The sequence below is a fragment of the Lactuca sativa genome, chromosome 9 (assembly GCF_002870075.4).
Source record: "Lactuca sativa cultivar Salinas chromosome 9, Lsat_Salinas_v11, whole genome shotgun sequence".
Lineage (NCBI taxonomy): Eukaryota > Viridiplantae > Streptophyta > Magnoliopsida > Asterales > Asteraceae > Lactuca > Lactuca sativa.
Genome location: NC_056631.2, coordinates 81,546,862 through 81,618,950, shown reverse-complemented (window position 1 = coordinate 81,618,950; position 72,089 = coordinate 81,546,862). Strand labels below are relative to the sequence as shown.

Here is a 72,089-nt window from a genome sequence, read left to right as displayed (position 1 = left end):
AGTCGAGTCGAGACATGAGAGTTTTCAGAGCATTGGAACTCGACGAGTCATCAGGTTGACTCGGCGAGTTGAGTCGCGATATGGGGGTTCTCAGAGCATAGGGACTCGACGAGTCATCGGGTTGACTCGGCGAGTAGAGTCAGTCAGGAAGTTTGACTTGGACTAAGGACTTTGACTTTGACCAAGAGTTGACCAGTTGACTTCCAGGGGTATTTTAGTAATTGTTGGTATTTACTGAGTTCAGTGATTTGGTGTTGACCAGTGGAGGAGTTCGTATCGGTGTTTGGAGCAGCGTGATCTTATTCTTCAGTCGACAATTGCAAGTGAGTTATCCTCACTATATCGACAAGGTCTAAGGCACCAAGGCCGGCCCTTTGTCGGATGGAAATCCGAGTATTTGTTGTGTTATTGCTTGATATATGTTTGCATCATGGTAGTTAGGATGGTATATCTTAGAGATCTGGTTAGGGTCGATATCCTGGTTTATAGGATGATGCTATGCTAGTGACCGGTTAGGTCGGTATCCTGGTAGGGATGTGCTATGTTATGTGATCTGCTAGATCGGTTGATATGTTGTGAACTGTTATGTGATTATATGTTTATGTGCACATGGTTGTTTGACTGGGGTTGGATTGAGGCGGGACCTGCTTTGTGCTGTAGGCCAACATACCCAGGGCAAACCGGATATTCCGAAGGCCCAGCGAGCGGTCCGGATAGGCTGTAGGCCCCAAGAGGGCGGACCAAATGTGCCGAGGCTCGGAGAGTGGACCAGGCCGACTGAAGGCCCGGTGCGGGCGGACCAGTCATACTGTAGACTCAGAGAGTGGACCAGGTGGATTGAAGGCCCGGTGCGGGCGGACCAATCACACTGTAGACTCGATGTATATGGCTAGACTCGGAGGGTGGACCAGGTGTACTGAAGGCCCGGTAAGGCGGACCAGTTACACAGTAGACCCGATGTGAATGGTTGTTCTGTTCTATGTTCTGTTATGTGATATGTGTATGGTATATGTGGTTGGTATATTGGGGGTAACTCACTAAGCTTTCGGGATTACAGTTTCAGTGTATTGTTTCAGGTACTTCAGGAGACCATGGCAAGGCAAAGGCGTGATCGCACTGCTCCTCATGTTTTATGTTTTATGATATGCTTCTGGGGAATACTCTGATAATAAGTGAATTGAAAACCTTTTTGTAATGATTTAATGAAAATGGGTTTTTTTTGAAGAGTTTAAATTGGTTGAAACTTTTAGAGCGTTACAGAATAAGCATATCGAATTTTCCTTTGCTCACAAAAATAACACATCTTATCATATGTCTCTTCCAACGATTCATCTGCCCGATACATGTAAAAGAAATATTGTTAATATAATTATTAGAGTTCTAAATCATGAAAAGGTAAATTAATATTAAAAGTACCTTTCTTTTGGAATAACTAGTAGCGTAACGACCCAATCCTTGACAGTAAGAGCATGTACGTTTTTTGGGGGCTTCTAAAGTAGATCTGATTCTTCTAGCAATTTTAGGACGCCCTTTTGTAGGAGATAGACCAAGAGGATCGCGGACAGATAATTGTGGCATCATATTTATTTGCGAAGCTCCCATACAAGAACCTTAAGATGCATTTTCCAAAGACATAGATTTCTTTCGATTTGTTTGGTCATCTAAAGGACTTATCAATAGTGTATTGACTTTTTGTATCTCTAAAGGGGAGTCTCTTGCTTGTTCAATTAGTTTAGTAAAATTTGAATGGACACACCATAGTGTGTAGGCACTAACTCAGTTTTCATTATTCATTTCTCCGAGTCCGATACTAGCACTGCCCAGTTTGTACCTAGCATTAACGGTCCATTGTGGTAAAATATAGTGACTCGGGAGCTCTTTAACATGTTTCTTCTTCATCACGTATAGGCTATGTTTGCATAAAATCCCATTTGTCTCATACTTAGCACAGTAACATATGACACTGACTTGATCCAAAGAACGAAAGCTAACAATGCGCCAATATTTTTTTTATCAACATCTAATTGCCCAACTCGGTATGTGCTTTCTTTTGTAGTTTTTCCTATAGTCTCATGAGTCAAATTGGTAATAGCTTCAGTCCATTCTTTTTTGAAAGTATCAAACATCTTTCTAGTATAACATTGACCTTCTTTTTCTTTGATTGGATGCACTGAAGAAAAAACCGGCCTTAAGTTCATAGTCTTAAAGTCTTCATCTTCTTCGGCAGTCCTTCGAGACTCAACTGCTTTGTCGTATTGTACATCAAATCATTCAACATGGTCCTTGAATTAACAAATTCATCAAAAAATGAGTTGATACTCTCACTTCGCCCGGTTGTTGTCATACCAACAAAGAAAGTATCCTTCAAGAAGGGTTTAGCCCAATGTATACGTTGGTTATACATGTCACTAATCCAACTATTGCTTTCCAGTTCATACTTACTATGCATAACTTCCCATGTTGCTTCAAATTGTTCAATGGTGTCACTATTTACCCATTGTTTGTGCGTTTCTTGAAAATCACTGTAATGGGAAACATACGATTGAAGGTGCTCAGTTTCATGCTTCATGATATGCCATGAACAAAAACGATGCCGAGTCTTTGGAAACACTTTTTTTATTGCATTTCCCATTGCTTTTTCTTGATTTGTTATAATTGCATTCGGATACTTGTTAAACATACATTTGAGGAAATGTTCAAATAACCATTCAAATGTCTCTTCCTTTTCATTTTCAAGAAATGCTCCACCAAAAAGTATAGACTGCCCATGATGATTCACCCCAGTAAATGGAGAAAAAGGCATCTTGAAATTGTTAGTCGTATAAGTGACATCAAACACAACAACATCTCTAAATTTTGTATAAGCATCTCTTGATCTACCATCAGCTCAAAAGATATTTCTAAGATACCCATCATCAAACAAATCCACAACAAAATACTGGTCACTATCAACTAAGCTCAAAAGATATTTCTAAGATACCCATCATCAAACAAATCCACAACAAAATACTGGTCACTATCAACTAATGTTTTATCTTGAAAATGTTTTATAAGTCCATAGAACTCCTTTCCTTTATGTTGTTTTCGTTGCTCTGATAAGACATCGACACATTTCTTTGAAGTAACATCAGCTACATTTGAGGTTTTCATTTTATTAACATCTTTTTTAATCTGAGAAGGTTTCAACCCCGCTTGACCAAATTGCACCATAAGAGATTTACCTTCTATTGAATGGTGGAAACTACTATGAGATCGATGCTTCATCACATTCGTAGGTGTCATGGTCAAGTTGTGATTGTGTGTGTCAGTAAACGAGTCCACCAACCATTTCCCATCCTCTTGTCTTGTTATTCGTAGCTTTGCTTGACATCCGGTTCTAACATCTCTACGACGTTTTTTTCTCATTTTCACTTAAATCATTTTTGTCCATCCTTTTGAAACCTTCTTTGTTGTATACATATATCTTTCGAAAAGGCTCATTTGTTTTAGGATTTTTAATTGTGTCATCTCTACGTATACCAAAGCCATGTAAAAATGAATAATCATTATAAAATGTATAGGCATCATCGGGTGTATCAAAAACCTTTCCCAGTATACTTTCATCCTTAACTTCATCTTTGTCAAATTCAACGTACATACCGATACTATTTATTTTTTCACTTTCATATGTTGCTTCCATGTAATCATTTGTGTCAATATCTTCGGTTATATATGGTTCTATAGCTTGATTAGTTGCTTCGGCTTCACTCATTATGGCCTACAATAGACAACAATGCATATTTCCAAATAAAAGATTAACACCAAATTGTTTTATATTGAATATAATGGAAACATTATACATAAAAAAAGAGAGAGACAATAACAGCCAATGACAATGTCTAAAAACAACAATGTCACTTTTAAAATCCAGAAACAAATAAAGATTCATCCGGTAATAAAGAACACTGTAAACAATAATCTCAAATATTAAATTCTGAAAAAACTTTAATAATCATATCAATTCGTTTGTTGCTTTTTATCTTCAATTATTCATAACCAATCAAACTGTTTTTAGCATATGTCTTAAGCATGCAAAAAAAAAATAGATGCAGCATTAGGACCGCACAGTCCGCATTCAGGAAAAAAAACAGGTGATGATTTCGATTCCTAGTGAATTGCAACTGATTCCAATTGATAATAAAAAATACAAATTTACTAATCAAATACACAAAACAAACTATAAAGTTGTAGACAACGAGCTTACGTGAAAGTGATCTGAACGAAAAAAAAACTGGGGATGATTTCGATTCCTTGTCAATTGCAATTTGTAGTTTTTTTTATGAACTCCCTGAATTTCGATTCCAGTATCTATCGATGTCAAATTTTTTTTTTCGTTCAAAATCTCAGTGAAGCAGAGCCGATCATAGAACAAAAAGAATTGACCATGAAATCGTTTTTTTAAGACTTCTTTAAATTGAATTCTTCACGGTTTCTGTGATTTCTGATTACAATAACTTGTAATTCCGATTTCTTTGAAATCATTTTTGTGATCGATGTCAATTTTTTTTTTGTTCAAAATCTCAGGGATTGTGAAGCAATCTGATCATATAACAAAAAAGTTCACCAATTGAATTCACCCGTGAATACGGAAACACGTATGGAAACCGATTTTTTTTTATTTTCAGAAAATTATACCATTTAACAAAACTACGTAGTATTGATCGTTTGGGTACCTAATCTTATATACCTTAAGGGTATATTCACTTTTCCATATATATATATATATATATATATATATATATATATATATATATATATATATATATATATATATATATATATATATATATATATATATATATATATATCATACATACTAAAGCTAGCATTTTTTGTTGAATCTCATGCATTTGAAAACCCCTTTTTTAACTAATGAAACTCAAAAGTTTTCTTAATTATGATTTAACACTTAAAAGTTTTATAACTTATATTATGTTTAATTATCATTTAGTGAAAAGTTTATATAAAGAGGTCAATCTTTTGAGAAGACATGCATACAAATCACATAAAAATTTCAAAAAGAAAACAAACTTAAAAGTTTTTGTGTTGAGTTGAGGTCTTACGACCACTTTTGGAGATATGATATTATATTAGACCTTTTAATTTTCAAATTTGTTATACCAACTCATTTTTGTATTTTCTTCGTTTTTGGATTATTGTAATACAGTTGTTGTATATTGTGGTTTAATCGTTAATATATTAATCATATGTTATATATGGTGATGTGGAAAATATTTAATTAAATATTTTAAATATGTTTTTTTTTTGTTTTGTACCGTTTCAAAATTATAATAAAAACTCATACATATGTTATACTTTCCATATCTCTCTCTCTCTCTCTCTCTCTCTCTATATATATATATATATATATATATATATATATATATATATATATATATATATATTAGTTTATAACCCGTGGGAACCACGGTTACAAAATTAATTAAATATTCATAGTAAAAAATTCAAAATTATTAATCAATTATTTTATATAAAATTTTATATACATTATTAATTAAGAGATTTTTTTATTAATTATGTAAAATTATAATTATTGATTCAAATAAATATGTGTAATTAATTTATCATATAAATTAGACTCTTTTTATTTGTGAACTAATAAAAACAATAATATAAAATTTAAAATTTAAAATAAAGAATAAATAGATTGACAAACAACATCACATTAATTAGGAGGTTTAATGAATTTAAAATGGAGAATTAATAGAATGACAAGTGGCATCATATTAATTAGGAGTTCTAATATTATGACACTTGGCAAAATGACTACTCTTTTATTAGTATACTAGTTTATAACCCGAGGGCACCACGGTTATAAAATTAATTAAACTTTCACAGTAAAAACTCAAAATTATTAATCAATTATATTTTTTTAGTTATATAAAATTATAATAATTGATTTAGATAAATACGTGACCTTATAATCTGTATTAATTTTATTTTAAATGGTGTTCTAATGTTATTTAATTTAATTTAATTAGAGTGAAAAATTTAAAATTTGAAATTTGAAATGCATAATCAATAGATTGACATGTGGCATTACATTAATTATGATGTCTAATAAGGTGACACATGACAAAAGGAGAATCAACCTATTCTTTTATTAGAATAGGGATATATATATATATATGTCACACCCCCGAACCAGACGGCGGAAACGTCCGGGGGCTGTCGTGACTCAATTGCATACCATAACATTGAATATATATGAAGCATAACAACATTCGTCACCGTGCATTAATATATTACAACCAGTAGTGTTTACATTGTCATACATTGTTTACACATTACATTCCCAAAAATTAAATTGTTTGATTCATGCATAAATAAACTGCAACCGTCACTGAATATGATTTCCCTTGATTCACTGGTTCCCTGAGAATACAAGTATTTTTGAAAAACGTCAACATATGAAATGTTGGTGAGTTCATAAGTAGTGTTTGAAATCGAATGTTTGTATTGTTTGAAAAACCACCAGAAAATCCGATATTTTCTGAAAAGAAAAGCTTTTGAAAACGTTTGTGAAGATCCATAGGTATGCTTGTTTGTTTCTATACTTGTAAAAAAAATTATTCATTGAACATGTATGCTTTTCAAATCTGTATGTATTGAAAACCCTAGGAAAACCCGACGTTCTCCTAGTTCCTTGAGTTACATGAAGTTATATTGAAACCGTTGCATAGCGTATAGTGTCAGTCCCAGGCGACGTTGGAAGGTTCTCGAGCAGGATTATTTACTACAAACCCGCGTTACACAAACGCTCCGTTTATAGATATACTAACGAACCCGAAGGCGTCGTCAGTACTAATCGCGTTATCCAATCGCCCGGACAAGGTGTAGTCCCACATCCGAAGAGAAAGAGGTCACGAAGACCCCGGTGACTCCATTAACCGGTTGGGGAAAATATGCGTGCGAGGGGTCCCCGACCCGCCTCGTAAAATATGCAGACTCTTCTAGCAAAACCAAGGACCCTTGGGGACCAGTGGTACAAGCCATTGAAAGTCACTCTACGTTGTGCCAAGTCGGTGAAACTCAACACTTCGTAGAAAATATGTGTCTTCGGGCCTTAAGATCAGGTCATTGGGCTAGCTAGGCCCAACAAGCAAGATTTTACACTTTTGGGGCCCGAAGATGGTGCGTAGACGTCTGTGCACACTCGTATGTATATGTATTACCAAACGTTATTTGTATGAATCGTAGTGTCGAAGAGTTAGTAGTTGTAGATTTCCATTGGCTCGAGACCGAGCCAATTCGTTTAACAACGACTTTTGGTATTGTAATGAGTTGTATTTCGTCGATAGCCGCGGTGCCATTATTTGATCAAATTGTACATATTGAATTAGCCTTGAAATATTTCTGTTTTTCAGCCCCTCATTATTTGTAAAATTTACATTTTCAACCCTTTTTAGGTAATATTTCCCGGTTTGGTCCTTAAACTATTTTTCTTGACATTTTAACACCAAAAATTATTGAAATTACTATTTTTCAGCATATTTTTCATAGAAAACAGTTTAAGTCCCTGAAAATGCAGTTTTCTCGGTTTTTAACCCTTCTTTTCGCAATTTTGACAATTTTGGCCCAAATTGGAAAATTTTTGCAACTTTGGTCCTTTTTAAATTTAAAAAGCATTTTAAACCTTTGAAAAGGACTTGGAACACTTATAGTCCACTGTTTAACAGAAAGTTACAGTTTTGGCCCTCCAAAACAGAAAAATTCGCATAATGGGCCTCATTGGGCCGAAATTTTCATTTTTAGCCCAATAAGCTTGAAATTTATGTTTTTAATCCTTTAATTAAATATAATTCCAGAAATAGTTTTATGGAAACTGTTTTGGCACATTCAATCCATCAGAATCTGTGAAATGTCAATTTGGGCCCTTAATTTTGTATTTTTCACATTTTAGGCCCAAAATTTGTGTTTTTAACCCAAAGAAAATTATTACTAAACCTCTTAGCCATTTTTCTTGAAACACTTTGTGTGTAGAAATATATTTGAAGCCAAGATCATAAAACATAAGTTGTATCTCGGTTTTGAGGGGTTTTATGGCTAGATCCAACATTAAAACACATAAAAGCATACATATAAGCATGGAAATCATACAAGGCATACAAACACATATAGATCTACACTTTCACTTGTATTCCCCCCCCCCCACAAAACACATAAAAACAGAAAATAGGGGGTATGAAGCTCACCTTGGGGGGGTAGTTTCGGTTCTTGAAGAAAAGATGGAAGAAATGAAGTGATTTTTGGCCTTTGCACTCCTTGATGAACTTTTCGAGATTATGGGGGTTTCTAGAGTGCAAGATCATGATTTTTGCATGGATTAGGAAGAGATGTTTGATAAATAAGGAATACAAGTCATAGATCCAAACAAAACCTTACCTTAGATGATGATTTTTGTGGAAGAACTTCCTTGAATGCTTCCTATTTTTTCGAGATCTTGGATGGAGAAGAAGGGAGTGTTCTTGAGAGAGTTGAGAGATTTTTTTTTGTGAGTTTGTGTGTGTGAGTATGGCCGAGAGTGAGAGAGGAGAGAAGAAGAAATGATATTTGAGGTGATGTTTGCATGGAGATATGAGTTTCTTGCATGGAAGTCCTTTGGTTAATAGTGAGGTGGCATGAGAAAGTCAAACCTTTCTCTTGGGATTGATTTGCGCCGAAAATGTTGGAGGAAAAAGAGAGTGTTTGGGCTTTAAATACTTAAGCCCAATTTTCATGGTTAAGTTGAGTGATTTTTGGTCCAAATAAATTTAAAGGTGATTTTTATGACTAGTTAGGATCAAATTAGGTTAATTATGGTTCATAGTCATTAATTTATTTCATTCTAGGCCCAATATGGCCCAAAATGTTGAAATAAATAAATATGGGTCCACTTAGAGTCCAATTAGGGTTCTAAGCCCATGATAGTCTAATTGGAAGCTTATTGGTCCATTTGGATCCAATAGGGGAGTCCTAATCCAAAATGGACTTAACAAGGACTTCTAGGGTTTCCAACTGGTTGAATGACTATTTGTAGTACTTGCATAATGTATTTGATTTGAAATTTTTGATTCACATTAACTTGAATGTTTAGATTACATGACACAAAATTTCCAGTTGTGACATCATCCCCCCGTTAGAGGGAATTTCGTCCCGAAATTCTGTTTGAAAGCTAGATTTGAGAATGCTAGAATAGGTGAGGGTACTTTTGTCTCATTTGATCCTCGCGTTCCCAGGTGAATTCTGGCCCACGCTTTGCGTTCCACCGTACCTTCACGATCGGGATGCGACTCTGCTTAGTACGCTTCACCTCCCTGTCCATGATTTCGATTGGTTCTTCGACGAACAGGAGATTCTCATTGATTTCGATTTCGTCGAGAGGAATGACGAGGGTTTCATCTGATAGGCACTTTTTCAGATTAGAGACATGAAACACGGGGTGTACACCGTTTAGCTCCGCGGGTAGTTGTAGTCTGTAGGCTACCGGACCTATTCGGGCGACGATTTCGAAAGGTCCAATGTATCGCGGGTTCAGCTTTCCCCGCTTTCCGAAACGTATAACCCCTTTCCAGGGTGAGACTTTCAACAATACTCGATCACCGACCTGGAATTCTAAGGGCTTTCGTCGTTTGTCTGCGTAGCTCTTTTGTCGGTCACGCGATGCTTGTAATCGAGCTTTGATCTGGACAATCTTTTCTGTGGTCTCGCGAATGATTTCCGGTCCTGTTATTGCCCTATTTGACGTATGCGTTCTTGCTAGCTGGGTGTCACCTACTTCAGCCCAACATAACGGTGATCTACATTTACGCCCGTACAGTGCTTCGAAAGGGGCCACCTTGATGCTCGAATGATAACTATTGTTATATGAGAATTCGATCAACGGCAGGTGTGTATCCCATGACTTTCCAAAGTCTATCACACATGCACGAAGCATGTCCTCGAGCGTCTGGATGGTTCGTTCGCTCTGACCGTCCGTTTGTGGGTGATACGCAGTGCTCATATCGAGATGAGTCCCCATTGCCTTGTGGAGTGATTGCCAAAACCGCGACGTGAATCTACTGTCCCTATCCGAGATGATAGATTTTGGCACTCCATGGAGTCTTACGATCTCTCGTAGGTACAACCGTGTCAATCTCTCCATCTTGTAGGACTCTTTGATTGGCAGGAAATGGGCAGATTTCGTTAGTCGGTCGATTATTACCCATATGGTGTCTAATCCGTCCGACGTCTTGGGCAGCTTGGTCACGAAATCCATAGAAATTCCCTCCCATTTCCACTCGGGAATTGCCGGTTGCTGTAACAATCCGGAAGGTTTCTGGTACTCCACTTTCACTTTGGTGCACGTAAGGCATTTACCAACATAGGTCGCGATTTCCGCCTTCATGTTAGGCCACCAATAATGTTGCTTGATATCCAAATACATCTTGTCCGAACCAGGATGAATGGAGTATCGTGTCTTGTGGGCTTCCTTCATAACGGTTTCCCTAAATCCTCCGATTTTTGGGACCCAAATACGGTTCATGAAGTAGTATACCCCATTCTCCTTGACTTCTAGGTTCTTCTCCATTCCGCGCAATGCCTCGCTAGTTCTATTTTCCGCTTTCATAGCCTCTGACTGGGATAATGCAATTTGAGTGGCCAAATGAGACTGGATGGTTATCGAGTGTGTTTTCGTACGGCGATTTGAGTACTCCTTCCGACTTAAGGCATCGGCTACTACGTTGGCCTTGCCTGGATGGTACTTGATCTCGCATTCATAGTCGTTTAACAATTCCACCCATCTTCGTTGTCTCATGTTCAGCTCCTTCTGATCCAAGATGTGCTGGAGGCTCTTGTGGTCCGTGAAGATGGTGCACTTTGTACCGTACAGGTAGTGCCTCCAAATTTTTAAAGCAAAAACCACAGCTCCCAGTTCTAGGTCATGGGTCGTATAATTTGCCTCATGCGTCTTTAGTTGGCGGGACGCATATGCTATCACTCTTCCACGTTGCATGAGAACGCAACCTAGGCCTTGATTCGACGCGTCACAGTAGACTACAAAGTCTTATGTTCCTTCGGGTAGAGATAGCACAGGAGCGCTACAAAGAGCTTGCTTCAAGGTTTGAAACGCAATCTCTTGTCGGTCCGTCCACTTGAATGGCACGCCCTTTTGCGTAAGCAAGGTAAGCGGCTTGGCGATCTTAGAGAAGTTTTGGATGAATCTCCTATAGTAACCTGCTAGGCCTAAGAACTGACGAATTTCTGTGGGCGTAGTCGGAATTGCCCATCCTTCCACAGCTTTGACCTTAGAGGGATCCACATGAATTCCGTCTTGGCTAACTACGTGGCCTAAGAAATTCACACTCCGAAGCCAGAACTCGCACTTGGAGAGTTTGGCGTAAAGCTTTTCCGTGCGCAGAGTCTCTAAGATTTGTCGGAGATGTTGGCCATGCTCCTCTTTGCTTCGAGAATAGACGAGGATGTCATCGATAAACACAATGACGAAGTTGTCCAGAAATGGTCGACAGATTCGATTCATTAGGTCCATAAATGCGGCGGGTGCATTTGTTAGACCGAAGGGCATTACAACGAATTCATAATGTCCATAGCGGGTTCGAAAAGCGGTTTTAGAAATATCCTCTTCTCGGACTTTGAGTTGGTGGTATCCGGACCGTAAATCTATTTTAGAAAAATAGCTAGCTCCTTGGAGCTGGTCGAATAGATCATCGATTCGCGGGAGTGGGTAGCGGTTTTTGACAGTGAGTTTGTTTAACTCTCTGTAATCGATGCACATTCTGAAAGATCCATCCTTCTTTTTGACAAAGAGCACCGGAGCTCCCCATGGCGAGTAGCTAGGTCGGATAAATCCCTTGTCCAGAAGCTCACTGAGTTGGCTGGATAATTCCTGCATTTCAGCAGGTGCCAACCGATATGGTGATTTAGCGAGGGGAGTTGCTCCTGGAACGAGGTCGATTCGGAACTCAACCTATCTCTCTGGGGGTACTCCTGGAAGATCTTCGGGAAACACGTCCGGAAATTCACACGCTACCGGAATGTCTTGGATGTTAGTTTCTTCTTTGGTCTTGTCCACTATGTGAGCCAAGAACGCCAAATTGTTCTTTCGCAAGTGTTTTTGCGCTTTGATGCACGAGATGAGGCGGAGATTCGTATTGGGTTTGTCTCCGTAAATTACTAGGGTTTCGTGATTTGGGAGACGAAGACGAATGGCCTTTTCGTGGCACATAATCTCAGCATGGTGGGGGCTTAACCAATCCATGCCGATAATCACATCGAAGCTCCTAATTGATACTGGCATTAGGTCTATTCGAAAGACGTGCTGGTTAAGGGTTAGGGTACATCCGATGTAGATCTCCCTAGTGGATTCAGTTTTCCCATTGGCCATTTCTACCGTATAGGTTTCATTTAGCTTCTGGGGTTGTTGTTTTAATAAATGTTTAAACTTCTCACTTACGAAACTTCGCTCCGCTCCGGTATCAAATAAGATGCATGCATAAGTGTGGTTTAGGAGGAACGTACCGGTCACAACTGCGGGGTCTTGAACTGCATCACTCTGACCCATAGTCAGCATTCTTCCTGCTCCTCTGTTTCCTGAGTTGTTGTTGTTTCCAGGGCAATCTCGACGGAAATGCCCCGTCCTTCCACACCCGAAACAGGTGTGGCTAGGCCCTGCGTTGTTGCCGCCGGCATTGACGTTGTTGGTATTGCGGTGGTTGTTGTTGTTGTTCTGGTTGTTTCCCTGACTCTGGTTCTGAGAAGGATAAGTCCTGCAGAACCTTGCAGTGTGTCCCCTTCGGTTGCAACTGGTGCAATGGAACTCCTTACATTCTCCATGGTGATGGAAACTGCACTTATTGCACTTGGGAGCGTTCCCGGAATAGGGTCTTGAAGCATTTGAAGCAGCTGAGGCTGGAGCATGTGAGGTGACTGGAACCGGCGCAGTAACAGCGTTAACTGCCACTGTTTGCTGCCTTTTTGAGGTCTCGGGGCCCTGACGCCCCTTTCTTTTGTGGTTCCATCCTTTCTTACCATCCCCCTCCTTCTTCTTCTCGGTCTCCACTGGTTTTTCGCCCTTTTTGTGGTTATGATCATATAGCCTCTTTGCCAATCTCTTCGCGCTGTCAAACGTTTCAGGGTTAGCAGCTATCACATTCCCTTGAATGGGGGATGTCAGTCCCCAGATGAATCGTTCAATCTTCTTTCCCTCTGATGTGATCATACCCGGGCACAACAGGGATAGTTCGCTGAATCTCGAGATGTAAGCATCGATGTTCCCATTCTGCACCGTGAGGTTCCACAGCTCCTGCTCCATCTTCTGTATTTCACCTCGGGGGCAGTACTCGGCCGTCAACATCTCTTTCATTTCTGCCCAGGGTATAGAGTTGGCGACATGGAGTGTCATAGCTTCTATGTGACCATTCCACCAAGTGAGTGCTTGGTCCACGAAAGTGCAGGCCGCGAACTTCACCTTCATCTGCTCGGGGCACTCGCATATCTCGAACACCGACTCTACCTTCTCGATCCATCGCTTTAGAGCGATCACTCCCCCAGTGCCGTTGAAAGTTCGGGGTTTAGCGTTCGCAAAATCCTTGTAGGTGCACGTTTTAGTGAGTCCTTGGTTCGTCCCGTTGTTCGAACTTCCGGAGCCTTGACCATTGCCTCCTCCGTTGTTCCCTCGGTGAAGTTGTGCCATAGCTGCCGTGACCGCAGCAGACACGGCTGCCTGGAAAGCAGTGGAGTCAACTTCGGGCGGGGTTGGTTCGGGATTTCCGCGAGTAGCTGGGCGAGGCATCTTTCTGTCATGAAACGGAAAGATGTTGAGTGTACGTGGTTTCTGTGAGGTTATGATTCTACTAACTAGGTGTATGGTGTGAACCTAAACATTACTATCATCAAGCATACAATCATAACGTCTCAACATATAACAACTGAGAATATCATAGCAAAACACACAAAAGTTTATTAATATTATCCGTGTTTAGTACAAGAAAATTTGCTCGTAAGAGCATACATAAATAACACTAATCCGACAGCATAACGGCTCCATGAGTAGTGTAGTCACTTAAACATAGAGCCGGAGTACATAACATAGTTACTAATATCCTACTACGATAGGTCTATCCCTAACCGCGATGGGCTGCGTCAGGAGGTGGTGCCGAGGTCATATGCCGAAATGTTGCGCCAGTAGCTGCGCCATCTCTGCCATGTCTCCTATAACTTCATCCCTCTCGTGCTCTGCTCTCACTGCCCGGGCCTCCATAACATACAGCTGTTGTCGCAGTGCGGCGATCTCAGCTTCGAGGGAACGGTTCTCCCTTGGGGGTTCACTGGTGGAGCGGGGGGATCTGGTTGTGCCTCGTCCTCGCATGGCGGGATGGGGTCCTGGCCCCCGACCTGACCCTCCTCGTCGTCATCGTCGACCTCTCCAAATTCGTAGTCAGTGTCTATATATTCGTCGGGTTCGACATAGTGTGCATCTCCTGGGTTCTCTCCCGGCTCATCCACAAGCATCCCGTGAGCCACTAAGGCCTGATGAAACTGAATACCCGGCTGCTCCTCCTCAGGCTCCTCCTCCTCCTCTAGCCACCCGTTGTTTCCCTGATTAGGGAAGTAGGGGTCTCCAGGGTGATGAAAACCAGCCATGCTGTCTGCGCGAGTACGTAATTATGCTACATTATTCCTAGGGTACTATGACTATTACACAGACTAAGCAAACATTCTCTTTTTGGGTGATAAAGGGTATAATTTTAGGTTCCCTGGCTATCCCGATCTCATCAAGACGTGTGTTAGTTTTACCTTGGAGAGAATGTAGTTGATCAGGCTACATTCACTCCTTGGTATCACTAAGAACAGTCTCGAATTAACCGAGATACCAGCATTATTGTGTTTGATTCGGCGTTAGGTCCTTATTCCTAATGCAAGCAAGTGTATTTTATGTATTTGTTTTGTTCAGAGTTATGTTAGTCCTTCTTTTTGGTTTATAGTTGCATATCAATGTATGGCTCGACATGCTAGTTCACTATAAACAAAGCTCTGATACCAACCTGTCACACCCCCGAACCAGACGGCGGAAACGTCCGGGGGCTGTCGTGACTCAATTGCATACCATAACATTGAATATATATGAAGCATAACAACATTCGTCACCGTGCATTAATATATTACAACCAGTAGTGTTTACATTGTCATACATTGTTTACACATTACATTCCCAAAAATTAAATTGTTTGATTCATGCATAAATAAACTGCAACCGTCACTGAATATGATTTCCCTTGATTCACTGGTTCCCTGAGAATACAAGTATTTTTGAAAAACGTCAACATATGAAATGTTGGTGAGTTCATAAGTAGTGTTTGAAATCGAATGTTTGTATTGTTTGAAAAACCACCAGAAAATCCGATATTTTCTGAAAAGAAAAGCTTTTGAAAACGTTTGTGAAGATCCATAGGTATGCTTGTTTGTTTCTATACTTGTAAAAAAAATTATTCATTGAACATGTATGCTTTTCAAATCTGTATGTATTGAAAACCCTAGGAAAACCCGACGTTCTCCTAGTTCCTTGAGTTACATGAAGTTATATTGAAACCGTTGCATAGCGTATAGTGTCAGTCCCAGGCGACGTTGGAAGGTTCTCGAGCAGGATTATTTACTACAAACCCGCGTTACACAAACGCTCCGTTTATAGATATACTAACGAACCCGAAGGCGTCGTCAGTACTAATCGCGTTATCCAATCGCCCGGACAAGGTGTAGTCCCACATCCGAAGAGAAAGAGGTCACGAAGACCCCGGTGACTCCATTAACCGGTTGGGGAAAATATGCGTGCGAGGGGTCCCCGACCCGCCTCGTAAAATATGCAGACTCTTCTAGCAAAACCAAGGACCCTTGGGGACCAGTGGTACAAGCCATTGAAAGTCACTCTACGTTGTGCCAAGTCGGTGAAACTCAACACTTCGTAGAAAATATGTGTCTTCGGGCCTTAAGATCAGGTCATTGGGCTAGCTAGGCCCAACAAGCAAGATTTTACACTTTTGGGGCCCGAAGATGGTGCGTAGACGTCTGTGCACACTCGTATGTATATGTATTACCAAACGTTATTTGTATGAATCGTAGTGTCGAAGAGTTAGTAGTTGTAGATTTCCATTGGCTCGAGACCGAGCCAATTCGTTTAACAACGACTTTTGGTATTGTAATGAGTTGTATTTCGTCGATAGCCGCGGTGCCATTATTTGATCAAATTGTACATATTGAATTAGCCTTGAAATATTTCTGTTTTTCAGCCCCTCATTATTTGTAAAATTTACATTTTCAACCCTTTTTAGGTAATATTTCCCGGTTTGGTCCTTAAACTATTTTTCTTGACATTTTAACACCAAAAATTATTGAAATTACTATTTTTCAGCATATTTTTCATAGAAAACAGTTTAAGTCCCTGAAAATGCAGTTTTCTCGGTTTTTAACCCTTCTTTTCGCAATTTTGACAATTTTGGCCCAAATTGGAAAATTTTTGCAACTTTGGTCCTTTTTAAATTTAAAAAGCATTTTAAACCTTTGAAAAGGACTTGGAACACTTATAGTCCACTGTTTAACAGAAAGTTACAGTTTTGGCCCTCCAAAACAGAAAAATTCGCATAATGGGCCTCATTGGGCCGAAATTTTCATTTTTAGCCCAATAAGCTTGAAATTTATGTTTTTAATCCTTTAATTAAATATAATTCCAGAAATAGTTTTATGGAAACTGTTTTGGCACATTCAATCCATCAGAATCTGTGAAATGTCAATTTGGGCCCTTAATTTTGTATTTTTCACATTTTAGGCCCAAAATTTGTGTTTTTAACCCAAAGAAAATTATTACTAAACCTCTTAGCCATTTTTCTTGAAACACTTTGTGTGTAGAAATATATTTGAAGCCAAGATCATAAAACATAAGTTGTATCTCGGTTTTGAGGGGTTTTATGGCTAGATCCAACATTAAAACACATAAAAGCATACATATAAGCATGGAAATCATACAAGGCATACAAACACATATAGATCTACACTTTCACTTGTATTCCCCCCCCCCCCCACAAAACTCATAAAAACAGAAAATAGGGGGTATGAAGCTCACCTTGGGGGGGTAGTTTCGGTTCTTGAAGAAAAGATGGAAGAAATGAAGTGATTTTTGGCCTTTGCACTCCTTGATGAACTTTTCGAGATTATGGGGGTTTCTAGAGTGCAAGATCATGATTTTTGCATGGATTAGGAAGAGATGTTTGATAAATAAGGAATACAAGTCATAGATCCAAACAAAACCTTACCTTAGATGATGATTTTTGTGGAAGAACTTCCTTGAATGCTTCCTATTTTTTCGAGATCTTGGATGGAGAAGAAGGGAGTGTTCTTGAGAGAGTTGAGAGATTTTTTTTGTGAGTTTGTGTGTGTGAGTATGGCCGAGAGTGAGAGAGGAGAGAAGAAGAAATGATATTTGAGGTGATGTTTGCATGGAGATATGAGTTTCTTGCATGGAAGTCCTTTGGTTAATAGTGAGGTGGCATGAGAAAGTCAAACCTTTCTCTTGGGCTTGATTTGGGCCGAAAATGTTGGAGGAAAAAGAGAGTGTTTGGGCTTTAAATACTTAAGCCCAATTTTCATGGTTAAGTTGAGTGATTTTTGGTCCAAATAAATTTAAAGGTGATTTTTATGACTAGTTAGGATCAAATTAGGTTAATTATGGTTCATAGTCATTAATTTATTTCATTCTAGGCCCAATATGGCCCAAAATGTTGAAATAAATAAATATGGGTCCACTTAGAGTCCAATTAGGGTTCTAAGCCCATGATAGTCTAATTGGAAGCTTATTGGTCCATTTGGATCCAATAGGGGAGTCCTAATCCAAAATGGACTTAACAAGGACTTCTAGGGTTTCCAACTGGTTGAATGACTATTTGTAGTACTTGCATAATGTATTTGATTTGAAATTTTTGATTCACATTAACTTGAATGTTTAGATTACATGACACAAAATTTCCAGTTGTGACAATATATATATATATATATATATATATATATATATATATATATATATATATATATATATATATTATACTCTATATATTTATTATAATAGAGGTCAAAATACTTCAACCAAAATTCATTTAAAATCTAATATTTCAAATGCTTTTTAATAATGATTGTAATAATTTCAACATGTGTTACTTAATTGATTGATTAATAAAAATATTAATATTTTGAAACTCCTAACTCTTAAATTTATAATATGTAATTTTTCAGTTAACTAAAATACGTTTCCTACATAAAGATAACATTTTTATGTTTGGTTAATCATATTTGTTTATCATTTTTTATTTTTGTTATCTAGAGTGCATGTAATTAGAAAAGAATGTGTACATAGAATGACTACTTCAATTTACATAGGAATCGATACCACTAGAAATGTATGTCATCTTTAATTGGTGGCAGAAGATCCACATATCCTTTTTAACTATTTATTTTAATGCTTAGTAATATCTATTTTATATTCTTATTCACCTTAGTTTTTTAGGTACAAATTAAGGAAGAGGATTCTCGACACACAAACATAAAGTCAAACGTACGCCTTACAAAATGTGTAATTAAAATTAAATATCATATTTACTAATTGACTTATTTTAAAAGTCTTGATGACATTTATGTATAATGATATATTTTGTATGACCTCATCCTTAATTTCAATGTTTAATATTTGAAAGTTCATATATGAAACCTTGGATGTTTTGGTGTGATATAAATAGTGTAATACAAAATTTATGGGTTCAATATTGTTTATTAATAGCTTATTCAAAACGATTTATTTCTTATTTTATCCAAAAAAATATTATCCGATATAAGAAAAATAGAAAACAACTATTAAAGAGTATTTCAATTATATTAATGTTATACAAAACTTATAATATATATTGGATAGTATAAAAGTAAAGACAATGTTATAAGGTATGGACTATATTAGATAGTATCAAAATAGAAGTTGATGGATTTTTATATTATTTGATAATTCGGTTAATGCCCAAAACATGACTAAAAATGTAAATTTAACATATTTTTATTTTTTAACCATAATTATTTTAACCATTTAAATGCATTCTTGCGCAACGCGCGAGATTACGCCTAGTGTGTGTGTGTGTGTGTATATATATATATATATATATATATATATATATATATATATATATAGGGGACGGTTCACTTGAGATTAAAAAAAAAAGTAGAGATCTTGAGATTAAACCTCAGCCACATATTTCACATTTGCCGCTCTAATGCTCCAGCGTACCAGCAGCAACAACGTATGCCTAATCATAAATGATTATATGGCAGAGAGGTATAATCATACAGGATTATACATGTTTATACATATATGCATAATCATAAATGATTATACATATATGTCTGTTCACCGATTAAGTAATCATAAATGATTATTACAGTTAGTCGCAGAAGAGGTGGTGGTGACAGAGTTGGCGGTGGTATAAGTAATGGAGGTGACTATGGTGGGGTCGACTGGTGTCAGAGGTGGTGGTAGTGGCGGTTACGATGGTGGGGATGGTGGCGGAGGAGAAAGGAACGGGTGGCACTGTGTAATCATTTATGATTACACCAGACCTGCCGCGCCGGTACGCCGAAGGGTTAGAGCGGCAGATGTGAAATACGTGGCTGAGGTTGAATCTCAAGATCTCTATTTTATTTTTAATCTCAACAGAACCTACCTCTCTCTCTCTCTCTCTCTCTCTCTCTCTCTCTCTCTATATATATATATATATATATATATATATATATATATATATATATATATATATATATATATGTATATATATATATCCCTATACTAATAAAAGAGTAGTTTTTTTTGCCATGTGTCACCATATTAGACCTCTTAATTAATGTGTTGCCACTTGCCAATCTATTAGTTCTCCATTTTAAATTTATTAGACTTCCTCATTAATGTGATGTTATTTGTCAATGTATTTATTATCTATTTTAAATTTAAATTTAAATTTTAAAATTTATATTATTGTTTTCATTAATTCACAAATAAAAAATATCTAATATATATTAAAAATCAATTTTACATATTTATTTGAATCAACGATTATAATTTCATATAACTAATAAAATTATTTTTAAATTAATAATTTATTTAAAATAACTGATTAATATTTTGAGTTTTTACTATAAAAGTTTGATTAATTTTATAACTGTAGTTCCCACGGGTTATAAACTAATATATATATATATATATATATATATATATATATATATATATATATATATATATATATATATATATATATATATATATATATATATATATATATATATATATATATATATATATATATATATATATATATATATATATATATATATATATATATATATATATATATATATATATATACATTACCAATATGTTAAGCTTTCAGTTTTGAAGCCACGCCTTCCTTCTAAACCAATACCATCCGTTTCCTTCTTCTCCAATTTTCTAAACCATGAGCTAACAGATAACCTTCACTCAACCGCCTCCTCTTTTGTTTCAATTAAATTTTCTACCCAGCCTCCATTAACATCTGTCGCAATCTTCCAGGTTTTTTGTGATAATCGACTATCTCCTTCTTCTCTTTTTACGTTCCTTTTCTCTTCAATTTTATTTTTAGGTTTTTACCACTGCCCTGCTTCTCCAGCCTGATTCTCCGGCCTAAGGTATGTCTTTGTACTTCATGTTGTTTCCAATTAAACAAAGTTATATTCTTTGGTATTTAAGACTTTCCGTTTAGGTATTTTACTTTTCTTTGAACAATGAGATGTCATTGAGATTTAATTTGTATTTTGAAACCTTTTTTTTTTTTTTTTTGCAAATCTCTCTCCAAAATAATGGTAGTCATTTTCTTTGGTGACGATTTAACATTATCGGAGGCTTTGTGATGCCCTCTGGACCATGTTTTTGTCGCCGCTTGACTGGTATGTATACGAGTTCGGGTAAATCTCTAGCCCCCCTTCCTAATTCGTCTTAAGTTGTATGAAATTGTCTACTTGATTGCGGTTGAGTCTCTTTAGGCCATAGATAGGGACGCGTTTATTCATGCCTTGCCACCCTACCATCTACCTTGTACAACATCTCGCTTGTTTGAAGATTATAGTTGTTGACGAATTTTATTTGTGTAACACCGTAAAAATTTTGAATAATTTTTCACTTTTGAAAAACCATAAAACATCATTCACATTCATTTTAAAAACATTGTATCAATATTGTATCAGTACGAAACCCAAGATAAAAAACATATAAACTCCAATGTATGTGTGTATGAATCATGCCGACGCCTTCCCGCGATCATCTCTGGTACCTGAAACACATAACACTGTAAGCATAAATGCTTAGTGAGTTCCCTAAAATACCACTCAAACACATACTAGCCACTCGAGGCTATAACTCTGTCGACCCTCTGGTCAATGTGTCTCAGTGGGGCCCTCCAGCCCCAACTCTCTGTGGGCCCTCTGGCCCTAACTCTATGGACCCTAAGGTCCTTACTCTGTAACTCTGAATCATGCATATCACATATCACCATAATTTACAACACATAAATAACATGCAAATATACTGGTATATAACACTGTAATACTCTGTCACATAACTCTGTTACCACACTAGGTAAAGTATAGTGAGAAGACTCACCTCAAATGTCTTGGTAATCTCCGACTCGGTAGAAATATTGCCTAGCCTCAGCCTAATCACATAAAGTAAATACTCTCATAAATATAACTCTCGAGACTAGACTCAACCCTCTATTGGCACCCTCAGAAAGGTAAAAGACTATTTTACCTCTCTCTCTTGACTCAAATACCCCATTGTTGACCAAACCCTAAAAGTCAACAAAAGTCAATGGTCAAAATTTGACCCAACTCGTCGAGTGCACTTTGGCGACTCGGCGAGTACACATATGTCCACTAACTCTTTATTCTCGCTTGGCATGTCGAGTCCCTCCCCTTGCTCTACGAGTCACTCCTGGCATGAATCGCGGGGCCACCCCGACTCAACTCGCCGAGTCCCAAGAACAACTCGGCGAGTTCCGCCTTAAACTCCAGTCCTCTAATCCCCTTCTAACTCACTGAGTTATTCCCCCAACTCAGCAAGTCTACTCGCTGAGTGATTTACGTGAAACCCTAACCCTACTCGCCGAGTCTCAAGAACAACTCGGCGAGTTCATGCCATGCACAAACTCTATTGACCTCCTAAGGTCAGATCTGTGCCCCTAATCCATAGATTTGGCCTTCCCAAGCATGAAAGTCACGTAAAGTTCGAACCTTGATGCTCATATATCAATTAGATGGCATCAAATGGTGATTTAGCCCCAAAAATGACAACCTAAGTCCAATAACCCTAAAATGACTCATAAAGCTCCAAGGGTTAAGGTCTCTGGACCTCTTTGAGTCCAGATCCAAATCATAAACTCGAAAAGGGACCAAATGCTCTACATGATCATCTTCCAAAGGGTTTGAAAACCCTAACTCTATGAATCAATACCCAAAACTAGAGAAGGCCCAAATGAATACCTCAATATGAAGCCTCTGAACTCTGAAGTCACTAGATTTGCACCTCCTTCAGCCTCCTCTTGCCTTGGTCACCTTCTTCTTCAAATTACACCAATAAATGATCAACAATGGCCTCTCTTTTCCTCACAAACGATCTAGATCTCTTAGGGTCTCTCTCTGGGGTTTGGTAGCCGCAAATGACGGCCTTAAGGGCCTTTAAATAGGTCCCAAACCCTGGAAATTAGGGTTTCATTAAACAACGTGGACTCGCTGAGTCCACCCATGGACTCGCCGAGTCTAGTCGCGAACCTGGATGAACATCCGCGACCCTACTCAGCGAGTCTATGCACCAACTCGCCAAGTTCCTTCACAAACTCCAAATATAAATGAATAAAATAATATACCCGGGAATCCGAATGTTACAATTCTCCCCCACTAGAATCAGACTTCGCCCTCGAAGTCTCACTCTGCAAACAACTCCGGATGTTGCTCACGCATCTCACGCTCCGGCTCCCAAGTAAGCTCCGACCCTTTCCGATGTTACCACTGTACCTGCACCAGAGGCACTTCCTTGTTCCTCAGAACCTTGATCTTCCGATCCCTAATCGCCACCGGTCTCTCAATGTACTTCAGGCCCACATCCACCTGAATATCCTCTAATGGAACCACTCCCAACTCGTCGGCTATACACTTTCTCAGCTGCGACACGTGGAAGGTGTCATAAATCTGACCCAACTCTGCCGGTAGTTCTAGACGGTAGGCTACCCTGCCTACTCTCGCGAGCACCCTGAATGGACCAATATATCGGGGCCCCAGCTTTCCCCTCTTCCTGAATCGGATCACTCCTTTCTAAGGAGAGACCTTCAGGAGCACGAAGTCGCCGACCTGAAACTTGAGCTCGGACCGGCGCCTGTCTGCATAATTCTTCTGACGAATCTGAGCGGTCAACAACCTCTATTTGACCTGCTGTATCTGCTCAGTCGTCTGAAGCACGATCTCTGTACTACCCATCACACGTTGCCCTACCTCTCCCCAGCAAATGGGAGTCCGACACCTCCTCCCATACAACAGCTCAAAGGGTGGCATACCAATGCTCGAATGATGGCTGTTGTTGTAGGAAAACTCTGCCAAGGGCAAATACGTGTCCCAACTCCTGCCGAAATCCAACACACATGCCCGGAGCATATCCTCGAGCATCTGAAACGTCCGCTCGCTCTGTCCGTCAATCTGTGAGTGGTATGCGGTACTAAAATGCAGTCTAGTACCCAATTCCTCATGAAATTTCTTCCAGAATCTGGAAGTGAAACGCACATCTCGATCTAAGACAATCGAGATCAGCACTCCATGTCGCGATACCACCTCCCTCACATACATCTCTGCCAACTTCTCTGCGGAAGAGCTCTCACTGATAGCAAGGAAATGAGCGCTCTTCGTCAACCGGTCTACAATCACCCAAATTGCATCGACGCCCCTCGCCGTCCTCGGCAATTTGGTGATAAAGTCCATAGAAATCTGTTCCCACTTCCACTTAGGAACCTCCAACGGCTGCAACTTACCGTGCGGTCTCTGGTGCTCGGCCTTAACCTGGCGACAGGTTAGGCACCTATCAACGAACCACGCAACGTCCCCTTTCATAAAGGGCCACCAATACTCTCTTTTTAGGTCCAAATACATCTTAGTGGCCCCGGGATGGATCGAGAACTTCGATCGATGTGCCTCTTCCATCAAAAAGGTACGCGTCCCGCCCACAAAGGCACCCAAATCCGACCCTGAAATGTCATAAGCCCCCGACTATCGGTAACGAACTCCGATACCTGCTCGATAACTCGCTCTCTCTTTTGGTTTTCTGGCCTCACGGCCTCCGCCTGAGCTCCTCGAATGGTGTCCAACACCGAAGTCATCACTGTCAATCTCATACAAACGTCTCGTATCGGAACGCTCTCCGCCCTACGACTCAGGGCATCGGCTACCACGTTAGCCTTACCCGGGTGGTATAGGATCTCACAATCATAATCCTTTACCATATCCAACCATCTCCTCTGCTGCATATTCAGGTTGGGCCGATCCATCAAATATTTCAGACTCTTGTGATCCGTGTATATGGTACATCGGACCCCATACAGATAGTGACGCCAGATCTTGAGGGCGAACACCACTGACCCCAACTCTAAATCGTGGGTGGGATACCTCGCCTCATGAGGCTTCAACTGCCTCGATGCATATGCTATCACATGCCCCCTATGCATAAGCACTGCTCCCAACCCTGATATCGACGCGTCACAATACACCACAAAATCCTCCATTCCCTCCGGAAGGGCTAACACCGGGGCTTCGCATAATCTCTGGTGAAGTGTCTCGAAGGAGGCCTGCTGCTCTGGGCCCCAAGCAAAAGCTACACCCTTCCTGGTCAACTTGGTGAGTGGCACGGCGATCTTGGAGAAATCTCTGATAAATCTCCAATAATAGCCCGCCAATCCTAGGAAACTCCTGATCTTTGTAGGTGACCTCGGCACCTCCCAACTCATCACCGCCTCAATCTTGGCCGGATCGACCAATATCCCTTTTTGGTTAATGAGATGCCCTAGGAACTGGACTTCTCGTAACCAGAAATCACACTTGGAGAATTTGGCATAAAGCCTCTCCGACCTCAAAACCCCGAGGATCTCCCTCAAATGCTCCTCATGCTGTTCTCTGGATCTCGAATACACCAAAATGTCGTCGATGAATACGATCACCGAGCGATCCAACATCGGCCTGCATACCCTATTCATGAGGTCCATGAATACTGCTGGTGCGTTGGTGAGCCCGAAAGGCATCACCACGAACTGGTAATGCCCGTAACAAGTCCTGAACGCTGTCTTCTGGATATCCTCATCTCGCACCCTCACCTGATGATATCCAGACCTCAAATCGATCTTGGAGAACCAAGATGCTCCCTGCAACTGATCGAACAAATCGTCAATCCTCGGAAATGGGTAACGGTTCTTAACCGTCAACTTGTTCAACTCCCGGTAATCAATGCACATCCGGTGCGAACCATCCTTTTTCTTGATAAAAAGGATAGGTGCTCCCCATGGCAAACTGCTCGGCCGAATAAACCCCTTCCCCAGTAGCTCCTGAAGCTGCGAGGATAACTCCTACATCTCTGGAGACGCAAGGCGATAGGGCGCCTTGGCGATAGGCGCAACCCCCGAAACCGAGTCGATACTGAACTCTACCTGCCTCACGGGAGGCACACCCAACAACTCCTCCGGAAACACATCCGAGAACTCACGCACTATCGGAACCTCATCAACTGACCTCGGTCTCTCTGAATCAATCCTCGTATCCATCACATATGCTACAAATCCCTTACATCCCTGCTGAAGACTCTGTCTCGCCCTAGCGGCTGAACAAAATGCCGACCCAGAACGTGTACCCTCGCCGTACATCGTAAGAACTCCCCCACTAGGGTCGCGCATGGTCACCAGTTGTCGCTCGCAGTCGATGATCGCTCCAAATCTGCTCAACCAGTCCATGTCCACGATGACACAGACATCTCCCATCGCAATGGGGACTAAATCGATCGGAAACTCTACCCCAAAAATCTCAAGTACACAACCTCGAATCACCTCGGTGGCATATACCGCTCTCTCATCCGCTATGGAAACTCTCAGAGGTCGACTCAACGCCTCTCGACTAATCCTGATGTGTCGGTTGAAAGCCGACGATACAAAAGATCGACTTGCATCGAGTCAAATAACACTAGAGCAGGTACAGAACTCACAAGAAAAGTACCTACGCATAACATAATATAAGCACAATATCTCAACATAAAAATGAATACATGAAAGAATACATACCGGCCACGACATCGGGTGCTGCACGGACCTCCTCCGCAGACAACTGGAAGGCTCTCCCTCGTGCCTTCGGTGCCTCGGCCTTCACTGGCCGACTGTCCGTAGCTCTCATTGCAGCAGGGGCAGATCCCTGAGGTGCTCCCTACGCGGTCCCTCGCAACTGTGGACACTCTGCCTTCCGGTGTCCGGTCTGGTTGCTGTGAAAACATACTGCAAACCCCTTGGGGCAATCCTTGGCCATATGCCCCTCCTTGCCACATTTGTATCAAGACCCTGCTCTACACACTCCATCGTGACCCTTACCGCACTTGCCACAAGTGCGCCCCTTCTGGTTCCCAGATCTCGAATCAGCGGGTTTGACCCGCTTGGCTGTCGGCTGGGACTGAGCCGGCCGCCGATCCCTTCCCTGAGACTCGGCCTCCTCTCTAGCTTGGGTCTCCCACTCTATCTCCCTCTTCCAGGCATTTGCCTGAAGCTCAGCAAATGTCCGGTACGTTGAGTTCGCCACGAACTCTCGTATATCCCTCCTCAACACACTCAAATACCGGCTCATACGTGCCTGCTCGGAGGACACGTGCTCTGGGCAGAACATTGCCCTCTCATGAAACATCCGTGTAATCGCTGTAACCGACTCAATACCCTGCCTGAGGGTCAGAAACTCCTGTGCCAATCACTCCCTCTCCACCTGGGGAACGTACTCATCTCGAAACATAATAGTGAACCTCTCCCAGGTCACTGCAGCAAGCTCAGCAGGTGTGAAATGCGCCGTCACAAACTTCCACCAGTCCTTCGCTCCCAAGCGAAGCTGGTTCAGCGCGAACCGAACTCTCAAATGCTCAGGAGTTGAGCAAGTAAAGAAACACCCCTTAATGTCTGATATCCACCTCATCGCTGCAATTGGGTCCTGGGTCCCATCGAACTCCGGTGGTTTCGTGCTGCTGAATTCTCGGAACAGCAACGCATCACCACCTTGCGGCCTCGTCGCAGCTATAGCTGCAGTGGCCGCAGCAACAACAGCCTCAGAAAGAGCAGCGTATCTCTTGTCAAATGTCTCAATCAAAGTGGTCTTGATAGACCTGAACATCTCTGGTATCTCTGCCCTGATGGTCGCAACCACCTCCTCCTGAATGATTATACAGATCTCGACCTCGCTCGTACCACTGCTCTCTGGTGTGTAGCGTGTTCCAACCATGGTCTCCCTCTGAAATACAACATAAGAATATTAGGGACCCCCTCGAGTATAATCACACTCGATAACTCCACCCTACTTGTTCCTTAGTGCTCTAAGGATTCTTACTTGGACTGCGCACCGACTCGGTATCTTTAGTAGTACGGGCCCAATACTACCGTCCATACCGCATCAACATTCATCCCAAGTCCTCCTCATTGAGCCCCAAATCCCAAGTACTCTACTTTCCTTAATCATGCGCTACTCACTAGCAGATCTCTCATAAGCACCTCGCTGCTATCTAAACACTCTTAAGCATTTCTAGCAGCAAACCCCTAGACTAAGGCATCATATATCAGGCCACTCTAGTCCTAATAAGAATACCTAGTCTACTCTAGCATGCATATCGTAATTCATCATATAGCATAACATAGCATATCAGATAACACTTATTATAAGGGTATTTTAGGAAATCACCGTTCGGGCGTTGGCTGATCGTACACACGGCTCTGCTCTGTTTGTCTCAAAACTCTTTTTACTCTTTTACAAAAATTTCACTTATTATTAACATCTTCCTCAAATCCTCAGTTTGAGTTTAGATACGCCCGAAGATGCATCCGAATCCCTCAAACCAAGGCTCTGATACTAACTTGTAACACCGTAAAAATTTTGAACAATTTTTCACTTTTGAAAAACCATAAAACATCATTCACATTCATTTTAAAAACATTGTATCAATATTGTATCAGCACAAAACTGAAGATCAAAAACATATAAACTCCAATGTGCGTGTGTACGAATCATGTCGGCGCCTTCCCGCGATCATCGCTGGTACCTGAAACACATAACACATAACACTGTAAGCATAAATGCTTAGTGAGTTCCCCAAAATACCACTCAAACACATACTAGCCACTCGAGGCTATAACTCTGTCGACCCTCTGGTCAATGTGTCTCAGTGGGGCCCTCCAGCCCCAACTCTCTGTGGGCCCACTGGCCCTAACTCTATGGACCCTATGGTCCTTACTCTGTAACTATGAATCATGCATATCACATATCACCATAATTTACAACACATAAATAACATGCAAATATATTGGTATATAACACTGTAATACTCTGTCACATAACTCTGTTACCACACTAGGTAAAGTATAGTGAGAAGACTCACCTCAGATGTCTCGGTAATCTCTGACTCGGTAGAAATATTGCCTAGCCTCCGCCTAATCACATAAAGTAAATACTCTCATAAATATAACTCTCGAGACTAGAATCAACCCTCTATTGGCACCCTCAGAAAGGTAAAAGACTATTTTACCCCTCTCTTGACTAAAAGACCCCATTGTTGACCAAACCCTAAAAGTCAACAAAAGTCAACGGTCAAACTTTGACCCAACTCGTCGAGTGCACTTTGGCGACTCGGCGAGTACACATATGTCCACTAACTCTTTATTCTCGCTTGGCATGTCGAGTCCCTCCCCTTGCTCTACGAGTCACTCCTGGCATGAATCGCAGAGCCACCCCGACTCAACTCGCCGAGTCCCAAGAACAACTCGGCGAGTTCTGCCTTAAACTCCAGTCCTCTAATCCCCTTCTGACTCACTGAGTTATTCCCCCAACTCAGCAAGTCTACTCGCTGAGTGATTTACGTGAAACCCTAACCATACTCGCCGAGTCTCAAGAACAACTCGGCGAGTTCATGCCATGCACAAACTCTATTGACCTCCTAAGGTCAGATCTATGCCCCTAATCCATAGATTTGGCCTTCCTAAGCATGAAAGTCACGTAAAGTTCGAACTTTGATGCTCATATATCAATTAGATGGCATCAAATGGTGATTTAGCCCCAAAAATGAAAACCTAAGTCCAATAACCCCAAAATGACTCATAAAGCTCCAAGGGTTAAGGTCTCTGGACCTCTTTGAGTCCAGATCCAAAGCATAAACTCGAAAAGGGACCAAATGCTCTACATGATCATCTTCCAAAGGGTTTGAAAACCCTAACTCTATGAATCAATACCCAAAACTAGAGAAGGCCCAAATGAATACCTCAATATGAAGCCTCTGAACTCTGAAGTCGCTAGATTTGCACCTCCTTCAGCCTCCTCTTGCCTTGGTCACCTTCTTCTTCAAATTACACCAACAAATAATCAACAATGGCCTCTCTTTTCCTCACAAACGATCTAGATCTCTTAGGGTCTCTCTCTGGGGTTTGGTAGTCGCAAATGACGGCCTTAAGGGCCTTTAAATAGGTCCCAAACTCTGGAATTTAGGGTTTCATTAAACAGCGTAGACTCGCCGAGTCCACCCATGAACTCGCCGAGTCTAGTCGCGAACCCGGATGAACATCCGCGACCCTACTCGACAAGTCTATGCACCAACTCGCCGAGTTCCTTCACAAACTCCAAATATAAATGAATAAAATAATATACCTGGGAATCCGGATGTTACAATTTGCTTCTTTATATCCCAAAAAACCCATCCCTATCTCCTATCCTCTTCTTAACCATAATCTTGTCCGGTAAGAATCGTCAGGTTTGAACTTCTTTAATTATTCAGTCGATTGCAACTGTTCCAATAACGTCAGGGAGCATGAAATTTCAGTTTATGATTTGAATTGTATTTGCTTTTAGTCTCTTATTTGAATTGTTTTAGCTTGAATTCAGATTGGCTACTTTTTAATTTAGGAAATTGAATAAAAAGAAAAAGGCATGATTGTTTTTTAGTTGTACTCAAGGCAAGTATCAATTAAACAAGGCTAAATTCACCTAAACCCCAACCTCAACAGTTCATTTAAAAGAAACTCACGTTTTTGTCTCCTGTAATGAAGCTAAGCAAAGGAAGCAAGAAGGTCATTCATCATATTTTATGTAGTCTATGGCATCAATGAAAGTCGCAAACAGGTACCCTATTATCTAACTTTTTTGTTTAGGTTTTGTGGCTTCTAGAGATAAGATTGTATGTAATATGGTTAGTAAGTGTTGAGGATCATTTACAGTTATACAACTACCCGTTGTAGGCCCATGAAAGTGAGAAAAAATGTAACCTGTAATTGGGATTTTAAGTATCCCATTGAATTCTTTTGTAAAGGTACTATTTTTTTAATTATTTTTTAAACATATGAAAAACTAAATCTTGAATCTTTTTATAAAAAATACAAGGGTTTTTTCTTGTTTCTTTGTTTAGACATAGACAAATACATGTTGTCTAAGCAAATTCATGGATCTTGTACATAATGTTGAAAATGTTTCACTTATTACCATGCCACATGCATCAACAATTGGATATCACATGGAGTTGATTTTTTTTTTTCTTTTCAAAAACAATAAATCCTCCCTCATTAAAAATGAAAAAAAAAACCGATTACAAAGATGTGATTTTATTATCAGAGTTGCATTCTCTTAAAAAATAACAAAAAGCGGATTACAATAATAGTGTCCTAACGTGTTTATTACACGTACCCTCTTGGGATTTTCTTTGGTACTTGGTGTTTTATGGCTCCAAATCATATATGGTTTTAATAAAACAGACACCAAGAAAGGTACTTTTTGCTTAAAACAACCGGAATGGTTCAATATTAATTTCTTCTGTAAGAATACAACCCGAAATTTAAAATGAGACGGAACTATTTTCCGTAGTCATATGTAGGGTGAACCATAAGGCAGACAACAAGATAGTTCAATTGACTACATTTTCACTTTTAACCTACGGTTTATCCATATATTAATCATTAATGAACGTATTGTTTTGAATTTGTGTTGGTTAGAAGTGAGAGGGGTTAATTGTCCAACGAATTGCAAGACCATGCTATCACTCTTTAAATACAGTACAACGGTTAAGTGTCCTCGAAGTAATAATGATTAATATATCATTTTTCTTCAACAAAATTTTATTGTTTTAGCTTTATTAACTCACCAGCTACCTTGTTTCTAATAGAAGTTTTTTTTTCTACATTTAGAGAAAGATTATGTCATTTAGAGGCAGACTTTTTGCATGTTTTTGAAAATTACCATTTTTTTTATGATTTTATCTATAACTTTTCTAAGGGGTGTTTGGATTAGCTTATTAGCTTATTGCTTATTAGCTTATTTGTGGTGGGAATAAGCAATAAGCAATAAGCATGAGGAGATATGCTTATTAAAATTAGCTTATTTAGCTTAATAAGCTAGATTTTATCCAAACACTCAAAGTTAGCTTATTGTGGGAATAAGCAATAAACACCTCTTTTTTTACTATCCAAACACCCCCTAAACCTTTGGGATCTAATGATCTCTTTCTTTATTATTTATTTATTATCTTTTGTAAATTGTGGTTACTTGGATATGGTCTCTTCGCAATTCGAAACATCATGCAAAGAGAACTGGTTACAGTTTTGGAATTTTCCGACTTATTAAGGGTATTGGAGTATCGTGATGAACAAGTGAGAAAGAATGTGGTTAATTTAAGGGAAGCACAATGCGAGAAGTCCTATGAAATTATGATGTAAGGACCAAAATTTTAAAAGGTCATTTTTCAAACCAAAAGCAATTCTTTTTTTTCGGCTAGGTTTGGAACCAAATTTGAAGCTATCTTATTATTAATATTTAAAACTAGAGTGGGTGTTTGGGAGAATTTGTAATATGACTTATTAGCTTGTTAACTTTTCAAAAAATCAATAAGTTAAAAAGATTTTTGGCAAACACTAAAACAAATGTTTTTTTCAAAAAGTCATGAATTTCTGTCTTTTTTCTCTTCAAAAACTCAATAGGCATTTTGAGAAGCAATCCCAAATACGCCCTAATGAAGAAATTTTTTGGTTTTGATCGGTAACAAGCTTCAGCTACTTAACAAGTTTCAACTACTTGCATATCTCAACGAGAATCAAGTTCTTTTGTATTTGACGGAAATGAGGTAGCTTTCAAACAAATAATTCGGGACATTTGAGGTTTAAATTCGTATCAAAGTAACTGAAAAGATCCAAAATTAAAAAGATGACTATTCACAAGCTTATCGCAGCATATGTAAACATTTTAAGCTCAAAAGTGGTCTTAAAATTAAAATACAAGGATCAAAACGACCTTTATATTCATTTAGTGGTAAGCTATAAAAAATAAGGGGACAAAAAATCGATGAAGCTATATATTGAGATAATTCTTATTTGGCTTCTTTGATGTCGACCTTTTGATGACGTAGAAGAGAAGGACATCTATGTCCCGTATGCAAACATTCATCATCAATTTGTCTTCTTAGAATCATCATCTATTTTGGTAATTTCTTAGATATCCTTAATTTTTTTTGCCACTAGGAACTTATGAGTTAGTCATTTACACTTATTGCAACCATTTTTTAGCCGTGCCCCTTAGCCAAATCTTAGATCTCCAGGTAGAATAGGCAAAATTCTAGAATCAATAATAGGAGGATGTATTATAGGATCGGCTGGAATTTCATCATAAAGAATGGAACTGAACATGGGTACATCAACTCTCGCAACACATTGTTCAATTACCTAATCATATAACATACGAAGAATCTTAGATAAATTGCTGACATTTTCTTTCTTACATTTATGTTTATCAAACGTAACTTCTAAATCAATTCTCTCACGGCCCTCATCAGTTTCCTACTATTTTTTTTTTCAGCGAATTTTATAAAAAGCTGCGATTTTTTATAAAAAAATTTCAAAAAAAAGTTTTGTGATCTCTAAGTATTTTTTTTATGCATTTTTATGATTTTTAGTGTTTTTTTAGGGTTTTTTTTTGTTTTCCATAGAACCTATATATATATATATATATATATATATATATATATATATATATATATATATATATATATATATATATATATATATATAATAAAGATGTAAAATTAACTCGTTGAAAATAAAAAGGTATAGAATTGAATACAAGCTACAAACAAAAAGGCTAAAATGTATATTTTAATAAATGTATATAGGTATCAAAGATGAATACTATAAAATAGAAATTTAATTAATTAATAAGCTAAAAAAGAAAAATAAATGAAGAAATTCGGTCATGTCATGTGGTATACTTTAGTTACCAACGTGGCTTTGACTTTGTCACATGTGGTATACTAAAATGTCGCTTAAAAATAAGTAAAATAACTGACACGTGGGTTGTTTTTCTGCCCAAAAAGTTATTATTGCAATAGAAGATTAGATGGTTTTAATACTTAGAAGCATATAGTACAACACACGTATTAATTTTTTAATTAAGGTTTCTCACGTGTTCATCTGGAAATGACTACATAAATCCACTAGAAAGTCCACTCCTCCATAATCCATAGCTTCAGATTAAGGAACTTAAATATAGTAAGATTAAGATTTGCAAATCATCGCAACTGGCTATGGATTACAAGACAGTTGTTGTATTAGCAATTGTGTTTCTATCGACGGTATCATCAGCTCGAATGGTGCCATTGCCGGTCAGTGTTTTCGAAAGTTCAAAGTACGGATTGCTTCAGCTCAATAATGGTTTGGCTCAGACTCCTCAGATGGGGTAATTTATTCGATATTTGTAGTGATTTTGACAGTGTTTTTGTACTTTAAATTCGATTTTGATTTTTGGAGCTGATTTCATTTCATAAATGAATGCATTGAGCAGATGGAATAGCAGGAATTTCTTTGCCTGCAACATAAACGAGACTCTAATTAAGGAAACAGGTTGATTTTGTTTTCCATTTTGTGAGGGGACTTGTGATTTTGATTTTTTTGGGAATTAGATTTGAGTTCATTTGAAGTAATTGATTCAATTTCTTAATCTATTTGGCAGCTGATGCACTTATCTCGTCTGGCTTGGCTGATTTGGGCTATAATTATGTCATCATTGGTACTCCTTCAAGTGTTCTTACTTATTTTATTAATGGTCTATATCTTAGGGTTAGTTCCATAAAAGATCTTTTTTATTTTTTTATTTTTTTATTTTTTTACGAAAAGACCCAACTTTTACCTGTTACTTGTTATTTTAGACCTTAGCAAGTCACCAAAAGGTAAATTAGATATTTTTGTTTCATAAAAGACCCTATATTTTATAGTTTTTTTTTTCTCTTCATTTTAGACCTAAAATATATATATTTTTTTCAAAATAAACTCAACTTTAAAATTGGTTATAATCTTCAAATCCAAATATATAAGGTACTTCTTGACTACATCGAAAAAGAAAATATACGTGTATAAACTAAAAAATGTTATGTAATCTATTATATTTTGAGCGAATATAACCTAGAAGAATTGCAAAATTTTATTTTTGTCTAAAAGATATAATTAAACTTTATCTTGGATATATATTATATCATTAAACTTGATATATTGTTTATAAAAAATGTTATATTACCGCTAATAAAAATTTTGATGTTAATTTGATATTTTCTGATAACATGGATAATACATGACTATGGAGAATTTTTTAGCATAATAACAATTTTTTTTTTTATTTGTAGAGAAAAAAACATACCATATAACTTAGCAAACTGTATACAAAATAAATTTTTTTAGTTTGTCTATTATAGTTAGACAAAATTATAAAAATGGTCCATGTGGTTTGCCAAAAGTAACAAAGTAAGTTCATGCTAATCTTTTTTGATGCAAATGGCCCATGCGGTTTGCAAAACTTGCATAGATGACCCTTTTTACTAACATCGTTATTATCTGCCGTTAGAGACTGAATCTATAAGGGCATTTTCGTCTTTTCAAGTGTAAAAGGACTGAATTTGTGACATATAGTAAATCACAGGGACCATTTTTGAAATTTCTTTTAAAAAAACAATAAATTGCTAAGGGGAGGGCTCAAACTCATGAGCTCCACCCTTAAATTACCAAAGCCTTAACTAATTGAGCTGAATGCTCTCTTAGCTTATTCTTTCTTAAAACTAATTTATATAATAACAAAATTGTTAAAACATAAATAATAAATAAATTATAAAAACCTTCTTTTACATATATATATTTTTTAAATAAAACAAACTGTATTTTAGTCGTACTATAAAAAAATAGTTTTTTACAAACAAATTGTATGTATTTTTATGTATTTATTTTATGTAAAATATATATTTTTTGTCTTTAAAATATACGTTTTCGTATAAAAAATACGTTTTTGTAAAACATGTTTTTTTTATGTCTTTGAAATAGTAATAATTAACACTACTCGTGACATAAAAAATATATAAATTCTTTTGGGTCGCTAGTTCTAAAACCTTTTTTCGGTAATATGTATTAAAAACAACTTAACAACAATTTTGTTATGTATTTAAACAATTTATACGATTTTTTTATGTCAAGAGTAGTCTTAATAAATAATAATTGTTATTTCAAAAAGATATATTACTATGTCTTTCCATCTTCATGTTAACCATACGATTTAGAAGTTGCGATTAAGATGAAATACGTATTTTAAATAAGATATATAACCAATAGGTTTTTTATGTTTTTTTAAATACATATAAATGAATGCGTATATATCTTATTTAAAATATGTATGGTTCTAAATCGTATTTCAAAAAACATAAAAAACCGTATAAATTGTTTAGATACATATAACCGGATACGTATATATCTTATCTAAAATACGTATTGTTCTAAATCGTATTTAAAAAATAATAAAAAACCGTATAAATTGTTTACATACATATAACCAAATACATATATATCTTATTTAAAATACATATGGTTCTAAATCATATTTAAAAAACATAAAAATATGTATAAATTGTTTAGATACATATAACCGAATATACATATATATATATATATATATATATATATATATATATATATATATATATATATATCTTATTTAAAATATATATGGTTCTAAATCGTATTTAATAAAACATAAAAAACCGTATAAATTGTTTAGATATATAACAAACCTATTCGGTTAAAATACATATAACCGAATATGTATATAAAAAAACCTTGTAAAAATCTATTTTTTAAAGACATAAAAAACCGTATAAACATGTTTTACAAAAACGTATTTGTTATACGAAAACGTAGTTTTTAAAGACAAAAAAATATATATTTTACGTAAAATAAATACATAAAAATACATACAGTTTGTTTGTAAAAAACTACTTTTTTATAGTACGACTAAAATACAGTTTTTATTTATAAAAAAATTATGTAAAAAAAATGTTTTTTATAATTTATTTATTGTTTATGTTTTAACGATATTGTTAATATATAAATTAGTTTTAGGAAATAATAAACCAATAGAGTATTTAGCTCAATTGGTTAAGGCTTTGGTAATTTAATGGTGGAGGTCATGACTTCGAGACCTCCCTTTAGCAATTTAATTTTGTTTTCAAATAAATTTCAAAAATGATCCCTGTGGTTTACTAAATGTCACGAATTCAGTCCCTTTATATTTGAAAAGACGAAAATGCCCTTACAGATTCAGTCCCTAACGGCAGAATAGTAAAAATGGTCCATTTGGTTTACTAAATTTCACGAATTCAGTCTTTTTATACTTGAAAAGACGAAAATACCCTTACAAATTCAGTCCCTAACGGCAGAATAGTAACAGCGTTAGTAAAAAGGGTCATCTTTTCAAGTTTTGCAAACCACATGGGCCATTCGCATAAAAAAATTAGCACGGATTGACTTTAATTTTGGAAAACCACAAGGACCATTTTTGTAATTTTTAGTCTTATACTTATTTCGTGTGTTTGGACATCTCTCTCTCTCTCGCGCGCGCGCTTTTCTATATTATTTTTTTAGTCGAATTTTTTAATTAATTTTTTTAGAACAGTTAATAAACGCATTCACTATCATACTCCTAAACCAAAGCCATAGAATATTTTGTAGCATTAGCCCATTATTGAATAATATGTTATAATTATATCAAATACAACCATAAAAATATTAATCCTAAACGTTCGTAATAGTTTTGTTTAGATATATCAGATTCAAGTTTAAGATATTTTTAAAAAATGTTAACATCACGTATAAATACATAAAACTATATTATGAGAATGAAACTATTTGAGCATAAGTTGAAAATCCAAATAACAAAAATGATGCCGCACACTTAAATATCAAAATACATGTTGTTTGTATATTGTAGTTATTTAAGTATAATCATAATAATTACCAAAATAAAATTTAAGATTTCATTTTAATTAAAAAAAGCTTGAAGGTGTTTGGTACTCAATTGGTTATTGAATTTATGATCTTAAAATTATATAAAATCTCTTTTGTGCTGTTAGGAAATTTGACTTCACATGTCTATGTATTCAACTCATAGCTTTTGGTAATTGTTTTATGTAATTGAAATCGAAAAACCAATTAAACCAATTATATAAAAAAATGATTTGGAGCTAGAAACTGTAAATTTTCCCAAATATAGACAAAACATTTTGTTATTATTTATATTACACTCGTGAAAAAAAAAATTTACTATACAACTTCATTGTATATGTAATGATTTAAAAAAATGTTTCATGCATAAATCAATACGACGCCAGAAGATGTAAAAGTTAAATCGTTGTCTATTATTTAAACTAAAAGAATATAAATATGTTTTTTATGCCTTGACGAAATTAAGCTACACGAACTTGGTGTAGTGAAGAAATAGCTTTTACAACTACTCTTTATTTTTTTTTGTATAAATATACGTGGAAAAAGAATTGTCCAATCATAAATAAATGTAGACATATTGATTACACTCTTTAAATCGATGTCTATGTTTAAAGACAAAATTGCAAGAATGATCCCTGTGGTTAGGTCGAAATTGTCACTTTGAGCCAAACAAGTTTGGACTAGCATTAATGATCCAAAGGTTTTCATTTTCTTGCCACTTTAGTCCAATTTCTTTTGAATTTTTATAAAATGACTACTTTGCCCTTTATATTTTTATTTTCTATTTTTTATAATTACAATAACTAAAAACAAAAGAAAAAAGAAAAATCTATTTGTATTATCACCCCATCCCCTCTCTTTCTCTTTCCCATTAAGAAAATTGAAACACCACCAGATTCTGGTGGCTTTGCTGGTGACCGAGGTTTCTGGCAACGAGAGGATTCCTCGCCGGAGATGTTTTTTGGCAGCAAACCAGAAGGGTCCGTCATTTTCATCGGAGCACCACCATCCTCCTGCCACCTGTTGTCCGGTGCAACACCTTCGCTTCAGACCTGGAAAGATGACGAAGATCTGGTCGAACTTGTCACCTCCTTTACCGTCTTGGATCAACACATCGTCGTCAACAAACACCGGTGATTGTCGATGTTGTTTATTTCGCATCCGCCGCCGCCACCACATGTAAGACACCCTAGCTCCAAAATTCGCGTTTTTAGAAATGCTAGCTTCACCTTCTTCTCTCTTCATCTATATCCTTCTATAACGATGGTATGAGCTATGAGATTCATAAACCCTAGCGTCGACGCTCCAATCGGCCGCTTAGGGTTTCCCTACTTCGTTATATCGTTTGTCTTGGTTTAGATTTGACGGTGCTAGAGTTAGGGTTCCTAAACAATGGTGGAGGTTTTTTGATCGGAAAATCGAGGGTTTTCTGATCAGAAAATTGGGGGTTTTCAGATCGTAAAATTCGGGGTCTTCATATTCAAAAATCAGAGTGTTTAGATCAGAAAATCGGGGGTGTCCATGAGGTGGTGGTGGTGTTGAACTGTGGCGGTGGTGGTTGACGGTATGGCGATAGTGATGATGACGTTGGCGGTTCCGGCAAGATGATATAGTCGCCGACAGTGGTTCATCACGAGAAAGAGAGGGAGTTCATCAGGAGGGAGAGTGAGGTGTTACCAGTGATGGTGGCGTTTACCGGAAAATCGAGGGTGGTGGTGGTGGTAACCAGTGGTGCTGCTAGGGGTTATCGGTGGAGGCGATGTTGATTAGTGCTGGGCAATAGAAGGGGAAAGAGAGATGTATTTAATTTTTTATTTTTCTTTTAATTATAAAACTGTTTAAATAAATAAAAAACATTCAAAAAGTAAAAACCAAGGGCAAAATTGTCATAATGAAAAAATTTATAGTAAATTGGACTAAAGTGGCAAGAAAATAAAAACCTTTGGACCATTAATGCTAGTCCAAACCTATTTGGCCCAAAGTGGCAATTTCGACCTAACCACAAGGACCATTCTTGCAATTTTGTCATGTTTAAACTAAAAGGATATAATCACGTTTTTATACAACTAGTCTTGAAATAAAAAACAATTTTGGTCTAAATTGGAAATAAATACAAAATATAAGGTCTTTTATGAAATTAAAATACTTAATATCTGTTAGCTCTAAAATAATTGAATCTTTTTTGAAAAAGAAATTTTTTTTAGGTCTAAAAGAAAATAAAAATCAAAATATAGGTCTTTTTATGGAAATAACCCTATATCTTATCCCTAAACACAGATGATTGTTGGGAAGCACTTACACGGGACGCAAAGGTAAGTCGAAATTCCTTTCCGCTCTTCTCTCTTTCTCGTAGATTTAATTTGCATCAATGAAGGCATCTTCCATGGTTTCAGTAGAGAAAACCATCCTTAAACCTTCAATAGAAAATTCTTCATCCTACCTCAGAACTACGATTTAATCATAGCAAATTTAACCTAAATAACAACGTAATGGCTTGTTCCACAGGGTCAATTAGTTCCTGACCCAAAAACATTTCCATCTGGGATTAAAGCTCTTGCTGATTACGTACATGGGAAGGGTCTCAAGCTTGGTATCTATTCTTCAGCAGGGTACAATAAAATCCATCTATTCTTATAATTATCCCACCAACTGTTCGATAAAATGATTCTATTGAATGTTCTAGTGTTTTCACCTGTCAAGTACGACCTGCTTCACTTTTCCATGAGAATGATGATGCAGCAACTTGGGCTTCCTGGGTAAGACCCAAAAACCCTAATTCTTTCATGTTCATCACTCAAAATTCATGCTTCCTTCCATCTTATTTAGGGTGTAGACTACTTGAAGTATGACAACTGCTTCAATCTTGGCATCAAACCAATTGATAGATATCCACCAATGAGAGATGCTCTGAACTCAACTGGAAGGACAATCTTTTATTCCCTTGGTGAATGGTAACAACTAAAAACTCATTTCTGTAATCTTGAATCTTCTCAACATATTTCAAGAACCTCTTAAACTCTTTCAGGGGTGAAGATGATCCTGCTCAATGGGGAGGAAATGTTGGAAACAGTTGGAGAACAACAGATGACATCGCTGATACATGGGAAAGGTTTCCATGGTTTACTTAACTTAACTTAACTTAACTATGGTTGAGTTTATATTAAACATTTATCTTTAATTTTTGTCTTCCAGTATGACTAGTATTGCTGATTTAAATGACAAATGGGCAGCTTATGCAGGACCTGGTGGATGGAATGGTAAGTAATTAATTAATTAGAAAAATTCATGCTCTCTCAACTGGTCAAACATGGTCAAACAGTAATAAAATTATTTTGTATTTTTTTTATAGATCCTGATGTGTTAGAAGTTGGTAATGGAGGCATGAGTTACTTGGAATACAGATCACATTTTAGCATATGGGCTTTGATGAAGGTGTTTTTTTTTACTTTCATTTTGATTTAATTTAATGGAAAAATCTCATGCAAAAAAAATAAAAAATGCAGGCTCCACTTCTTATAGGTTGTGATGTCAGAAACATGGATGAATACACATTAGAAATTTTAAGCAATAAAGAGGTCATTGCTGTAAACCAAGGTAATCTTTTTTTGTTTGTGTATCAAAAGGTTGTTCCTTTTCTTGAAAAAAAAAATATTTATTTATTATTTTTTTTTTTTTTGAATTGCAGATCCAATTGGAATGCAGGGAAGAAGAATCAATACTTCAGAAAATACAGATTGTCTTCAAGTTTGGGTTGGACCTTTATCTGGAATCCGTTTTTCTGTTGTTCTTTGGAACCGATATACAGAACCTGAAACGATTGAAGTCTCATGGGAGGATCTTGGACTTGATTCCAAAATCAGTTTTTCCATACGAGACTTATGGAAGGTAAGGGCATTTACGTCTTTTTACACACTCCACAATATTAATATCTTGCTTCACCTTTTTGGGATTTTTCTCGTCAAGAAAAATATTTATAATATTTTGTCCTACCGACATCGGTGAATAGGACACAGGACAGTGTCAGTTCAAACGCAGTACAACCTGCTCTGTTCTGACTGTTGACTGACTGTTTGTATTTGATTTGCAGCATGAAGATGTAGTAGCGGATGCGGTTGGATCATTTGGTGTGCAGGTGGATGCTCATAGTTGTGAGATGTTTATTTTCACTCCAAATTAGTCTCATTTTAAAGTATGATTTTTTTTTTTTAAAATCTTTTCATTTTGTGTAATGTGGGATTGTTCATAAGATGGGATGTTTTGTAGTTCTTGATTCTTGTTATGTTATTGTGTTTATGGAATAAATAAATGTTCTCACTTATGTGATAAATAAATAAAAATAAAACTTTCATAAGTTATTGGACTTGATACTTTTGGCAACTTGATGCCAAGCTATTAGATTTTTACAATTTTGGTAGACGACTTTTTGAGTTTTACAACAATGATCATCGTCAAAGAATACTTTGGTTATTAAATAATTAGACCAGCGAAAATAAATTAACATATACTAGTTAACTAAACATGTATAGATAAATTCCAAGGAACAAAAAAAAAAAAAAAAAAAAAAAAAAAAAAAACAGATGTATCAAATGACAAAACTCCACTTTAAAGTACCTAGTGGACAATGAAACTTTGTTTGAAATATGTATAATATATAACACGCTTATAAATTTCATTCTATATTTTACAATATCAAGAAAACAATATGAAGTAGACATAATAAAGTGTCTTAATATCTCAACATTGACTTATGTCAAAGCAGAAAAGCAATAACACTACAAACCAATTAATATCACTATGTATAATGAAAGCGGGTGCTAACTTGCAAGTTGCCACCACTGCACTTAAAATTTTCATTTTTCATATTTGAGTTTTCCATTTTTAACTTTCACACCCTTTGTGTTTCTATAACTTAAAATTGCCCCCCTTGAAATGTCTGACCAAATTGCCAACCAGACGATGCGACGTTGTAGCTAGTGATGGTTCTTCCATCGCTAGTTGTGACTTGAAAAGAAAGACTTTGTCCGTTAAGATATGAGTTGCTTTGCCAGTTTTGCCCCCAGTTCCGTGACATCGGTTGCCACCCTGTCTTCGATCCTTTGATTGAGACTGCGTGTACATCTCCTGCACCTCCCACGTTTGTAACTAATACCAAGTTGAAGTATGAGTGACCGTTGATTGTAAATCTCACTCCTCCCTTCTTCATGCAAGGCACCCTATATAAAAACATTGCAAACAAGTCAATCACACGATTGAGAAAAGATATTTATACGTTGTTTTTTTTCACTAAATGAACTTCCAATCTTTTGTTCCTATTTTTCTTTCTATATGTTTAAGATGATGAAAAATATACAAATTTAACATCCAAATCAAATTTAAACTAAATTAAATAACACTTGTCACCATATAAAATAGATAGGAAGATAACAAACACAAAAAGTAAAAAAAATATTTAATTTCTCATGAAATTAATATGGATAAAACTTAATTTAGTAAGTTATGTACAACTATTTATTATCCAATGCTCAAAAGTATACATTAATAGAAAAAGCAAGGAAAAAAGGGCTTCCCAATAAGTGAACACATTTTTACAAATTTACCCTAATTTTTATATTTTCTTTCCATTTCTAAAAATATGACGTAATGTTCTAAAAAATAAATTCTCTATCTAGATAACCTTAATGCTTTGGTCCCATGAAGTTGTATACCCTTTTATAACTTTAACTTTAACTTATTTTTCTTTCTATACATGTTCTAAAAAGGTTACCTTTGGAATGCAACAGGCACAATACCAGCTCGATATTGCGCTATTTGCAAGAAAGCAGGCTCAGCCAAATCAAAGTGTTGGAGAGGGGGGTTGCACCAACCACCATTATCGTTAGATTGAGCAGGGTTCGGTGGACAAAAATTGGTCGCAGTCACAATTATGCTACCAGGTAAGCACCACCTAGGGTCATCATTACATCTCATTTCATAACAAGATCCACAACTCAAACCATTGTTAAAAAGAGCAGTGCTCAATGCTGCAGTATTGGTCCCATATCCTTGGCTATATAAATTCCCATAACCACAAGCACCCCCTATAACAAATATGGACATGTTAAGTTAGATAACAAGAAGTGAAATTGAAGTGTAGATTGTTTGAATGAAAAAGTCAAAAAGATATGTATGTAAATATACCCATTGTGCCCGAAGCGTCTCCTCCTCCATAAAAGGTGGCATGACCATTTTGCCAATTTCCATAAACAAGAGTGAAGAAGAAGGAAATAAGGAGAGCAAGAATTGTTATTTGTGAAGAAGTCATTGGAAGAGTCTTGGGGGTTTTGAGAAATTGAGCAAATGAAGATATAGTTATATAGGGGGATTGAAGTGTAGGGAGGGAAAGGTTTTGGTTGTGAAAAAGTGTTTGAATGGGAAAGTGACAATTATAGCAAAGGGTGAGGCTAGTGTAATTCCTGTTAATATTATTTGAATAATTAAATTGGAAGAGATTGGATAATAGCGAAAGATGTAATGGAACATGCACTTGTTTGTTAAACCTAAGTAGGTCCTTACAACGCACATGCATTTCCTCTACTTGTATCTTTCATTTTCCGTTTAATTAATTAAGACTTGGTTTCATAATATTTTTTATTTTCATGTTTATAGTATAATAAAATAAAATAGAAATAAATTGTAGATGATGTTTGCTTATATTTTCAAAAAAACTGAAACTAATTAAAAAAATTGTAAAGAATAATTATATGAACAATGTTTTTTTGAGAGAACCTCTTTCATATTTAACATTATTACTCCAAGTTACTTCAAAACATGCTACATCTATATTTATAAACAGTATTTTACATTGATAGTTTTATTACAAAAGACTGGATACAAACCGACTAGGTTTTAGTATATTACATAACTACCCAGGAAATTATAATTTTATACATACACGATCACTAAATACAAAAGTAATATTATTAACTATTGTAAATCTTCCAACAATATGTGTCTATACTGGATCCTTATTACCTGCAATAGTTAAACACTGAGAGGGATAAACACTGACGCTTAGCAAGTTCAAAAATAGATACAATATAACGTTATGCCATATATATATATATATATATATATATATATATATATATATATATATATATATATATATATATATATATATATATATAACAGAAGCAAAGAGGAACAAAGAACAACAAAGACATATATGAATCATGTGACAAGCTTTCCATATCAACAAATGATCTGATTCAAAGATTTACAATCAATGAGATACAACAATTTCAACTTGATATACATCAATAAGACTTCAGCCCAAGTGGCACAGAAAATAAACGATTTCTGAATTAACATTTTGCTAGAATTTACAGGCTTTCAACCCTATCCAACATTCTGCCAGTGCCAAAGTGATGCTTACTCATTCACTTCATGGTCAAAGGCTACATACCAATACCCAAGTGATGCTTAGTCATTCACTTCGTGGTCAAAGGTATAGCTCATTATCATAATAACACGGGAAAGCATATTGCACACATAATACATAACATACAATTGTTCCTATAATTTGAACTCACCGTGAAATAACCGGAGGTTAAAATAGTAAATTAGGCAGCACTTCGTTTCTATAATTAGTTTTCTTCGATGAAAACCGGGAGCTTTATTGAAAACGGGGCCTTGCGAGGGTTGAGCGTCAAACCGAAAAGATAAATTTCTCGGGGTCTTCGGACACTTCGGGACGTTTTTCAGGTGTTAGATATGATCCCAGGGCTTCGGGGGTTGTAAAATAGCTTAAAAGAGGGTGTAAGGTGTAAAAAGTGTGAATTTTCCAACCAAAACCGACAGGGTTTGCACCTCCCTTATATAGGTGTGAGGCTCAGATCCGAAGGAAGGAGGAGAAGCCACGCGCAAGCTTCGCAGGCGAGGGGGAGGGCACACGTCGGAGGCTCGTAGGCGAGACGTGGCTCGCTTCGGGCACGCCACAGATGCGACACGCGTCAGAACCTGCTTGGGCTGCGCTTCAGATGAGTCATCGGGTCGGACACGAGGCAGGCTCGCGAGGAATGGGGCGACGTTGCCGAACTCGGGCCATGCACATGCGAAAATTCTCGGATTTCGTGCCCAAATCTTCAAAAATTCATAACTTTCGCATACGAGCTCCATTTTTGACGTTCTTTATATGTACGCGTAGGCGAGATTATACTCTACAACTTTCGTTTAGACTCCTTCGGCTAATTATGACTTTATTTTTAATATTATTATTTTTAACAGACTAGGATAGGAAAATCCATTAAAAATTCATAACTTTTTCATCCGACGTCCGTTTTCGTCTATCTTTTTACCGTTGTACTACTATTGACGAGACATTCGATTCTCGTTTAGGTTGTGTTGGCTACAAATCACTCGATCTTTATTTCGAGTTTTTAGTTGTATACTGCTATAATGAACTTAGAAAAATGATAACTTCCTCATAGGAAGTCAGATTTGAATGTTCTTTTTATGAAAATTCTCGGTTTAACGAATAGTACAACTTTCATTTAGATCACTAAAGCTAAAAAGTAGTTTATCGAAAACTCACTTTTTACACTAAATAGTGTTTTGACGGTTTTGTCGGGGATCTTCGATTGGTTATAACTTCTTCATTATAACTCGCATTTCGATGAGGTTTTCGCCTAAATGTTTCTAACGAAATAATCTAAAACTTTCAATAACATTATTTTTATTTATTTCCAACTTTATATTTTCATTAATTTCGATATTTGACTTTTGTTTGGAATCTCATAAGACTTCCAATACTTCCCAAATGATTCTAAACATAGTTTTACTTTAATTCTTCATAAAACTATCTTGTTAGAACTCAATACTCAAAATCATAAATTATTTAATAATATTCATCTTTAAACAAAACATGATAACTGAACGTGCATGTTACATTTTTCCAATATTAAAGTATGTTTGGCAACAAGTTTTTAATAGTTTTTAACAACTTTTATAATTAAAAAAAATTGAAATTTTTTTTTGGGTACAAGTTGATTTTTTTTATTTTAAAACATTAAATTATAATCTAAAAATTATTTTAAATAGTTGTTGAGAGCTTTTTGAAACTTTCCAACACTTCCCTCAAGTGCTCCTCGTGCTTCTACTGAGTCTTGGAATATACTAAGATATCATCAATAAATACAATTACAGACTGATCCAGCATCGGCCTGTATACACGGTTCATGAGATCCATGAATGCGATTGGAGCATTGATTAGCTCAAAAGGCATTACCACGAACTCGTAATGACCATAACGAGTCAGGAAGGCTTTCTTCTGCACATCTTCATCCCTAACCATCATCTGGTGATAACCCCATCGCAAATCAATATTAGAGAACCAATATGCACCCTCAAGCTGGTAAAAAAGATCATCAATCATCGGAAGTGGATAACGGTTCTTTAGCGTTACCTTATTGAACTCCCAGTTGTCAATGCACATAGGATGAGACCCATCCTTCTTCTTCACTAACAAGATCGGTGCTCCCCATGGTGAACTGCTTGGTCGAATGAATCCCTTATCTAACAACTCCTGCAGCTGTGTAGACAACTCCTACATCTCGGGAGGAGCCAACCGATACGATGCTTTGGCTATCACAGCCGCACATGGAACCAAATCAATCCTGAACTCAACCTGCCTCTCCGGAGGCACCCCAGGAAAATCCTCTGGAAACACATCGGGATAATCACGTACAATCGATACATCATCCACGTTCGCCTTACCCTTATCCCGGGTATCCATAACATAGGCGACAAATCCTGAACAACTCTGCTAAAAATAACGTCTAGCCCTCGCTGTTGAACACAACATCGATCCAATCTGAGCTCTTTCCCCCTGAACCACCAACTCTCCCCCACTTGGGGTTCGAGTCTGTAACACCGTAAAAATTTAAACAATTTTTCGCATTTTTAAAAACCATATAATTTCATTCACATCCACATTTTAAAACATTGTATCATCATTATCTTAATACAAAACCCCAAGATCAAAACATATAAACTCCAGTGTGTGTGTGTACGAGTCATGCCGGCGTCTTCCCGCGATCATCGCTGGTACCTGAAACACAACACATTACACTGTAAGCATAATTGCTTAGTGAGTTCCCCAAAATACCACTCTAACACATAATAGCCACTCAAGGCTATAACTCTGTTGACCCTCTGGTCAATGTGTCTCAGTGGAACCTTCCGGTCCCAACTCTCTATGGGCCCTCTGGCCCTAACTCTATGGACCCATTGGTCCTACTCTGTATACTCCGAATCATGCATATCACATATCACAATACAACACATAAATAACATGCAAATATAATGGCACATAACTCTAGAATACACTGTCACATATCTCTGTACCACACTAGGTAAAGTATAGTGAGAAGACTCACCTCAGATGTCTCGGTAAATGTCTGACTCGGTAGAAATACGATCTAGCCTCCGCCTAATCACATAAAGTAAATATTCTCATAAATATAACTCTCGGGACTAGACTCAACCCTCTCTTGGCACCCTCAGAAGGTAAAAGACTATTTTACCCCTCTTAAGGCTTAAAGGCCACATTGTTGACCAGATCCTAAAGTCAACAGAAGTCAATGGTCAAACTTTGACTCGACTCGTCGAGTGCACTTGGGCGACTCGACGAGTCTACACGTGTCCACTAACTCTCCAGTCTCGCTTGGCACGTCGAGTCCTTCCCCTTGCTCGACGAGTCACACCTGGCATGAATCGCGGGGCCACCCCGACTCAACTCGCCGAGTCTCAAGATCAACTCGGCGAGTTCCGCTTTGAACTCCAGTCCTCTAATCCCCCTCTGACTCACTGAGTTATGCCCCCAACTCGGCAAGTCCACTCACTGAGTGATTTACGGGAAACCCTAACCCTACTCGCCGAGTCTGCCCTTGGACTCGGCGAGTTCATGCCATGCACGAACTCAAATGGCCTCCTGAGGTCAGATCTGTTCCTTGGATCCATAGATCTGAACTTCCCAAGCCTGATAAACACGTAAAGTTCAAATCTTGACATTCATGGGACGTCTAGGAGGCTTCACTAGGTGATTTAGCCCCAAAAATAACATCCTTAGCTCAACACCTCCATAGCTCAACATAAAGCAAGCTGAGATAAGCTCTTTAGACCACTATGGGTCCAGATCTGAAGTCTCAAAGTGAATAGGGGCCATATTCTCACAATTTCTTCCAATAAAGGTCATAAAACTCTACATCTATGGATTCCTTCAACAAAACAGATAAAAGGGGCGATATAATACCTCAAGGATGAAGTCTCTTGCTCGAAATCCACAGATGCACAACCTCGTTGGCCTCCTCTAAGCTGGAAACACCTTCTTCTTGCAAGAATCAACCACAAAGATCAAGAAATGGCTCCTATCCTCTCACAAACGCTCTAGCTCCTTTAGGGTTTGGTAGCCGCAAATAACGGCCCTAAGAGCCTTTAAATAGGTCCCAAACCTTGGAAATTAGGGTTTCATTAAACAGCGTGGACTCGCCAAGTCCAATCATGAACTCGCCGAGTCCAGTCATGAACCCGGATAAGAATCTGCGACCCTACTCGGCGAGTCTAAGCACCAACTCGCCGAGTCCCTTCATAACCCCCAAAAATAAAAGAATAAAATAATATACCTGGGAATCCGGATGTTACAATTCTCCCCCACTAGAATCAGAATTCGTCCTCGAAGTCTTACTCTGCAAACAACTCAGGATGTTGCTCCCGCATCTCTCGCTCCGGCTCCCAAGTCAATTCTGACCCTTTCCGATGCTGCCACTAGACCTGCACCAGAGGCACCTCCTTGTTCCTCAGAACCTTGATCTTCCGATCCCTAATCGCCACCGGTCTCCCGACATAGTTCAGGCTCGCATCCACCTGAATATCCTCTAATGGCACCACTGCCGACTCGTCGGGTATACACTTTCTCAGCTGCGACATGTGGAAGGTGTCATGAATCTGACCCAATTCCGCAGGTAGCTCCAATCGGTAGGCTACCCTTCCTACTCTCGTGATCACCCTGAAAGGACCAATATATCGGGGCCCCATCTTTCCTCTCTTCCTGAATCGGATCACTTCTTTCCAAGGAGAGACCTTCAGGAGCACGAAGTCGCCGACCTGAAATTCGAGCTCGGACCGACGCCTGTCCGCATAACTCTACTGGCGACTTTGAGCGGTCAACAACCTCTTTCTGACCTGTTGTATCTGCTCTGTCGTCTGAAGCACGATCTCCGTACTACCCATCACACGCTGCCCTACCTCTCCCCAGCAAATGGGGGCCCGACACCTCCTCCCATACAACATCTCAAAGGGTGGCATACCAATGCTCGAATGATGGCTGTTGTTGTAGGAAAACTCTGCCAAGGGAAAGTACATGTCCCAACTCCCGCCGGAATCCAACACATATGCTCGGAGAACGTCCTCGAGCGTCTGAATCGTCCGCTCACTCTGCCTGTCAGTCTGTGGGTGGTATGCGGTACTAAAATGCAGCCTTGTACCCAATTCCTCATGAAATTTCTTCCAGAATCTGGAAGTGAAACGCACATCTCGATCTGAGACAATCGAGATCGGCACCCCATGCCGCGATACCACCTCTCTCACATACATCTCTACCAACCTCTCCGCGGAAGAGCTCTCACTGATAGCAAGGAAATAAGCGCTCTTCGTCAACCTGTCCACAATCACCCAAATTGCATCGACACCTCTCGCAGTCCTCAGCAATTTGGTAATGAAATCCATGGTAATCTGTTCCCATTTCCACTCGGGAATCTCTAACGGATGCAACTTACCATGTGGACGCTGGTGCTCGGCCTTAACCCTGCGACAGGTCAAGCATCTCTCTACAAACCATGCGACATCCCTCTTTATACAAGGCCACCAATACTCCCTCTTCAGGTCCAAATACATCTTAGTGGCACCGGGATGGATCGAGAACTTCGATCGATGAGCCTCTTCCATCAAAATGGTATGCGTCCCGCCCACAAATGGTACCCATATCCGACCCTGAAATGTCATAAGCCCCCGACTATCGGTAACAAACTCCGATACCATCCCGACAACCCGCTCTCTTTTCTGGATTTCTGGTCTCACGGCCTCAGCCTGGGCCCCACGAATGGTGTCCAACACCGAAGTCATCACTGTCAATCTCAAACAAACATTTCGCATCGGGGTGCCCTCCGCCCTACGGCTCAGTGCATCGGCTACAACATTAGCCTTGCCCGGGTGGTACAGGATCTCACAATCGTAATCCTTCACCACATCCAACCATCTCCTCTGGCACATATTCAGGTTGGGCTGATCCATTAGATACTTCAGGATCTTGTGGTCCGTGTATATGGTACACCGAACCCCATACAGATAGTGACACCAGATCTTAAGGGCGAACACCACTTGCCCCAACTCCAGATCGTGGGTGGGATACCTCATCTCATGAGGCTTCAGCTGCCTCGATGCGTATGCTATCACATGACCCCTCTGCATAAGCACCGCTCCCAACCCCGATATCGACGCGTCACAATACACTACGAAGTCCTCCATCCCCTCCGGAAGGGCTAACACCGGGGCTTCGCATAGTCTCTGGCGAAGTGTTTCGAAGGAGGCCTGCTGCTCTAGACCCCATGAAAAAACAACACCCTTCCGGGTCAACTTGGTGAGTGGCACGGTGATCTTGGAGAAATCCCTGATAAATCTCCGATAATAACCAGCCAACCCTAGGAAACTCCTGATCTCGGTAGGTGACCTCTGTTGGAGTAGTGTCTAAGCCCGTAACCATATTTGGTAAATATTTGACCCAGTTGTGCATGGTCCTTTTGGGTTGTCTTCACTAAAGCAACTTGACTGGAGAAATAAATAGAGAAAGAGGTTATTATGATTTATTAATATGTTATAATAATAATATATTAAAGGAAAAATCATATTTGTTTAATTAATATTGGTCAATAATTAATTAGGAATTAATTTTGTGATCAATTGTAATTAATTAAACTAGAGGGGCTGAATTGTAATTATGTGATAGTTGCAAAATAGGGCAATGGTTATCCTTATTAAAGGATGGACGAATTCAAGGATAAGAATATCCTTAAAATCGTCCAAGGTCCAAGAGATAAGGGTTTTCAAGGCTTATCTTGTGGTTGCTTGGTGGGCAAGTAACTGGATAAGGATAAGGACTGAAACCCTAATCCCAACCCTATATAAAGACCCCTAAGGCCTTAGGATTTCGTCCACTTGATCCCTAGAGCATCTAAGGACGATTTCTACCTCCTCCCTTCTCTCTCTATAGCCTCTCCAATTGCTTGTGGTGTTTGTGAGCCATTAGAGGCACTACACTTGTGGTGCTTGTTTTTAAGACTAAGGGTTTGAAGATTTAAGTTGTTATTGCAATATAACAACAAGAGGTATGAGATCTAACCTTATATATGAATTTCGAAAATAGCATGCTACATTAGGGTTTTATCCATGTGTTCATAATGTTGTGTATCTAATAGTGAAAACATAGATCCAAATTAGGGTTGCATGCACACATAGGATTGTTTGTATAAAACCCATCAACCTCGGCACCTCCCAACTCATCACCACCTCAATCTTGGCTGGGTCGACCAATATCCCCTTCTGGTTAACGAGGTGCCCTAGGAACTGAACCTCTCGCAACCAGAAATCACACTTGGAGAATTTGGCATAAAGCCTCTCCGATCTCAGAACTCCGAGGATCTCCCTCAAATGCTCCTCATGCTGCTCTCTGGATCTCGAATACACCAATATGTCGTCGATAAACGCGATCACCGAGCGATCCAACATTGGCCTGCACACTCTATTCATGAGATCCATGAACACCGCCGGTGCATTGGTGAGTCCGAAAGGCATCACCACGAACTCGTAATGCCCATAAAGAGTCCTGAACGCTGTCTTCTGGATGTCCTCATCTCGCACCCTCACCTAATGATATCTAGACCTCAAATCAATCTTGGAGAACTAAGATGCTCCCTGCAACTGATCGAACAAATCGTCGATCCTCGGCAACGCGTAGCGGTTCTTGAGCGTTAGCTTGTTCAACTCCCGGTAATCAATGCACATCTGGTGTGAACCATCCTTCTTCTTGACAAAAAGGATAGGCGCTCCCCATGGCGAACTGCTCGGCCGAATAAACCCCTTCCCCAGCAGCTCCTGAAGCTGCGAGGATAACTCCTGCATCTCTGGAGGCGCAAGGCGATAATGCGCCTTGGCGATAGGTGCAGCCCCCGAAACCAAATCGATACTGAACTCTACCTGCCTCTCGGGAGGCACACCCGACAATTCTTCTGGGAATACATCCGGAAACTCACGCACTATCGGGACCTCATTTACTGACCTCGGTCTCTCTGAATCAACCCTCGCATCCATCACATATGCTACAAATCCCCAACAACCCTGCTGTAGACTCTGTCTCGCTCTGGCGGCCGAACAAAACGCTGACCCAGAACGTGTACTGTCTCCGTACACCGTAAGAACTCCCCCACTAGGGTCTCGTATAGTCACCAGTTGTCTCTCGCAGTCGATGACCGCTCCAACTTTACTCAACCAGTCCATGCCCACGATGACACAGACATCCCCCATCGCAATCGGAACTAAATCAATCGGGAACTCAACGCCGAAAATCTCGAGTACACATCCTCAAATCACTTCGGCGGCATACACCGTCCTCTCGTCAGCTATGGAAACTCTCAGAGGTTGACTCAACGTCTCTCGGCTAATACTGATGTGCTGACTAAAATCCAAAGATACAAAAGACCGACTCGCACCCGAGTCAAATAACACCAAGGCAGGTACAGAATTCACAAGAAAAGTACCTACGCATAACATAAAATAAACACAATATCTCAACATCAAAATAAGTACAAGAAAGGATACATACCAACCATGACATCGGGCGCCGCGCGGACCTCCTCCGCAGTCAACTGAAAGGCTCTCCCTCATGCCTTTGGTACCTCGGCCTTCACTGGCCGGCTCTCAGTAGCTCTGATAGCGGCAGGGGAAGATCCGTAAGGTGCTCCCTGGGCTGTCCCTCGCAACTGTGGACACTCTGCCTTGCGGTGTCTTGTCTGGTTGCAGTGAAAGCATACTGCAAACCCCTTGGGGCAATCCTTGGCCATATGCCCCTCCTTGCCACATTTGTAGCAAGATCCCGCTCTGCACACCCCATCGTGGCTCTTGCCGCACTTGCCACAAGTGCGGACCTTCTGACTCCCATATCTCGAATCAGCGGGCTTGGCCCGCTTGGCTGCCGGCTGAGATTGCGCCGGTCGTCGATCCCTCCCCTGAGACTCAACCTCCTCCCTAGCCTGGGTCTCCAGCTCTATGTCCCTCTTTCGGGCATTTGCCTGAAGCTCAGCAAATGTCTGATACGTCGAGTTCGCCACGAACTCCCGTATATCCCTCCTCAAAATGCTCAGATATCGGCTCATATGTGCCTGCTCAGAGGACACGTGCTCTGGGCAGAACATCGCCCGCTCATGGAACATCCTCGTAATCACTGTGACAGACTTAGTACCCTACTTGAGGGTCAGAAACTCCTGGGCCAAACGCTCCCTCTCCACCTGGGGAACGTACTCATCTCAGAACATAGCAGTGAACCTCTCCCAAGTCACTGCAGCAAGCTCAACAGGCGAATAATGTGCCGTCACAAACTTCCACCAGTCCTTCGCTCCCAAGCGAAGCTGGTTCAACGCGAACCGGACTCTCAAATGCTCTGGAGATGAGCAGGTGAAGAAACACCTCTGGTGGTTTTGTGTTGCTGAACTCCTGGAACAGCAACGCACCACCACCCTGCGGTCTAGCCGCAGCTACAACTGCAGTGGCCGCAGCAATAGCAGCATCAGAGAGAGCAACGTATCTCTCGTCAAATGTCTCTATCAGGGTGGTCTTGATAGACCCGAACATCTCTGGGATCTCAGCGCGGATGGCAGCAACCACTTCATCATGAATCATCTGGCGGAGCTCCTCGTCGCTCACACCCCCTCCACTAGTCCCTGGTCTGTGGCGCATCCCCACCATGATGCCTTTCTGAAATACAACACAAGATATCAAAGACTCGCTCAGGCGTACACACACTCGATACCCCAATCCTACTTGGTCTATGGTACCCTAAGGATTCTTACTTGGGTTGCGCACTGACCCGATGCCTTTGGTAGTACGGGCCCAATACTACCGGCCACACCGCCTCAGCATTCATCCCAAGTCCTCCTCCCAGAGCCCCAAATTCCAAGCACTCTACTTTCTTAAATAATATGCTACTCGCTAGCTGATCTCTCATAAGCTCCTCGCTGCTATCTAAACACTCTCAAGCATCCGTAGCAGCAAAACTCCTAGACTAAGGCATCATATATATCAGGCCACTCTAGTCCTAATAAGGATACCTATTCTACTCTATCATGCATAATATAGCTCATCGTAACATAATATATCTCATAACACTTATTACAAGGGTATTTTGGGAAATCAGCGTTCGGGCGCTGGCTGATCGTACACACGGCTCTGCTCTGTTTGTCTCAAAACTCTTTTTACTCTTTTTTTTTAAATTACTTTTATTATCAAAATTTTTCCTCAAATCCTTAGTTTGTGTTCAGATACGCCCGAAGATGCATCTGAATCCCTCAAACCAAGGCTCTGATACCAACTTGTAACACCGTAAAAATTTAAACAATTTTTCGCATTTTTAAAAAACATATAATTTCATTCACATCCACATTTTAAAACATTGTATCATCATTATCTTAATACAAAACCCCAAGATCAAAACATATGAACTAAAGTGTACGTGTGTACGAGTCATGCCAGCGCCTTCCCGCGATCATCGTTGGTACCTGAAACACAACACATAACACTGTAAGCATAATTGCTTAGTGAGTTCCCCAAAATACCACTCTAACACATACTAGCCACTCAAGGCTATAACTCTGTTGACCCTCTAGTCAATGTGTCTCAGTGGAACCTTCCGGTCCCAACTCTCTATGGGCCCTCTGGCCCTAACTCTATGGACCCATTGGTCCTACTCTGTATACTCTGAATCATGCATATCACATATCACAATACAACACATAAATAACATGCAAATATACTGGCACATAACTCTAGAATACACTGTCATATATCTCTGTACCACACTAGGTAAAGTATAGTGAGAAGACTCACCTCAGATGTCTCGGTAAATGTCTGACTCAGTAGAAATACGATCTAGCCTCCGCCTAATCACATAAAGTAAATATTCTCATAAATATAACTCTCGGGACTAGACTCAACCCTCTCTTGGCACCCTCAGAAGGTAAAATACCATTTTACCCCTCTTAAGGCTCAAAGGCCACATTGTTGACCAGATCCTAAAGTCAACAGAAGTCAATGGTCAAACTTTGACCCGACTCGTCGAGTGCACTTGGGCGACTCGACGAGGCTACACGTGTCCACTAACTCTCTAGTCTCGCTTGGCACGTCGAGTCCCTCCCCTTGCTCGATGAGTCACACCTGACATGAATCGCGGGGCCACCCCGACTCAACTCGCCGAGTCTCAAGATCAACTTGGCGAGTTCCGCTTTGAACTCCAGTCCACTAATCCCCCTATGACTTACTGAGTTATGCCCCCAACTCGGCAAGTCCACTCACTGAGTGATTTACGGGAAAACCTAACCCTACTCGCCGAGTCTTCCCTTGGACTCGGCAAGTTCATGCCATGCACGAACTCAAATGGTCTCTTGAGGTCAGATCTGTTCCTTGGATCCATAGATCTGACCTTCCCAAGCCTGATAAACACGTAAAGTTCGAATCTTGACACTCATGGGACGTCTAGGAGGCTTCACTAGGTGATTTAGCCCCAAAAGTAACATCCTTAGCTCAACAACTCCATAGCTCAACATAAAGCAAGCTGAGATAAGCTCTTTAGACCACTATGGGTCCAGATCTGAAGTCTCAAAGTGAATAGGGGGCATATTCTCATAATTTCTTCCAATAAAGGTCATAAAACTCTACATCTATGGATTCCTTCAACAAAACAGATAAAAGGGGCGATATAATACCTCAAGGATGAAGTCTCTTTCTCGAAATCCACAGATGCACAACCTCCTTGGCCTCCTCTAAGCTGGAAACACCTTCTTCTTGCAAGAATCAACCACGAAGATCAAGAAATGGCTCCTATCTTGAGATCAATCTCCCTCTCCCTAGCCCTCACTATCATATCCTCTAACGTCTTGCAGCTGGATCAGCTCATAATTTGCATAATATTACTCTTCAACATCTCATGATACCTCGCCTTCTTTATCTCCTTATCCACCACATACTACGGTACCAAAAGTGCCCTCTCTCTAGAAACATCACAGTGATCTCAGCCACCATCTAAGTAGTCTGGCGGAGATCCTGAAACTCTCGTGTCAACCGCTGCACCTCAATCACTGGTGCAAACTCATCCCTGAACCTGGTCAAAAGCATCCCATGTCTTCGTATCAATTGCCTGGTCACCAACTTCGCATCTCACCTCCTCCCATAAATCTCGTGCCCTATCCTTCAGAAGATAGGAAACAAGTCTGACGTTTGCCCCCTCGGGGCAACTGCTGGTGCGGAAGGCATTAGAAACATCAACTAACCACCTCCTGCTCACTATCGGGTCCTTCGCCCCATGATAGTCTGGAGCTCCTCATGCTCAGAAATCCCTGAAGGTCAAAGAATGCACTCCCACCAATGCCACCATCTCAGAATGAAACGAGCACAACCACTTATCCAAAATCTCCAAAATGCCCTCCTTGACCGTAGCAAAGATCATAGGAGTCTGCTCAAGAATGTAACATATAATATAAGACGAAATGAACTCCCACGTCTGATCATTCAACTACTCAGCTCTAGAACCTAAGCCCGAGCTCTCTCCAGCACCAGAACTGCCAACATGTTTTCCCCGTAGAGTCACCATACTAAAAATAGAACATATAAATCGTCAAAATAAGCATCAGAATATATCAAGGGATCACAAACTCTACTAGCTTCCTGGTTTCATTACAACTCTCCTTGACTCGAGTATGGATCCTCTGCTTCCAATAGTACGGTCTCATACTACCTTCCACATCTATTCGTACTTGCCTAAAGGATTGCCTTGAATCCGCCAAGTCACCTTATATCTATACAATCAACCCTCATCAAGACAAGGTTCCAACACTAGATCTCATCCTAGGTTTTCCTAGGGCAAACTCCATACCACTCTTCGCCATCAGCTGTAGAAGGAACTCCCGCTAACTTCCTCTAACTATCTCACAAATACAATTACATATCACCAAAATCAGATAATTCTTCGAATGAGTGGTCTCACACTACAACGGTTGGACTCAAACAAGAACTACATAATAGAGTTAAAACCTAACCTTCTAAAATTATTTAGTTCCCATAATATGTAACTTAGCATATTCGATTACTAGTTAGTTGAAGCTAGTGAGAACTCCTAAAAAGCACAAAGCAAGCAACATTCAAGCATCAAGTAATCAGAACCAAGCATCACCTAATCAGGCCATCCTATCACTGACTGATCAGTACTAGCATGCAAGTCTACAAGCTCATACAATAGGCATATAAAGGCATCACTCCTAGAATTCTATCGTGCAAATATTGAGCAAATCCTTAGCCCTAACTAGCATGTGATTCATAGATTCACTGATTAAATCATATAAGATAACATGTATAGGTATTTTGGGAAAACTTACTAGAGCTCGGTCGATTGCATGCACCACACCCTTTCTTGTTTTAGAAACCCTTTTCTTAAAAATACACTTCTTTTTAAAAAACTTTACCAAATCCTCAGTTTGAGTTCAGACACACCCAAGAGTATGTCCGAATCCTTCAAACCAAGGCTCTGATACCAACTTGTAACGTCCCAAAAATAAGACCCAAAAATTTCATTTTTGATTTAATAAAAACATTAATCCAAACATTGTCATACAACCCCAAAAGATCAAAGTATGTCACTAAATCAAAACATATTAGATTAAATTTCAAAATGCAGAAAAAGGTGGTGTGTGCTCTGCAATCATGTCAGGCTCTTCCCTTTTGATCTTGAAGTGCCTGAAACATAAACTGAAAACCGTAAGCATAAGGCTTACTGAGTTCCCCAAAATACCACGTAACATACATAAATAAATACATAATGGGTCCCACCCATACTCGAATAACAGGCCCCACCCACTGAGTATAACGGGCCCCGATCAAACTCGCATAATGGGCCCCGCCCAACATACAAGTCATATAAGCAAATACACATATAAGAGTCACACAGACATCTAGTATCCTATCCAAGGTTTTGAAAACCGGACCGGAGACCGAACCGGTCGTCTTACTGGTTCGATGGTTCAGGTGGTCCAACCGGTCGGACCGGTCTCAAAAACCGGAAAAACCGGATGATGTCATAATTATATTTAATTATATAAAAAATACAAAAAATGAAAAAATTAAATATTTTTTAAAATTTCCGGTTTTGACCGGTTTTACCGGTTCAACCGGACCGGTTTTTACCGGTTCGACCGGTTTTCACCGGTTCAAACGATTACCGGTTTTTTGGCCTTTAAGAACCGGATCCGGGACCGGTTCCCGGTTGAACCGGTCGAACCGGCCGGTCCGGTCCGGTTTTCAAAACATGGATCCTATCATAACTGATCATGGGCCGGCATTGGTGCCTTAGACCCGCTAAAATGGTGAGGAAAATCACCTCGCACTGTTGAATCTCATAGAAAAATCTTTGGCTGCTGGCCCGCTAAAATCCCTGTGCTATCACAAAATAACATCCCATTAATAATTAGATCCCGACTCACATTAAGAATCCAAACTAGGGTAAAATGACTTTTTCCCCTTTCCTTAACTTGGCCCAAGGCCAAAGCCCAATCCAAATGTCCAAAAAGCCCAAGTTCCAAAATAATCATCTAAGGCCCAAATATGGCCCAATTTTCCAAAGTGGACCCAAACCCCTTCATGGGCCTTCAACCAAAGGCCCAATAAAATATCCTTATCCCAAAGTAATATTTTGATAGCCCAACAATGCCCTAATCATCTAGAGTCCAAACATGGCCCAACACTGTGAGCCTAAACATTTCGAAGCCCATCTGCTGAGTATGCGGGGCGTACTCAGCTCGTACGCTAAGAGTACTCGCTTTGTGGCTTGTACGCATGGCGTGCCATCTTATACACCCAACGTACTACCAAGTTTCGTCATTCAGCACTTATTCGGTTAAGACTTCGACTTAAATCTTAGATCTGACTTCCCTAAGGTGGTTTATCACGTAAAGTTGCCAACCTTACGTGCATGCATGGCTTAATGTGGCTCTAGAGCTCAAAAGAGCTTAGTAAATGACTTAACACATGCATGAGACCAAAACCACCATAAAGTTTTCACCTTTATGATTAAGAAAGCCTTAATATGCCAAAATTTACAAGGATAAGCTCCATAAACGACCTTAGCTCACAAAACCAACCAAAAGGGACCAAAATAGCCACAAGCAAGCTAAGGTATAGATCTATGAAATGAGATGACAAGATTTGAACTTTATACCTCAAAAGTCATGAAATGAAGGTGCAAAAGATGGATCTCTAAGCTCCTCTCCAGAGAATGAGTCTGCAAGCTTCTTCTTCTACCACTTCAAGATGGACAAAACCCACAACTGATCAAAACAATAGCTCTAAAGCACCACACAAAGGCAAGGGACGAACTAGGGTTTTCAAACAGTGGAGGTTGGTCTAAAATGTCCAGGAGGTGAGTTAATGAGGCTTAAATAGGGCACAAACCCTAAAAATTAGGTTTTGCCCCTAGCCAACATACACCTATCGTAACCCACGTACGCCCATCGTGCATGGTTCGAACCCGCGATCAAGACTCTGCTAGTACACCAAGCATACACTATGGTACGCCCCGTGGACTAGCCATAAGTACCACAAATGCAATGTTTTAGCTAAGAAAGGCTAAATATGACACATACCCAATCCAAGTGTTACACTTTGGAAGCTTTATTAAGTTAGTTACATGTTGGTAGGATCTGTTCAGTTTCAATTAAGGCGTGGGATCTTTGTTTGGTCCATTCATAAGGACATTTATGTTAGCGGTTGAGGTTCATCGTTTCGGTTAGATCTACCCAGGGATGGACGCAGGAATTGACACTAGGTGTTGCCGAATTTTTTTTTCCAGTCAAACAAAATATAAAACCAAAAACTAATTCATTACGTCTAATACAAATAAGCGATCCATTACATAAAAGTTAAAAACATAACAACAATTTATCATTTATTACAATTTAAATTTGTCCTCTTCGTGCGGACATCTTTTGAAACTGTTCCATTACCTTTTCATTCTCAACTTTCACAAGTGCTTCGGTCTCAACATAGCAAAGCAACGCATCATTCAAAAACTCATCGCCAATCTTGTTGCACAAGTCGGTCTTCAAGAGCTTCATCTTTGAAAAACATCTTTCTATACTAGCGGTTGCTACGGGTAATATCAAAGCCAACTTTAAAAGCTTATAAACCAAAGGATAAGACCGATGTTTCCTCATACTAACCATTAAACGAGAAAGCTCAGAAATTCCTTTCAAAGTGGTAAAATGCTCATCTTTGATGGAAGAGTGGTAAAATATCTCAAGTTGTCCTTCAAGATCTATCAAATCCGAATCATCAAAGTCATACTTGTACAACTTAGCCAACTTCAACAACTTTGATTTGTGAAATTGTGAAAATGAATCACAAGGGCTCAAAGCACCCATGTATTCTAGTAACTGGGTGCTTGTTTCACTAAATCGATCTCGATATTCAGTCAGTTGCATATCCACCACCGTGTTGAAGATTTCAACCTCAAAGTGAAATCTATTGGTCTTTGTGGTCGTACGGTTTCTAGAACCAATATAAAAATCCTACATTTCCAGAGTAGCAATATTGTGTGTTTGACAAAAAGAGGATACCTTTGGCAAAATGCTAGCAAACCCCGTGTCTCTTAAAGATTGCAATGCGTATATTGTCCCTCTAACCATCGAATCCGCTTCTAAAATGTCTAGATATTTTTTTGAAATTGCTTTGATAATATACCCGTGAGGTGTAAAATGTCATACATCATATATAAGTAAAACACGAACTCATAAGATTTAAAATATGCTAAGATTCCTGATGCTTGTTGGTGGTTTGCCAATGACCCTCCATCCACTTTCACAAATTCTAAAACCACAAGAACATCCGCAAACAACTTCATAAGACTTGTGAGTGTGTTGAAATGTGAAACCTATCTTGTATCCCCTGCCCGAACAAGTGTAGTCTCTTGATTTAACCCTCTTCCCGTTTCAAGTTCACCACTACACAAGCCTTTTTGCACCCTTTGTCTTGCTTGTTCCCGTAGCAAGTCTTTTCTTTTACACGAGGCACAAACAACATTAACCACCAACGAAATTTGCTCAAAATAGTCACTAACACCATCATGCTTCTTTGCTACAGCTACAACCACTAATTGAAGTTGGTGTGCAAAGCAATATACATAAAAAGCTATGTCATTCTCTTGTAATATCAAAGCTTTCAAACCATTGAATTCCCCTCGTAGATTGCTAGCCCCATCATAACCTTGTCCTCTTATCTATTAAAAAAAATTGAAAAATATATAAATAATATAAAACAAAGCTAATTAAATTAAATTTAAGTAACAAAAAATTAAAGAATAAATTACATGACTAAAACTCAACTTATTACTTGTAAGTACTTTATTTAAGGCGTTTTTGAGTGTCAAAGAGGATATATCCTTCACGTGCACAACTCCAATGAATCTTTCCTTCACAAAGCCAAGATTATCAACATATCGCAAAACAATAGCCATTTGTTCCTTTTTTGAGACATCGCAAGATTCATCAACCAATAAAGCGAATACATCTTGACCAATCTCTTGACGAATACTCAAAAGTACTTCTTGTGCAAAACATTGCACAAGTTCTTTTTGAATTTTAGGGAAAATAAGTTGATTGTTTTTAGGAGCATTTTCTAAAGTATTGTTGAAAATATCTTCACTAGTCTCTCGAATGGCTTTTAACACTTCAATGTAAAACCCTCTATTTTCCGAGTTAACCGACTCGTCATTACCACGAAACGGTAAACCGATTTTCAATAAAAGCCTAACAACAATAATAGAAACACGTAATCGAGCTTTATATTTATGGTCCTCCGCTTCGGTTTGCCTCCTCAAGACTACATTAATAGCTTGTTTTTCTCTCAATAAAAAGTCACACTTTTCTCTTGCTTTGTTGTGAAAACTATCAACACTACCCACATGAGTCCGAAATGCATTTTTTTTATTCCAAGTATCAAAACCTTGAGAAACAAATGCATCTATCCCTCCTCTTTGTCCCATGAGGTCTCCACATACATAACAATATAAACAATATGCTTTTTTATTTTTCACACTATATTCCAACCAATCAAAATCGTCAAACCATGAAGGAACAAAGCTTCTTAATCTATCACCTATTTTCTTTTTTGGAAACTTGTGTAGCCTTATTTGACAAGGTCCTTGAAGCAAATATTCCCTTATTACATCATCTCTTATATTTGAGGCATAACTTGTAATCATTGGCCTATCCGCCGGGTCCTTTGGAAGATCTTTCAAATACCATCATTAGTTTCATTAGAGCATGGTGTTTGTGGAATTGCATTAGAGACCGAAGGAATAGATTGGTTGGTGATTGGTGTTTGGGAAGATCCTTCACCACTTTCATTAAGATTAGGTCTTGGTCTTTTGGTAAGAAAACCACCAAGGGTAACCTACAATTCAACATTAAGCTAAATAACTAATAGTTTCACCAAATCATCCAATAGCTTCAATCAAAAGTCAAAACATAGAAATTACACCAAATCAAAATTGAATTTCAATAAAGACAATATGACATAGCAATTTTATTTCACCAAATCAATCAATAAGTCAATAACATCAATGAAAACATAGCAATTTCACCAATTCAAGATAAAAACATAGCAATTTCAACCTAAACAAATTGGTAAAATTTCAATTTTCAAACACTTACTTGTTTCATTCTTATCTAGGGCTTGGTCACTTGGAGTCGAATTGAACAATTGGGAATTGAATTTTGCTACTCAATCAACAAGATACTCAAGAAATTAGAAGGAATTAGCAATGGAAGCATCAAGCACCAAGCAAGTCTTCGTGAATCGTGAGTGAAGGCGTGACTCGTGAGGGCTAAGGCGTGCGTCACAGTCGAAGTCTCGAAGTTGACTTCACTATGTCGATGGTTTTTTTTTTTTTTTTGCTTTCTGTTTTGCTACTCGCCACACGCTTTTTTGCCATTCTCCCAATTAGATCAAAAGATCCAATTATCCAAATGAGCTTTGGGCTACACTAGTTTTTTTTGGGCTAAAATTAATCGGCTTTTTGGACTACTAATTGATAAGTCTAAGTTATAAATATATTTTTGGGCTTTGTTGATCCAATTGGGTGGCAATTTTTTTTTCGTAGTTGCCAATTTTTTTTATGTAGTTGCCGATTTTTTTACGTAGTTGCCAATATATATAAAAAAAAGTTTTTGAACAAATTTACCACTGCATATACGAAAACTAGGTGTTGTCGGTGCCACACCGGGCACCTCTACAATACCGTCCCTGGATCTACCGATACATCATCTTTTGGGTAAGGTTGTGAGGAAGGAGGAATACAGTAGATCTTGGGTTGGTTATGTTTTTACCTTAGGGGTGTATATGGACTGAGTAAGATAGCATGAGAACACTTGGTCTGAATTTATTCGTATGGTTGTTATTTGGTTAGTAGACTTTTATTTGGAGTAAGAATACAACCTCCTATCTCATTTGTTGGTTGTGTGTGACATGTTCTCGTCTAAATTTGTGTTGGTAGCATCCTATTCTGTAATATGAATTATGTGTTATAGTAGGGTTTGACTCATGATGTGCTTAATTAGTGATTGAGAGGGATGTTGATTGGGTTCCTACAAGTTGGTATGATGATGGTTGAGTACCTTTAGGCCCATGTGGTACTGTTCGTAAGCCTTCATAACAGTGATGGAATAGCGGAAAGATTGGCGTAGCATTGTGACCTTATCGTTTTAGTGCTTAGAAGGTGTCATAATGTATTGTTAACCAGTGGATGTATGATTAACATGGAAGGGATCTGGTAGTCATTTTATTGAGACTCTTCGGTCTCAGATCGTTAGTCTTATTGGTATGTTTGGGTGTGAGTGCATTGTTGAGAGTCGGGAGACTCAGTGACCAGCTGGTTTGGATCACGTGGGTAGTAAAAGATTGTTGGGAGTATTAATTCTACATCGGAAGTCTCCTGCCGAATGTTTATGTTATGAACCCATTTTTTTATAGGTTGCTTATTAGGAGTTTGGTTAACAATGTTGGGTATTGGCTCTGAAATCTCGAGTCATGAAGTTCGTGTAAACGCCTCGAGTGATTTGTTAGGTGGATGTGCACCTGGTCTGATGAGTGATTTGGATGCAACATGAGATGCTTGGATGAATGATCATTATGCTCGCGGGAGAAATGAGTTGAAGATGACTTTTCAGGAAGTCAAGTGTATATTTAAGGTTTTTGGGCACAATTTCTGGATTTGAGAGTTGTTCGAAATTCACGATCGATGTCTTTTAGTATTCTTTTTGCATGATTTGGTGGTGTTCCTATTCAGGGACTGGGGGTAGGTACAACATATGGATGATCATCAAACTTAGGGTATCGTTTTTGAAGTTGAGACTGATGGGTTCCTGGTTCCGGGATACATATTGATGGAGTTGATTTTCGGTGTAGTTTTTAAGAGTTTCCGGTATGAGTGGTTCTCACTTGAAGTTGGCTCTTACAGTTATGGTTGTGGTTGAGTATTTTCAAGTTATTGGTTGTTTTCTTTATAGTTGTGAGTTTCCGAGTGATCTCTCGACTTCTCTATGTAAATTCCTTGATTTAGAAGGGGTTAGAGGGAGATTTTGGACTATGTTGATGTTAATTTCAAAGATTCTAACCAAGACGAATTTTGAGGACGAAATCCAGTTTAAGTAGCGGAGAGTTGTAACATCCTATTTCAAGAAGTTTCTTATTTCGGGATTGTGGACAATAAATGGATCAAGTAAAGGCCTTGAGCTTCAATGGAATGGTGTTTAGAACTTATTGGATGATGATATATTAGATAGTGATTAAATCCTTGGTTTGTGCCTTGAAGTCAAAGGGTAAAATGGTAAAAGTGATGTTTCTGTAACATCCCAAATTTTCAATAAAAATTTTCCTTTTTAAGTGATGAAATCGTTTCCATAAAATATAAAATTCCAACCACATTTGTTTTCAAAATCCATAACATCAACAATTTATTCATAATATCAAAGTGTCCCCAAATAAAATGTTGCAGAGTACATGCCGCGCCATCATGCTGGGCTCTTGCCCTTAGAACCTGAAGTACCTGAAACAACCAACAAACTGTAAGCTAACCCTTAGTGGGTTCCCCATAACATACCCCTTACAATGCACATAATCACATAAATCATATCATCCATATAAGCTACATAACCCATGCATATAAACATATAAGGATGGCATGGAAACCCTCCAAGGTCTTACATCGGGTGCCACTAGAACCCCCATGTGGTCTTAATTACCTTCCATGGGAACCCCCACATGGTCTTCTTAACCACAGAAATGTCACATAAGCTAAACATGTAAACAAATAGGATGCCATGAAAACCCTCCAAGGTCTTACACTGAATGCCATGGGAACCCCCGCATGGTCTTAGTCCACTACCACGGGAACCCTCCGGGGTCTTCCATGCGAGTATTACACAGACAACTAGCATATCACATATCACGTAATAAACTATCATTCCACATAACACATAATGGGCCAGCCTTGGTGCCTTCGACCCATTGGTATGGTGAGGAGACTCACCTTAGTCTGCTAAACACGAAAGCTGCTCGCCTAACAGTCTGAAACCACCCGCGCTGAGCAATAATACCATTAACCCAAAATTAGGATTGAATATAATTTAATTAAAGAACCCAAGTACCTAAGCCCAAGTCCTTTCATAATGGCCCAAGAGTCTTCCCTTGCTAATGGTCCCAAATTCCATGTTCAAAACTATTAATGAGCCACATGGCCCAACCAAAACAACTATGGCCCAAATAGATTCATCGGACCACTAACCCAAAATATGACTAGGCCCAAAACTAATTAAGGCCTAAAGAGTCTACAAGCCCACGCGAAGCCGAAAACCAACTGGGGTGCGTACGCCAAGCGTACCTCTTTAGTACGCTTTGCGTACTAGCTCCTCAAGCCGTACACACTGCGTACATGCTACTACGCGTGGCGTACAAGTCAGGCATGCACAAACAACCATTAAGCTCTTAATGCTTGGGAGATGAATGTCCAGCTTTAGATATGAGTCCATTAAGATGTTCTAATGCATAAAGTTGGCAACTTTATGCCCTTGCATACTCCATATGTTCCCAACAAGCCCTTATAACCCATTAAGACCTTTCCAAGGGTCTTAACTCATGCATGAGGTCAAAACACTCATCAAGACTACATTTTTATGGTATGAATGAACTAAGGGACCTCATATCTACTCTTTCCAAGCTCTGGAGTTGCTCAAACTCCCAAGATATGATTCATGAACACAAAAAGGGACAATATTGAAAACCCTAGCTCAATCTAGTGAATAAGATAGCGAGATTAAGACTTTATACCTCCAGAAGCTCTTCAAGGTGAACTAGATGCAGGTTCTTGAAGCCCAATGCCACACAAAGCTTGCTCAGTAACTTCTTCTTCTTGAATAAGCTCGAAAATGTCCACCAACACCCTTTTATGCTCGAAAATAACACTCTTAAAGGAAAAATGAGATAAAGGGATGAAATGAGACTCTAGAGGCTGATTAGGGTTCAGTCCAAATGGCTTAAGGATGAATAAATATGTCTCAAGTCTGGGTTTTAGGGTTTTTGTACTCTGTCGCGTACGCCATGCATATCTATATGCACGCCCCACATACACAATATTACTTCGCGATCCTTCTTCCATAATACGCTAAGCGTACACTTAGGTACGTCCAGCGTACAAAAGGGAACATTTTTTCCAAAATAGATAATTTCAAGGATTAGAATGATTTACCTGATTTGGAGTGTTACAGTTTCCGACTTCTATCACGAATTATGGATTTTAGTTCGACATGTGTTAAGCCAAATTTCACTAGATAGAAGTATGGGGCTCGTCAATACTTTCTATGGATATTAAGATTGCCGAAAATGGAGTTGAAACGAAGATGTTATGACTATTTGAAGTTAGAGTGAAAATGGGTGAAAACTCGTTCTCACGAGGTGAGAAATAATTCTCACGGCGTGAGAGTGCTCACGACGTGAGAGTGCTCACGAGGTGAGAATTTATTCTCACGACATGAGAACTATGCAGCCCAAAGCCCATAAAAGTTTTAGGATTTGCAAGGTATTTAAATGTAAGGGTTCATGTTTTAGGGTATTTTTCTTTGCCTCCATCATATCTAGAACCTCTAGGGAGAAACCCTAGCCTCCACTTTCAAGATTTAAGCCTCGCATCTCCTCTCTCATCCATTTTTAGAGTTTTTGGTGGTTTTGGAGCAATGTTTTCATGCAAGATTGACCCTTGAAGCTTGGAAATTGAAGATCTCAACTTTCATCTACCTTCTAGACCCTTGTAAGTTATAAAGTGCCAAGATTTATTGCATATTCACCTCAGATCTAAGTGTATTTGGTGTTTTGGTCCATTTTAATAAGTTTTAGTGAGATTTGGGGATAAAGCTTGAAACTTTATTACTCTCCAAGGTCTCAAGAGCATTGTATGTTTTAGATTTGGACTCCAACGCCCTTTTGATCAGTTTATAATGCTTTCTTGGACCTTTTGGACTAGGAAAGTTTTGATCTTTTGCCTTCCCTTTTAGCCATGCAAGTTATCTTGGTTATTTTGGTTATTTTGGGGTAATAAAGTTTAGATCTTGAAAGTTTGAGACAATATTATGGATAAAGTTTGAAACTTTATCCATCTAAACATCATGTTGATTTAGATCTAAAGGTTGGAGACTCGGACATAATGGATTTAGTTGAGAAAGATGCATTCTTGGTCCCTTTGAGACTTAAAGACTGAAACTTGGTTGGTTGGACCATCCTAATGGATAAAGTTGAAAACTTTATCCATTATGACGCTATTTAGGATCTAGATCCGAGATTGTGGGTCTTGTTGTGAAGAGATTAAACACTTAATGAAGAGATTAAACACTTAATGAAGATTTTGGCCTTCTAACCAGATGTTACAACGTGACATAGGATGTGTCATGGCGTGATGGTGCCTAGATTCATGATTGTTTTTTCGTTTCATTCTCACAACGTGACCAAGGAATGGTTACGACATGACGTTGACTTTAACCGTTGACTTTTTGACTAGTTTAACTTTTGGTCAAACTTAGGTAGAATTGAGTATTTGACTAAGGATTAGTCTCGGTTTGGTTTTAGGAAGTTTGGATTGGTTGTTCTGATGCTGAGATAGCTGTTGGGATTCTGTTGAGTGGTTCAAGTGAGTTTTCCTCACTGTACTTGTGGGTCGAAGACACTAAGGCTGGACCATTGGGTTGATAACTCGTTATATTGATTGATGATATGTTGAGTATGCGGTAGATATGTATGATTATATGATACATGATGATGGGCGTTAGACTGGTAGATCGGTAGGACTACCTGTGATTACCAGCTGTATGATTATCTGTCTGCTGAGTATGTTTGTTATTTATTTTGTGTCGACATGTTATGTTGGTTGAGACTGTACTGTTTTGTGCTCTCAGTCAACATACCAGGGTAATCCAACCAAGAGATTGTGGACCCAGTACGTTATATGCAGGGCAATCCAACTGGGAGGTCGTGGGCCAGGGTAATCCAACCGAGTGGTTGTGGATGAAGTATGTTATATATATATATATATATATATATATATATATATATATATATATATATATATATATATATATATATATATATATATATATATATATATGGCAATCCAACCGGGAGGTTATAGGCCAGGGTAATCCAACCGGGAGGTTGTGGACCTAGTATGTTATATGCGGAGCAATCCAACCGAGAAGTTGTGGGCCAAGGTAATCCAACTAGGAGGTTGTGGACCCAATACGTCATATGCGGGGCAATCCAACCGGGATGTTGTGGGCCAGGGTAATCCAACCAGGAGGTTATGGACCCATTACGTTATATACATTTGACCCTACTTACCTTACTACATATGTTGAGTTGGTTTTCTTATCGCCTTGATGACAATCGATCAACTTTATGTTAAATAATAAATATATAAAATCAAAAGATTTTTTTAGGTTCTTGATTTATCTGAATCAAATTATGTTAGATACCAAGACAACATACAATCCATATAATATTATGACGGTTAAAGGAGTCATCCTATGGAAATTTCCTAAACAAAAACTTATAGCTTATCTTGAGGTATCAAATTACGGGTTGTGTCTATAAAATTTATCACTAAGTTATGAGTAGTAGATGACATTAACAAGCGATTGGATATTTGTTGTGACAAAAATCGAGCTACTTTAACAAAAATAGCTTGACAAATTCGAATTTTATGGATATCCATGAGAGAGTTCAGGGTTAAAATTTTTCAATATAAAACATAAGAAACGATTTAATGCTGACAGACCCACTAAATAAAGGATTATTGTATAAGATATTTCATGAGCATGTTTTTATTGGCGTTGTTATAAATAATACATTAGTTTGGTGGGAGTCATTATGGATTATGTGTTTTATCAAGAAGTTTTATTATGAGATTTTACAGAATAAAGTTCATGATATATTTTATCATTGTCCTAAATTCAAGAACTTGCAGTATATATGTTGCAAAATGAATTGACCTTGCTAAAAACTACAATTGGACCAATTGAAAATAGACATACATAAGCTTATATTACATATCATTTTCATCCATGTTTTATATAAGTCATTGAGTGTGTATGTATGGTGATCATGGTTGTTTAATCATATTATAAATATATGGCTAAAGTCGTATTGGTTTGATAGTTATACATAAGAATGACCAAATTGTTTTAAAGGAAATACACTGAAAGTGAATAATAACGCACATAAGAATTTGTAATATAGTTTCAAGCATATATAGTCCAAGTGTGAGACTGTTAGAATCTCAATAATAAATATAAGTTCTTAGAAATCTATATATCTATATATCTATATATATATATATATATATATATATATATATCTTATAAAGCTAGCATTTTTCCTTGAACCTCATGCATTTGAAACTCTCATGCATTTTTTCTTTCACCACATTCATTTGAAACTCCCATGACTTTTCAATTTCTTTCTAATAATAATTATAATTGGTTAATAAGGTTAAATAAAGACAAAATTGCAAAAATGGTCCCTGTGGTATGAAATTTTTTGGGGTTTTAGTCCAAACCTCGAGTTTTTTGGATTCATGGTCCTTTTGGAATGGTTTGTATGTGGAAATAGTCCCCGGATTTAACTTCCGTTAAGTTGTTGTTAACCCCCTCATGTGCCTCACATATGAGGGTATATTTGTCATTTCACTTCTAAGGGACCATTTTTGCAATTGAAAAAAATATATCTCCATTTTTTTTAAAAGAAATTAATACTTATTTATTTATTTTAATAATTAAAAAATAAAAGATCTCTCTCTCTCTCTATCTCTCTCTCTCTCTCTCTCATTTAGGATTTGAAGAAAAAACCCAGATTGATTTCTTCAACTCCATATCTCCTTTATCTGTTCTAAAATCAAAAACTCTATAGAAAGAAATTTACAACCTGCAATTATGAAGGAGAAACACACACAAGCAAAAAATGCTCTTCAATCATAGCTAAAATCATTGAAAGATTCGGGTGTTTTCAATCAAAAACAGTAAATGTCATATTCCCCATGTCAAAAACAAGCAAATGATTTACCAGCAGTCGACTACAATCAAAATTAGGTAAACCATTTTCTACACCTTCTATTACCTCGTGTCTTGACAGAAACAATCTTAATTTAACACAGTTAGCCCAAGACAATTCCAAAGCTAGAAGAACTTGTCTTCCATATGTATACAAAGACTCCAGATTCCCAACTCAGACACCGATTGACATATTATTGTCTTCGATTGAGTCAAACATCTGGTTTGTAACCACAATCGCAATCCCACGATGCCTAGTGTGTGAATTTAGAATGGATGAGATCTTGAAGAACAATGAGGACCATCGCTTCAGATCTATTAGATTGTTTTCAAAATTGCTTCTAAATAAATCAGCAATCGAATCTCACAATCAAATTGATATCTAACCGGGTTTCCATACATGATAATGAGAAATATGAGG

General features: G+C 38.5%; 5 protein-coding genes across 5 annotated transcripts; 1 reads left to right on the top strand and 4 right to left on the bottom strand.

The window, feature by feature from the left end:
- Window positions 1–2,194: 2,194 nt before the first annotated feature.
- Window positions 2,195–3,282, bottom strand: LOC111885397 (protein FAR1-RELATED SEQUENCE 5-like). The gene is made up of 2 exons (XM_023881662.1): window positions 2,981–3,282; window positions 2,195–2,876 (listed from the first exon to the last, which is right to left on the bottom strand). Exons 1-2 carry the CDS (start codon window positions 3,280–3,282, stop codon window positions 2,195–2,197), a joined length of 984 nt encoding a protein of 327 aa, XP_023737430.1.
- A 30,558-nt stretch (window positions 3,283–33,840) lies between these two features.
- LOC111885384 (alpha-galactosidase 3) lies at window positions 33,841–42,033 on the top strand. Its single transcript, XM_023881650.3, has 13 exons — window positions 33,841–34,104; window positions 34,210–34,268; window positions 34,378–34,434; window positions 39,960–39,994; window positions 40,188–40,291; window positions 40,366–40,438; window positions 40,509–40,633; window positions 40,708–40,791; window positions 40,875–40,939; window positions 41,032–41,114; window positions 41,186–41,276; window positions 41,368–41,567; window positions 41,770–42,033. Exons 1-13 carry the CDS (start codon window positions 33,953–33,955, stop codon window positions 41,857–41,859), a joined length of 1,218 nt encoding a protein of 405 aa, XP_023737418.1. The 5' UTR covers window positions 33,841–33,952; the 3' UTR covers window positions 41,860–42,033.
- A 277-nt stretch (window positions 42,034–42,310) lies between these two features.
- Window positions 42,311–44,073, bottom strand: LOC111885349 (expansin-A8). Its single transcript, XM_023881608.3, has 3 exons — window positions 43,860–44,073; window positions 43,447–43,759; window positions 42,311–42,895 (listed from the first exon to the last, which is right to left on the bottom strand). Exons 1-3 carry the CDS (start codon window positions 43,981–43,983, stop codon window positions 42,592–42,594), a joined length of 741 nt encoding a protein of 246 aa, XP_023737376.1. The 5' UTR covers window positions 43,984–44,073; the 3' UTR covers window positions 42,311–42,591.
- A 16,906-nt stretch (window positions 44,074–60,979) lies between these two features.
- On the bottom strand, window positions 60,980–61,708 carry LOC111885398 (uncharacterized). The gene is made up of 2 exons (XM_023881664.2): window positions 61,640–61,708; window positions 60,980–61,591 (listed from the first exon to the last, which is right to left on the bottom strand). The coding sequence occupies exons 1-2, from the start codon at window positions 61,706–61,708 to the stop codon at window positions 60,980–60,982; spliced, it is 681 nt and encodes a 226-aa protein (XP_023737432.2).
- Window positions 61,709–61,953: 245 nt separating this feature from the next.
- Window positions 61,954–63,282, bottom strand: LOC111885399 (uncharacterized). Its single transcript, XM_023881665.1, has 2 exons — window positions 62,389–63,282; window positions 61,954–62,298 (listed from the first exon to the last, which is right to left on the bottom strand). Exons 1-2 carry the CDS (start codon window positions 63,280–63,282, stop codon window positions 61,954–61,956), a joined length of 1,239 nt encoding a protein of 412 aa, XP_023737433.1.
- Window positions 63,283–72,089: the final 8,807 nt, after the last annotated feature.

Coding starts and splice junctions, on each gene's coding strand:
- LOC111885349 (XM_023881608.3), bottom strand. CDS start 43,983: ATGACTTCTTCACAAATAACAATTCTTGCTCTCCTTATTTCCTTCTTC. Junction 43,760..43,859: donor AGACGCTTCGGGCACAATGG/GTATATTTACAT, acceptor TATTTGTTATAG/GGGGTGCTTGTGGTTATGGG. Junction 42,896..43,446: donor GTGCCTGTTGCATTCCAAAG/GTAACCTTTTTA, acceptor GTTTTTATATAG/GGTGCCTTGCATGAAGAAGG.
- LOC111885397 (XM_023881662.1), bottom strand. CDS start 3,282: ATGACACCTACGAATGTGATGAAGCATCGATCTCATAGTAGTTTCCAC. Junction 2,877..2,980: donor GTGGATTTGTTTGATGATGG/GTATCTTAGAAA, acceptor AGCTGATGGTAG/ATCAAGAGATGCTTATACAA.
- LOC111885399 (XM_023881665.1), bottom strand. CDS start 63,282: ATGATTACAAGTTATGCCTCAAATATAAGAGATGATGTAATAAGGGAA. Junction 62,299..62,388: donor ATAAGTTGAGTTTTAGTCAT/GTAATTTATTCT, acceptor TTTTTTTAATAG/ATAAGAGGACAAGGTTATGA.
- LOC111885398 (XM_023881664.2), bottom strand. CDS start 61,708: ATGGTTAGAGGGACAATATACGCATTGCAATCTTTAAGAGACACGGGG. Junction 61,592..61,639: donor TTGCTAGCATTTTGCCAAAG/GTATCCTCTTTT, acceptor CTGGAAATGTAG/GATTTTTATATTGGTTCTAG.
- LOC111885384 (XM_023881650.3), top strand. CDS start 33,953: ATGGATTACAAGACAGTTGTTGTATTAGCAATTGTGTTTCTATCGACG. Junction 40,634..40,707: donor TTTTATTCCCTTGGTGAATG/GTAACAACTAAA, acceptor AAACTCTTTCAG/GGGTGAAGATGATCCTGCTC. Junction 41,277..41,367: donor GGTCATTGCTGTAAACCAAG/GTAATCTTTTTT, acceptor TTTGAATTGCAG/ATCCAATTGGAATGCAGGGA.